Source organism: Neofelis nebulosa, chromosome X (assembly GCF_028018385.1).
Source record: "Neofelis nebulosa isolate mNeoNeb1 chromosome X, mNeoNeb1.pri, whole genome shotgun sequence".
Classification (NCBI taxonomy): domain Eukaryota; kingdom Metazoa; phylum Chordata; class Mammalia; order Carnivora; family Felidae; genus Neofelis; species Neofelis nebulosa.
The window spans coordinates 12720213-12792301 of NC_080800.1; the positions used below are offsets into that span (position 1 = coordinate 12720213).

At 42.3% G+C, this 72089-nt stretch overlaps 2 protein-coding genes across 3 annotated transcripts in view; both read left to right on the forward strand.

Moving 5' to 3' along the window:
- Positions 1-22047: 22047 nt before the first annotated feature.
- Positions 22048-60457, forward strand: GRPR (gastrin releasing peptide receptor). Of its 2 annotated transcripts, XM_058712587.1 has the most exons (4): positions 22048-24415; positions 51427-51778; positions 53383-53762; positions 56109-60457. In XM_058712587.1, the coding sequence occupies exons 1-4, from the start codon at positions 24003-24005 to the stop codon at positions 56110-56112; spliced, it is 1149 nt and encodes a 382-aa protein (XP_058568570.1). In that variant the 5' UTR covers positions 22048-24002; the 3' UTR covers positions 56113-60457. The 2 variants fall into 2 exon arrangements, with proteins under 2 accessions (XP_058568570.1, XP_058568569.1); XM_058712586.1 differs by having other exon boundaries at positions 22049-24415; positions 53383-60457.
- Positions 60458-68595: 8138 nt separating this feature from the next.
- The window catches only part of MAGEB17 (MAGE family member B17), a 3785-nt gene continuing 291 nt past the window's right edge, over positions 68596-72089 (forward strand). Inside the window, exons 1-2 of the mRNA XM_058712800.1 lie at positions 68596-68994; positions 71053-72089. The exon at positions 71053-72089 is cut by the window's right edge and continues 291 nt beyond it. Coding sequence (XP_058568783.1) covers positions 71109-72089 — 981 coding nt within the window. The 5' untranslated portion in view covers positions 68596-68994; positions 71053-71108. The remainder of the gene's footprint in view (positions 68995-71052) is intronic.

Genomic DNA, 72089 nt, shown 5'->3' on the forward strand with positions numbered 1-72089 from the left:
CACTTGTCTGTCCAGGAGACATACTTGTTTTCAGTCAATAAAGAAACAAGGAGCTCTTTCTGAAACTTTTACTTTGAAGGCCAGAAATTAAATGTATACTGTTTACCTGAGGCTCAATCTATGCACATTTCATGTGGCTCCTTAGCTATGGTTGAAAGACTTTCTATTGCCCAATGAGTTTCATTAATACAGAACTGACATGTCTAACCACAGGAGCAGCACTTCCTGAAATCAATGCACTTTACTAGTACAAGAAAAGACAAAAATATTCAGCTATATAGAAGTGAAAAGGAGTTTATTTTGAAAAAAAGTTAAAGCTACAAGAGATCTGAGGTTATGTAGTAAGCTTATTCAGTTTACAGATGAAGAAATGGATGCTCCAGAAAGATCATCAGATGTATCAGTCAGCTATGGCTGCATAACAAACACCTGTAGTATCTTAGCAGCTTACAATAAGCATGTATTTAGCTAATGCATTTCTGGGCATTTGCTGATTTGGGGTTTGGTTGATCTAGGTTTTTTGTGGCTAGAGGAGTTCTGTTTTCACATTTTATGTCCTTGGGTTTGCTCCAAATGACTCTTATCTTCCTTGAACCAGTGGCTAACTGGAGGAGGTTTTCCTTTAGTAATGGCGGAGGCACAAGAAAGCAAGTAGAGGCACAGAAGGCCTTTTAAGTCGTGGACTTGGAACTGAAAGACTATTATTTCCACCCACAAGTTATTGGCCAAAGTAAGTTCCATGGCCAAGCCCAAAGTCAAGGAGCAAAGAAATATTCTCTGCCCACGATGAGGCACTGCTGAGGGTATGGATTTAAGAAGGGATGAAGAGATAGGGTTAACCATTTAATCATGCATACAAAATTTGCCTATGATCAAAGAGCTACTAGAATTCAGGTCTCCTGACCCACCCACCCCCACCAATCCAGGGCTTTTCCCATTAACCAGGCAGGCGCTCAGTGGAGCATACAATAGATATATTTAAAATATGCTCTGGAGGGGCGCCTGGGTGGCGCAGTCGGTTGAGCGGCCGACTTCAGCCAGGTCACGATCTCACGTCTGTGAGTTCGAGCCCCGCGTCGGGCTCTGTGCTGACGGCTCGGAGCCTGGAGCCTGTTTCCGATTCTGTGTCTCCCTCTCTCTCTGCCCCTCCCCCGTTCATGCTCTGTGTCTCTCTGTCCCAAAAAAAAAATAAATAAATAAATAAAAATATGCTCTGGAGATATAAACTATGAAGATGACACAACACTGCCCACCTGGTTACATTTATTTTATATAGATTTTTCTATTTTCTGTTCACATAATTAAAAGCCATTCATACATTTCCACAATTATTATCTGGAAAGGCATATGACATTGATGCATGTGAAACATGGTACCGTTTTCATTCAGTATCAACCCAAGTTTCTCCAGCCTAGGGTACTAAAGTGGTCATGATAGAAAGAAAAGTTCAGACTTCACTGGTTTTGCAAAGTCCTTTCCGGTGACTCATGAGAAGCCTTCTTGTCTTCCCCTTGAACACCTCAAGAACATCTGCTACTTGGTGCTATTCATCATTACAGCCAGCCTCTCTGGGACACCCAGGTGCCCCAGAACTGTGAACCCTCAAGTTGCCAAAGAGACATTGTGTTCCCTGCAGCCTTCTTCCACAGTCCTCAGCAGAGCTATAGTACAATGCATCCTGGACCTACGTATTCAGAATTTCTCATGAAAATGGGTTCCTAAGTGGTTCCTATTATCCTATTTCTCCAGAGAGTTCAAACATAAGTATACAGGCCCTGGCCAGAGACCTATATTCAAAAGACCATCTTTGACTCTTCCCTAGGTGATAGAGCAACTTCTTCCTTCAGCCAAGTGTGTTTATGCAAATCAGTTTATAGATATATAAATTCACCAGACATATCTGAGCCACAGTTAAGGCCTAAAATAAGATTGTTTTCATATATTTTCTTTGAAGAATGAGCTCTCAGATTAGCATAAAAAATATTGTTGCCCAAAATGGAATTCAGCAAAGGTGTGAGTCAGTCATTTCCATTAGGAAAAGGAAATTAATGATAAATAGCTGATTTTAGTGACTTGCTTTGTAGTTCTCTTCCCCCTTAGAGATTATTACTTGACATTTTTAAATGGTTTCTAAAATGCAATTTATAGAAAACTTCTTAGTTTCACAGGGCATAGCTAAGTTGAATTGGAACATGGCAAACCCATTTAATTTTGCTGAAAATGCATTTAGAAACTGAGTCTTTCTGCTAAATGCTTGTGCATAGTCCCAAAGGTCATTTTTTCTCTGTTGAGATAAACTCTCAATGTGGCCCTAACGATGTAGATGAAATGGGGATTTAAATCTCAGTTTTCCATTTCAGTTGAGATCTGTACCTTGTTTCCCTTTGGCTAGAAAGACAAAATGGAAAGCCCATATTAGCAAATGCTTTCCTCCTTAGGTACAGCTTTGCCATGAGGGATCTGGCTTAGCCCTTTTCAAACATTTAAAACACTTCTGAGACTCATCTGTCTCAATGCTGTACTTTTATGCTGAACTCTCTTGAAAATTACTATCTTCTGTATATATTCACCAACCAAAGAGATAAAAGCAAAAAAAATTTTTCTTTTCTAAATATAAAATCATACTCTATTAAGTATGGTTTTACAAACTGTGCATGCCTCCCAGGTATTGTGATTCACCCATGTGGAAAAGCACTGCCCTTCCTCAGTCATTTTTTAAGCCCTGTCCCAGACTACCACTGAAGCAGTCACTGTCTGTGCCTCACCCATGTCTAGTTGGGTCTAAGCATTTTAGTGGATGGATCTGATTTCTAGCTGACAAGATCTCATCTCTTTTCCTGAGAACTGTCTCTGGCCACTGCAGCCCTCTCTAACAAATTCACAAGGCAGGCCAAGAAATTATCACCCCTCCAGCTCCCCTAGCAGTCTTCAAGCAATGTCACATGGGAATTGGTGTGTAAATAACACAGCTCCCTTGCCCCTCCAGTAGGATAATTCTGAGCCATGTGTTCTACACTGGCTCCCAGACTTCCCAGTGTGATTGAGCTCGTCATCCACGGTGGAAAGTTGCTTGGTAGTGTACCCTTTATTCATTCCTTCCCTTCCCTGACACACTTCTCCACTCACCTGCCAGAACTTGCTTAATTATCTCACAAATAAATTATGTGCACTAAAATTCACGTCTCAGGGCCTGCTCCTGGGGAAATTAAACCAATCAGGTAAGATCAAGAAACACATTACATCCTGATAACAGCATCGAGTAGGATAGTCTGGACACTGGGAGTACAAAGATATATAGGATATGGTCCCTACTCTTATGTTGTTTAGAGTCAAGTTGGGGAAAGATTTGATATGTATTAATAGAGATGTTATATAGGGTCTAGGGACAGTTTCATTAGTTTTCAGCTCTGTGACCTCAGTTTTGCCATCTGAAAAATGGGGCATTGTGAGGATTAAATGAAACAGTATATATAAAATGCCTAGGATGGTACCTGTCAAATGGTAATGATTAAATATTGAATTCCTAAGTCATGCACTGAGGTACCCTGGCACACTGCAGTAAATTCACGAGAGTACAGCAGGATATTTTGTCTATTTGTTTCCAAGTTTATTGAGGATTCATTGACAAATGTAATTGTATATATTTAAAGTGCACAATGTGATGATTTGATATACATATACATTGTAGCATGATTACCAAGATCGAGAGAACTAACAGATTCATCACCTCACATAGTTAACTCTTTCACGTATGCTTGTGTGTGAGTGGTGAGAATGCCTTATATCTCTTTTCCACAACTTTCAAGTATACAATACCATTTATTAACTGTGGCCACCATGCTGTACATTAGATCCTCCGAACTTACTCATTTTATAACTGGAAGTTTGTACCCTTTGACCAACATCTCTCCATTTGCCCCTTTCCTCGGCCCCTGACAACCACCACTCTATTATGTTTCTATGAAATTAGCCTCTTTTTTTTTTTTTTTTGGTTCTACATATAAGTGATACAGTATTTGTCTTTCACTGTCTGCCTTATTTCACTTAGCATAATCCCTCCCAGTTTCATCCATGTTGTCACAAATAGCAGGCTTTCCTTCTGTTTGATGGCTGAATAATACTTTCGAGTGTGTGTGTGTGTGTGTGTAGTATGTGTATACATTATATATAACCACATTTTGTTTATCCATTTATCTGCAAAAGGACTTTTAGATTGTTTCCAGAGCTTGACTGTTGTGAATGATGCTGCAGTGAACATGTGACTGTAGATATCTCTTTGAGATACTGATTTCTTTTCCATTGGATATATACCCAAGAGTGAGATTAGTAGGATATTTTAAATTTTTGAGGGAAACTCAGGGCTGTGCAACATCTTTTGGACACTATGCAAACTAGTACCTTGAGTTACTTCACAGTTTCAACATTAGATCTGGTGACATCACTGTTGAAAACATGATGTCTTTGCAAACCTGGGTGTTCAACAGTTGTTGTGGTAAAAACCAAATAAATACCAAGTGAAAATCAATGTAGAGGGTGGTGATAGCCAATCCAATTTCAAAGTCTGAGAAATTGTACAGTGCCCAGCAGGTGCACATATCCCATTTGGAAGTAATTGTGGTTACTTAAGACTGAAATTTTCAAAAAATTATTTATATGCATTATTTTTTTCCAAACGGCTGCGAAATTGTTAGGATACAAGTATTTAATAAGTTATTTGGACTTAACTACTTAACAAATGGAATTGTTAGGTGTTTCTTTTGGCCTAGAAATCCCATGAAAAAATTACAGAGACACAGAGTACTGTGAACTGAAAATATTTTGGAACGTCCAGTGTATTATATTTTAGCTATTTAAATACCTAATTGAAAACTGAAGTGAATTAAAAATATTTGGCACATGTAACTCTAACTGTATCAGTCTACTACTTAAAAATCTCAGTGTCTTTGCATGCTTACCAAGAAAACACCAAATTTCTCAGACCATTATTGTAGACCTCCCATGTTCCCCACCCCCCGATGTACCTTTTAGGTTTAATCTTCCATCAGTATCATCTGGCTAAACCAAAATATTCATCATTCCTGGAGTTATGACTTGCCCTCTCTACTACCTTCTTTGCCCAAAACGCGCTCTCTTTTCTGCTTATGGTATTCTGCCAATTATTCAAGAATCTTCAAACCCAAAATAAATTCTGTCTCTTCCACTGAAGAAATTCATCTTTCTCTTCTGTCAGATATAATTTCTCATGCTTAGAACATCTATAGTCATATTATACAGCTCTTGGGAACATTTATCTCATATTCCCTCTTATTTTCTTTTCTCCCTATTAAATGGAAAGTTCCCATATGGTAAGGACTATTTATTCCATGTGTTTCTATGCACTGTAATATTACTACCTCTCAAGGTATCATTGGAATGTATTGGTGAATGGAAGGATGGATGCATGGGTAGATAAATGGCTGGATAATAAACTGATGGATGGATAAAAATAACGATGCGTAGATGGAGGATGGTGACTAGTAGATGGGTAGATGAACAGGTAGACAGATGAATGATTGGATATGTGAATACATGTTACAGCAGTTTGAAAATCCACTTTTCCTAGTATTTTAGTCCCTCATAGCCATAAATTACTGAGGGATTATAGTCAATTAACAATCCTTTTACCATTCCATGCCTTATTAGAACTCTAACATCTCTTCTCATCATATCATGAATTAGAATAAATCTCTCCTACTCACCAATAAGATTTACTTCTCCCAGTTGGATTTACACATCTCCCAGTCAGTTCCTTTATCAAATCATTTGATTTGTCTGTCCAAAAAATAAGTATATAGATTATACATATAATTTTTATTATATATAATGTATTTTGTATTATAGCCACATAAAGGCAGGGTGATTATAGAGAAAAATCAAGTCTCCCCCTAAAATGTGGGAATTAGCTAATTTCATACAAATATGGTTCAAGAGACTATAATGGCGTGGACGATAAATATCAAACACAAAATTTGACAATGATCTTGGGAAAGGGAACCACTGCTTATTGAGCCTCACTATGTGTCATTTCATTCTCACAACTATCTTGTGAATTAGAGGTTATTATTCCTATTTTCTAAATGATAAAATAGAAATATAGAGAAGTTGTGAATCTAGCGCAATGTCACACATTTTACATATGGGGGAAACAGTTTTGAGAGTTGCACAGTTATTACCAATTTAACATGGCTTAGACCCACCCATGCTTTTGACCCCTCGCCATGTCGGGGTGCATACATGGATACCCAACAGTGAGAACTAGGAAGAAAGCTTTAAACAGAGAAAAATTGGTATAGATTTGTCCTCTATTCCCCAGTCTGTACACCCTAATAACATCGACAGCTTGAACCCAGGAGCCGTAACAATTATAGTTTTCCACTTTGCATTTCAGAGAATCAAGGAGTAGAAAGGGGAGCAAACTGAGGAGAGAGGAAAATGAAGAGAATGGAAGACAAGAGGGTCCTGGGAAATCTGCAGAATTAATGTTACCAATGGCAGAAGCAAAGAATCATTCCCTGTCACCTTTCCCCCACCAGGCCTGTTGAGTATATTGATCAGACTTTATTCCATGGCCTCAGCTCAAAAGTTAAAGTGGATCTTGAAGGCACTTAACAGCTGGAGGTTCTCGGCTAACCGTACTCCTTGTAGCTAAACAACACATCTGAGAAGTTCATTTCCATGGATACCATGGTTCTTCTGATGAAATGTCTCCTAGGAAAATGTCATGGTTGGGAAATGGAAGAGGAGAAATAGGTAAGCTCATAGGAGACCTGATTTCTGACTGAACCCCAGTCAACATTAGTTTACTGTGACCATCTCTTAACCTCTCTGGGTCTCAGTTTTCTCAGCTAAAAAAGGGCGGGATTCTATTTTAAATCTAAGAAACATTTGATTCCAGGTAGCACGAATTCTCATCTGGAAATCCCATGGAACTAACATGGTATTAAGAGCCTGGACTCTAAGGCAGATTGCCTGTGTTTGAAATCTGGTCGTAGCACTAATCTTGGGTGAATTATGAAAATCCCTCTGGGCTTTGGTTTCCTCCTCTTTAAAATGGGACTAATAATAGTGCATACCTACCTAATAGGAGTGAAAATCAAGAGAAGGAAGCATTTAGAACAGTGCCTGGCACATAGTGACTACTCAGCAAATGCTAGTTATAACTCCCATCCCCTAGCTGCACATGTACCCACATACAAAATCCTCGTAAAAGGACCCGAAGCTTAGGGACACCTGGGTGGTTCAGTTGGTTGAGTGTCTGACTTCGGCTCAGGTCATGGTCTCATGGTTGATGGGTTCGAGCCCTGCATCGGGCTCTGTGCTGACAGCTCAGAGCCTGGAGCCTGCTTTGGATTCTGTGTGTGTCTCTCTCTGCCCCTCCCCAGCTTGCACTCTGTCTCTCTCCATCTCAAAAATAAAATAAACATTAAAAAAAAAAAAAGGACCCAAAGCTTAGAGTGAGAATTTAAGGAGCAAATGGTTCCAGGTTAGGCCCAGCAGCAGCTGCATCCAAGGAAGAACTTTAGCCCTGCTTTTTGTATATCCTTGTTTCTGAGAAAGGATAGAAAGCATTTTTCTCCCAGAGTACAGTTGGTGTTGCTTCTGGATTGCCTAGTAACAAAAGCTTCTCCTCATTTGTTCTCTGATCTGATTCTTTTCACCTCAGTGATTTTTTTAATTGAAGGTTTTTAAAAATTGTTAATTGAGTTCTGCTTCTCTAACCATCTGAAGTCACTGAATCTCAAAGAAAATGCTTCAGAAGCCCGTAAACGTCATCATCTGCTACAACCTGCTCAGAGTTATTAAATTTCTATTCTTTTATTTTTTGGATGCATGGCAAGCAGGCTTTCTTTGCTGTGGCCATAATGAGGTATCACCAGTAAGTCAGCCTCACAACCTGGCAGGGGTGGGGGGAGGGGCGCGGGGAATCTGGCCAATCTTTTATCAAAGGTGAGTCCCCATATTTTTAGGCCTTTGATTAACGAAAGAGAATGTGCTTCGGAAATTGAGTCCCATGATCCAGACCCCAAAGAGCAAGTCTATTGTCCATCATAATCATCAAACGTGGAGTTTACAAGTGAATGAATAGTAGTGCATGTTTGGATGACTGGAGTGAGGTCTTTCTAATCCCAATAGAACAGTGGAGCTGTTCCTTTTGAAAGGTGGCATCCCCCCTGTTGGCAAAGGGATGCAGAAGTGGAATTAGGACAGGAAGGAGGATGTGTGAGGAGGAAATAGAAAACAACACATCAAGCCTTGCTCTGAGCCTACAAGTAGCCTCTTTGCCATGATCAGAAATGGGGAATGTTTGTTGTTGTTAAGAGTCAAATAGAAGGCACCTGACTGGCTCAGTCAGTAGAGCTTGTGACTCTGGATCTCAGGGTTATTAGTTCGAGCCACACATTGAGTATAGAGCTTACTTAAAAATACAACCTTTAAAAAGAGAAAGAGAGTCACCAGGAAGCATGACAGTGCTTTCAGCAAAATGGTGCATAATTTGCTTTCTGTTTCCATGAAGATGTTTCATCTTGCTTATTGAAAGAGGAAGCACAGTTGAGGTCCTGATATTAAAGAAGTGTGACTGTAGACATGAGACAGGAACTGAGCATCCTGTTTGTTTCCCTAGAGGCAAAAAATTAAAAACCCCAAAACAGAAAAACAAAATACAGGATGCCATTGCTGAGGAAGAAATAGAAACCATAGCTGCTGGACACCGTGTTTTTTCCCCTTCATGTTTCAGCTCCCTAATTATTTACCCCTGGTTTCTACTGAGTGGTGTTTCAGCACACTTTTCCCCCTTCCTATCTGTCCTTTCACCTCCCAGGAGAACTCTGAGGTCTCTTTGGTTCTATCCTTTGTCCCCCCAAATGCATGCAGTCTTGTGAAGTACCCAGTTACCAGAACACACTTCCTAGCCATGTAAGTTCAGGCAAACTGTTCCCCCTCCTTGTTTCCTCATCTGTAAAAAGGATGTAAACAGCCCTATATCATAAGGTGGTTGTAAGCACTTCTTGGGGGCACACACACATAAGGCATCTTAATGACTATTAGCTCTTTCTATTAGATATCCCCTGTCCTCACTCCCTCCCATAAATCTGGAATCATTCATTAAGCAGCAATTTAGAGGAAAAGGAAGGGAAAACTGGAACAGAACAGAACAGAAAATTGAGTGCTGGTAGTAGTTTTCAAGCAGGGGGGACATGGGAGTGTTTAGCTGTCACTGAAGTATGAGAAAGCCCTCTCTAGAATTTTTGCCTAACGGTGTAGAACAATCATTTGAGCCTATATATGTCATATAAGAAAAGAGGGATATAGGCAAAGCCATTTCTATGTTCTCTGAGCCCATGATAGAGAGCCCTGTTTAACACACCTCGTCTTAGAATTTGGATGAAACATTGATCTCACTCTTTTGGCTTCTGTAGGACACAAGCAGAATTTAAAATACACTAATACAGCTTCAGGGAGGAATGGTAAAGGATGAGACAGAGAGGATAGTAAACAAAGCAAATCGGTCCATCTCCCCACCACATCTAAGAGACATTCTCCTAGGCTGATAATCCACTGAAATCAATTCCACCCCAAATCATGCGCGCCCCTTGGCACTTCAATCTCGGGCCTCCAGATTGATGCAGAACAGAAAAAAGGCATATGTGAATGGCCAGAATCATGCTGCCAGCCTCCCAGGAAGCTCCAGTTTGTGCCACACAACCGAGGCCTTAAAGATACGTGCAGAGTTACTTGCTTGGCATCACGAATCCTGTTAATACTAGATTCAATTGTACACATTGTACAAGCTTTTAATAGTGGAAGATTTAAGACATACAAAATAGACACATGCAAAAGATGAACAGCCACATACCCTTTCTCTGTCTTCTGCAATTATCAGCTCAGGACCGATTCTGTTCCATTTTTACCCCTACCCACTTCTCCACATTCCATAGGATTTTGAAGCAAATCCTGGCTATCATATCGTTTCATCAACTTATTTCAGTAATTTTCTCTGAAACAGAATTTGGCAAACTCTGGCCCATGGATCCGCCTCCTGTTTTATCAATAAGGTTTATTGGAATGCCGCCATGCCCACTGATTTGCCTATTGTCCACTGCCTGCTTTCCCAGAGACCCGATGGGCCATGAAGCCTAAAATATTTACTATTTGGCTCTTTAAGAAAAAGTTTGATGACCCCCCCCCCACCCTCCCACTCTAAAACATAAAGACTTTCAGGAGCACCAGGGTGTCTCAGTCGGTTGAGCGGCCGACTTCAGCTCAGGTCATGATCTCGCAGTCCGTGAGTTCAAGACCCGCGTCAGGCTCTGTGCTGACAGCTCAGAGCCTGGAGCCTGTTTTGGATTCTGTGTCTCCCTCTCTCTGACCCTCCCCCGTTCATGCTCTCTCTCTGTCTCAAAAATAAATAAACGTTAAAAAAAATTTTTTTAAACATAAAGACTTCCAAAAACATAGCTAGGATACTGTTATCACACCTCAAATAGTAATAGTAATTTACAACACAGTGACTTAAAATTATTTAGAACTTTATACCTTTTGAGATGCCTTCATATTTGCTATCTCATTTGAATCTGCAACAACTCTGTAAGATAAAGATGGCAAACTTTAATGTCATTTAACCTTTTATATATGAAGAAAAATGTAAGCATAGAGAATTTTAAAGTGATCTCATCGAGGGGCACCTGGGTGGCTCAGTCAATTAAGCATCTAACTCGGTTTCGGCTCAGGTCATGATCTTACGGCTTCGTGGGTTCAAGCCCCACATCGGGCTCTGAGCTGGCAGCATGGAGCCTGCTTGGGATTCTCCCTCTCTCCCTCTCTCTGCCTCCCCCCCAATCACGCTGTCTCTGTCTCTCTCTCAAAATAAATAAATAAGCTTTAAAAAAGTGATTTCATCAAAGGCAGGCAGCTAATAAGCAGTTTGAAGAGGATTCTGCCTCTGATACATTGGAGTAGACACAAGGGGTAGTGTGATTTGTGCAATACGTGAATGATAAATCCCCTGTGTATTTCTCAGTTGTTCTATTTGAGCAAGCATATACTTGAAGAACCTGCTGTGGAATATATATTTCAGACGTGACTTGGAGTTAATTTAAGGTGAACCTCCTTCCAGCAGTAGAAATAACAGAGTTTTTATGCCGAGTGTGAGTTCCCATGGAACCACTCTGAGTTTGAAGTGCTCCAGTGGCGTCTGGAGAAAAACCTACAGGTAATACTGTTTCCTAGCATCTTCCTTAGAGAAGTACATGGTGTATTATTTTACAGGCCAAAGAAAAAGGGCGAAATGTGAGGTGTGGAAATCCACTTTCGTTACACGAGCACCCAGCGTCTGGGGGTGCTTCTCAGCTTCTTCTGTCCCATAAAACTAGCTGGAAACAAAATAAAAGCCAGACTTTCTCATGAGAAACCTGATGCTGTATTTATTGATTTGCCCGTGAGATAATACTCCACCTTTGGGAAGAAAATCCAAGAGAGCGTATAATAGTGGAAAATAGTCACAGAAAAGTCCAATTATACTTCAAATTATTTTCCATTTTCACATGACCTGAAACTCTCTATATAATCAAAGGTCATCACTCAAGCACTGTCCAGATTATTTAAAATGAAAGCTGGTTTATGTTTATAAACTCACTTTATTTAAGAAATCAAAAATGTTGTCCTAGTTAGGCAATTAGGTCCTTAAGAGTAGGGACCATTACACTGCCTAGAACTGGGTCTGGCACCTAATGTAAGTGCTGTTGAATGACTACACAATGTCAACATCATTACATTATGAGCACTTCTGCTCATACTTCTGGTCGTTAAAAGGAACTTATTCCCCCGAATAATAACTTTACGATGGAGACTCCTGGTAGATACCACCTTAACCAAGCAATCAAGGTTAACATCACCACTGATAAATCATGTGGATATCATATAGCCTGTGGTAGGCCAAATAATGGCCCCCAGTGATATCCAGGTCTTGATCCCTGGATCCTGTGACGATGTTCTATGGCAAACCTTATGTGACAAAAGGGACTTTGCAGTTGCAATTGAGATGGGGAAATTATCCTGGATTACCTGGGTGAGGCCAGTGTAATCATAAAAGTCCTTATAAGAGGAAGGCAGAGAGAAGTTTGACTATGGAAGAAGACAAGGCAATGTGATGACAGAAGCAGAGATTGGAGTGCTGTAGCCGACTGCCAAGGAATGCTGGGAGCCTCCAGAAGCTGGAAAAAGCAAGGAACAATTCTCCCTGGAGCTTCCCAAAGGAACCAGACCTGTCGACTTTGATTTTAGCCCTGTAAGACTCATTTCAGACTCCTGGCCTTCAGAATCATAAGAGAATAAATTTCTGTCATTTTAAGCCACTAAATTCATGATAATTTATTACAGCAGCAACTAAGACATACTCTTAGATATTATGCGATGAGAAGAGCACCTCACCTCCATAAGTTTCTCTCCCCTGCCTTCTAATGAAAAGACATCAGACAAACCAGAATGGAGGGATGCTCTATAAAATGCCTGACTAGTACCCTTCAAAAGTGTCAAGGTCATGAAAAACAGGAAAGTCTGAGAAACTGTCACAGATAAGAGGAAACTAAGGGATCATAATGACTGAATGGAGTGTGGTATCTTGGACTGGAGCCTGAAACAGAGAATGACAGTAATGAAAGACTGGTGATATCTGAATAAAGTCTGTAGTTCAAATAGTAGAATTGTATCCATGCTAATTGTCTTCATTTTATAGATGCTGACAATAGAGGAAGCTAGGGGAAGGGTATATGAGAACTGTTTTTTTTAAATATTTTTTTAAGTTTATTTATTTATTATTGAGAGAGAGAGAACATGAGCTGGGGAGAGGCAGAGAGAGGGAGACAGAATTCGAATCAGTCTCCAAGTTCTGAGCTGTCAGCACAGAGCCTGATGCAGGGCTCAAACCCACAGACCCACAGACCACGAGACCATGACCTGAGCCAAAGTCAGACACTCAGCTGACCGAGCCACCCAGGTGTCCCATGAGAACTCTTTGTACTATTGCTGCAAATGTCTGTAAACCTAAAGTTATTTCAAAATAAAATGTTTAAAAAGGAATCCATCCCAGTAACATTTATCATGTCAGATCTGCTATTGGAGGGATAGTACAGGGATGTGTTTTAAGGAGTCTAGGGTTATGCTGATTGGATTCTCCTGGAAGAAAGGAAGAAATAACAGGAAAGAGAGATGACTGAGGGTAGTGCAAAGCTGCCACTCTCCATTGCATTAGGTGCCACTGGGTGGTACTAATACCTCAGGTTTTCCTGGAGCACAGGCAAGGGGAAAGTGCCCCTGTATTTTACGGAGGGAGAGTTAATGACACAGAACAGTTCAGTGGCATATAATGTTCATTGAATTAACTTGACTTGCCCAAGCTCACTGAGCAAATAGGAAATGGAATATAAGCTGTCTGATTTCCAGGTATATGGTGGCTAGATAAGAAAGTACAGTTCATTTACAACATTTAAAAAATACATATATTTTATCCAGATAAGAAGCTTTGGTGTTACCAAATAACAAACGGATTTTAGTCTCCATAACTTTTTTAGATTTGACCATAATTTCTTTTTCCCTCATACCCTGTCTGACTACTCAAGGTTCAATTCAGGTTTATAGCACTTGCCTTTTCTGGTATTTCTTTTCTGTTTTATTTTGTCTTTTTGGTGGTTTTCTTTTCTCACCTTCTCTATCCATTCTGCTTACCAGGTGTTTCCTATTGCTACATAACAAATTACCATAAAACAGTGGATTAAAATGAAAAAATTTATTAATTCACTGTCTGCATAGGTCAGGAATTTGGGTGTGGCTTGACTGGGCAGTTCTGGCTCAGTGTCTCATGAGGTTGCAATCAAGATGTCGGCCAGGGCTGCAGTCATCTGAAGGCTCGACTGAGGCTGGAGGATCCACTTCCAAGAGAGTACACTCACCTAGCCCTAGACAGGAGGCCTCAGTTCCTCACCATATGCACCTATCCATAGGGCCACTTGACACATCCTCACGACATGGTGGCTTCCTTCAGAGCAAGTGATTAAAAGAGAGTGAACAGAGGAAGCTGCAACATCCTTTGTCATCTAATTTTGGAAGTTACACACTATGACTGCTGTTTCCTTCTGTTTCCTAGAAGCTAGTCACTAAGTACAGCTCACACTCAAGGGGAGGGAAATTGATCTTCACCTCTTGAGGGAAAGAGTACCAAGAACCAAGGATATATTTTCAAACCACCACACCAGGTATTGCCTTGGCTCTGAGTTGGAGTTTGATATTCTCTGCTAGGCTTTCTCTGGGTAACTGTGTTTCCTTCTGCAGCTTTGTGTGGCTCAAAATGAAATTTGACTCCTTTCAGTAGACTCCCCCCATCTCCTAGGTTTCCAAGCCCCATGAAAAGTCACAGAATGCTAAGAAAAGAGAAGGGAACTTGAAATGATCCCAACCTTTCAGGATCTGGATATAGTCATCTGTCTCTCTGGTCCTTGCTGCAGCACTAAAATGTGACATCTCTGATTCTTCTCAAGCAAGGGTTGCTGCAGCCTTCATCAGCTTCTCAGTGGTGCTGCCACTGCGTAACATTGAAGTTGTGTTCAGTACCCACTGACTTTCACCATGTGACCTTGTCCTTGAAGCCTAAGTTCACTTGATTCTTGGCAAGTCTTTTTCTATACACTTGTACTATTTGGCATTCAGCGTGTTAGTTCTCAGGAAATCCTCTTAATTATTTAACTCTTTGACTTCAACCTTCAGCTCTCATTTCTGTTGATGTCCTTACTTTCCCTTGTTCAAATAGTGAATTCAGTATACCTAAAACCAGATTCAGCATTTCTTTCCACAGTGGCTTCTCCCTGACCCTTGCTCTTTATTCCCAGAGTCACAAGACTAAAAAGAAAAATTCACCATCTTGGGCTTCTCCATTGCCTATATTCCCTGTATTTGTGATGAGATTCTTGCCCCTGTATTGTGGCAAAAAGAGCTTATCTGCCATGAAGTCTGGGACAGTTCCTAGCCATCCTCAGTGATATCAGAAAGCCTCAATTCAGTGGTTCTTCATTCAGCTTCAGATTGGTCTAATTGCTGGTTCCATTCTGAACTTGAGATTCCAGTTTCCTATCTGTTACCACCTCCTGCCCTGATTTCTTAACCTTTTCTGCCAGATCTCCCTAACACCTTCTCAGACTATTATAATGTGCACGTGAATCCCTGGAGTTCTTGTTAAAATTTAGATTATGATTCATGAGGTCTGGAGTGGTGCCTGAGATTCTGTATTTCTTTTTTTTTTTTTTTAATATTTATTTTTGAGAGAGACAGAGAGAGAGAGCACAAGCAGGAGAACGGCAGAGAAAGAGGGAAACACAGAATCCAAAGCAGGCTTCAGGCTCTGGGCTGTCAGCAGAGAGCCTGATGTGGGGCTCAAACTCACCAGCCATGAGATCATGACCTGAGCTGAAGTCGGACACTTAACCGACTGAGCCACCCAGGTGCCCCTGAGATTCTGTATTTCTAACAAACTCTTGGGTGATACTCATGCTGCTGGCTCAAGGACCACACTTGGTAGCAAGGGCTCATGGCAAAAATCTCCTGAATGTGCTTCCTCACTCACCTTCTCCCTCCACAAAGTGGAAAACACAAGTGTTGTCATGTTGCCAACCTTTCTGGATCTCACACTACCAGCATCATTGGTCCCCAGCATAGGAGAGTGTTCAGATCCCCTGGAGACCTCATACTGACTCTTAATTTTTCCCCCTGGAGATTCTTACTCAGTAGGTCTAGGGTAGGGGCTCAGAATCTCTATTTTTTGAGAAGTGCCCCAGGTAGTCCTGATGAGGACCAGTGTCTTATAGGCTAAAGTCCAATCTGCAGCCTTAAATACAAAGTCTTCCCCAACAGATCCAGCTCCTTTCTCATTTATTACTCCCCTCCAAACCTTTGTTCCAGGCAGGCTGTCTCTTAAAAAGACTCAAAGCATTCCCTTCTCTTTACTCTGACTCCACCTACAAATTCTACCCACTCTATAATTACTTTATCTTGTCTGTATATGTTCATTGTCCTCCACCAAGAATACCAGCTACTGGAAGACAAAGTGCCATGCACATAGCTGGTAGGAAGACTTTGTCTCCACTCTCTTTAGCCCTGTCAAGTCCATCCATCCTCCCGAATTCTACCAAGTCACTACTCCTACTCCCACTTGACATAGTCAAGTCCCATGGGAAACCCACTTTTCTGGAAGAATGGAAAATATGACTCTCTTGACTTAAATGGAAGTGACACCCTGCCCTGACACATACAAAGGATGCTGAGTCACACTCCAATTCTATCTGGAAACAAGTGTCTGAGGACAGGAACTTTGTATTATATTTGTTCTGTGTCCTTTTCCTAAGTCAAAAGCATCTCATGTTTGCCATTAAATGAAATGCTAAGTAAATGTCTGAGTATGTTTGGTAATCTGCCAGAAGGTGACACATAATGGTAGGGATGGAAAGAGTCATTATGATAATTAGTTGAAATGACATAAAAATTCTCTAATTAGCTTTTTAAAAATCCTTGCTCCCAGAGAATATTATGTGTTGAACCTCAATATATCTTTACTCCTATAATATCATTAGAACAGCCTGTAGTGCCATGGAACACATAAGACTACCATCAGCCATGCGAAATTGTATCTATCAACATCAGCTTAACTTATATGGGAAGAAACACTAACAGCTCAGTTGGAATTAAGAAGTGAGGCTAACTCAGCACCCAGGGGTGTCTAAAGAAAGAAAGAGAAACAACACCCAGGAGTACTCCTTGTGAACCAAAAATATGTTCTCTGTACCAAACTTATCAAGAATATACAATTTATCATGTTGCCACCCAAACTTGCCTCTAGCTCATTCCCCAGCCCCTCTCTTCTGATCCAGGAGACATTTCTGGACCTAAAGCTGTCTCCTGCTCATTGCCGTGCTCCTTCTTTTATACCTTTATTCTAGGCACATTGTAATTTCTTTGTTCAAAAGACCCTGCCACACACTCACTCCACCTTTAAGATCAGATGTCACCTCCGGAGGAAAGGTAGTTGCTTCATTCTAGGGAGGGAATGGGGTCTAAATGGATGCGACTTTTTTTTTTTTTAAGAAGCCAGAGTTTATTTCTATTTAAACAATACTCAAGCAATTTTCAGAAGGTAAAAGGCCCCAAAGATAAGGTTTAGTATAATATTATAGTCAGGCACTGACTGTTGCTGCCTGTTTAGAAATCTTCAGGACAACTCTGAGCACTAAGGTCTGACTAATTCTCCCAGTCAAAAAATGGTGAATTCCTCTGAATTTTGGCATAGTTCATACAAGGCTATCCCTCCAGTAATGATGACCAAAACCAATGCCAAAAGTAATCATTGGCATTGAGAGAAAGAAAGGTAAAGGATGAGAAAAGAAACCCACCATAGCAATTTCAAGAAGAAAAGTTATTTTTTATAGTATAATTTATTGTCAAATTGGCTTCCATAAAACACCCAGTGCTCATCCCAACACGTGCCCTCCTCAATGCCCATCCCCCATTTCCTCATCTTCCCCATCCCCCATCAACCCTCAGTTTGTTCTCAGGACCCAAAAGTCTCTTATGGTTTGCCTCCCTCCCTCTCTGTAACTTATTTTCCCCCTTCCCCTCCCCCATGGTCTTCTGTTAAGTTTCTCAAGATCCACATATGAGTGAAAACATATGGTATCTTTCTCTGCCTGACTTATTTCATTTAGCATAATAGCCTCTAGTTCTATCCACATTGCTGCAAATGGCCAGGTTTCATTCTCTCTGATTGCCAAGTAGTATTCCATTGTATATATAAACCACATTTTCTTTATCCATTTATCAGTTGATGGACATTTAGACTCTTCCCATAATTTGGCTATTGTTGAAAGTGCTGATCTAAACATTGGGGTACAAGTGCCCCTATGCATTAGCACTCCTGTATCCCTTGGGTAAATTCCTAGCAGTGCTATTGCTGGGTCATAGGGTAGTTCTATTTTCATTTTTTGAGGAACCTCCATACTATTTTCCAAGGTGGCTGCAGCAGTTTGCATTCCCACCAACAATGCAAAAGAGTTCCCCTTTCTCTGCATCTTTGCCAACATCTGTTGTTGTCTGAGTTGTTAATTTTAGCCATTCTGACAGGTGTGAGGCGGTATCTCATTGTGATTTTGGTTTGTATTTCCCTGATGATGAGTGACATTGAGCATCTTTTCATGTGTCAGTTGGCCATCTGGATGTCTTCTTTGGAAAAGTGTCTATTCATGTCTTCTGCCTATTTCTTCACTGGATTATTTGTTTTTCGGGTGTGGAGTTTGGTGAGATCTTTATAGATTTTGGATACTAGCCCTTTGTCCGATGTGTCATTTGCAAATATCTTTTCCCATTCCATCGGTTGCCTTTTAATTTTGTTGATTGTTTCCTTTGCAGTGCAGAAGCTTTTTATCTTGATGAGATCCCAATAGTTCATTTTTGCTTTTAATTCCCTTGCCTTTGGAGATGTGTTGAGTAAGAAATTGCTGCGGCTGAGGTCAGAGAGGTTTTTTCCTGCTTTGTCCTCTAGGGTTTTGATGGTTTCCTGTCTCACATTCAAGTCCTTTATCCATTTTGAGTTTGTTTTTGTAAATGGTGTAAGAAAGTGGTCTAGTTTCAATCTTCTGCATGTTGCTGTCCAGTTCTCCCAGCACCATTTGTTAAAGAGACTGTCTTTCTTCCATTGGATATTCTTTCATGCTTTGCCAAAGATTAGTTGACCATACTTTTGTGGGTTTAATTCTGGGGTTTCTATTCTATTCCATTGGTCTATGTGTCTGTTTTTGTGCCAATACCATGCTGTCTTGATGATGACAGCTTTGTAGTAGAGGCTAAAGTCTGGGATTGTGATGCCTCCTGCTTTGGTCTTCTTCTTCAAAATTACTTTGGCTATTCAGGGCCTTTTGTGGTTCCATACAAATTTTAGGGTTGCTTATTCTAGCTTCAAGAAGAATGCTGGTGCAATTCTGATTGGGATTGCATTGAATGTGTAGATTGCTTTGGGTAATATTGACATTTTAACAATATTTATTCTTCCAATCCATGAGCATGGAATGTTTTTCCATTTCTTTGTGTCTTCTTCAATTTCCTTCATAAGCTTTCTATAGTTTTTCAGCATACAGATCTTTGACATCTTTGGTTAGGTTTATTCCTAGGTATTTTATGATTCTTGGTGCAATTGTGAATAGGATCAGTTTATTTCTCTTTCTGTCGCTTCATTATTGGTGTATAAAAATACAACCGATTTGTGTACATTGATTTTGTACTGCAACTTTGTTGAATTCATGTATCAGTTCTAGCAGACTTTTGGTGGAGTCTGTCGGGTCTTCCATGTAGAGTATAATGTTGTCTGTGAAAAGTGAAAGTTTGACTTCATCTTTACCAATTTTGATGCCTTTTATTTCATTTTGCTGTCTTATTGCTGATGCTGGGACTTCCAACACTATGTTGAACAACAGCGGTGAGAGTGAACATCTCTGTCGTGTTCCTGATCTCAGGGAGAAAGCTCTCAGTTTTTCCCCATTGAGGATGATATTAGCTGTGGGCTTTTCATAAATGGCTTTTATGATGTTTAAGTATGTTCCTTCTATCCCGACTTTCTCCAGGGTTTTTATTAAGAAAGGATGCTGAATTTTGCGAAATGCTTTTTTCTGCATCGATTGACAGGATCATATGGTTCTTATCTTTTCTTTTATTAATGTGATGTATCACATTGATTGATTTGTGAATGTTGAACCTGCCCTGAAGCCCAGGAATGAATCCCACTTGATCGCGGTGAATAATTTTTATATGCTGTTGAATTCGATTTGCTAGTATCTTATTGAGGATTTTTGCATCCATATTCATCAGGGTTATTGGCCTATAGTTCTCTTTTTTTTTTGCTGGGTGTCTGTCTGGTTTGGAAATCAAAGTAATGCTGGCTTCATAGAATGAGTCCGAAAGTTTTCCTTCCATTTCTATTTTTTGGAACAGCTTGAGAAGGATAGATATTAACTCTGCTTTAAATGTCTGGTAGAATTCCCCAGGGAAGCCATCTGGTCCTGGACTCTTATTTGTTGGGAGATTTTTGATAACTGATTCAATTTCTTCACTAGTTATGGGTCTGCTCAAATTTTCTATTTCTTCCCATTTGAGTTTTGGTAGCGTGTGGGTGGTTAGGAATTTGTCCATTTCTTCCAGGTTTTCCAGTTTGTTGGCATACAATTTTTCATAGTATTCCCTGATAATTGCTTGTATTTCTGAGAGATTGGTTGTAATAAATCCATTTTCATTCATTTTTTTATCTATTTGGGTCCTCTCTCTTTTCTTTTTAAGAAGCCTGGCTAGAGGTTTATCAATTTTGTTTATTTTTTCAAAAATCCAACTCTTGGTTTCATTGATCTGTTCTACTGGGTTTTTTTATTCTATATTTTTTATTTCTGCTCTGATCTTTATTATTTCTCTTCTTGTGCTGGGTTTGGGGTGTCTTTGCTGTTCTGCTTCTAGTTCCTTTAGGTATGCTGTTAGATTTTGTACTTGGGATGTTTCTTGTTTCTTAATATAGGCCTGGATTACAATATATTTTCCTCTCAGGACTGCCTTTGCTGCATCCCAAAGGGTTTGGGTTATTGTATTTTCATTTTCATTTGTTTCCATATATTTTTAAATTTCTTCTCTAATTGCCTGGTTGACCCATTCATTTTTTAGTAGGATGTTCTTTAACCTCCATGCTTTTGGAGGTTTTCCAGACTTTTTCCTGTGGTTGATTTCAAGCTTCATAGCATTGTGATCTGAAAGTGTGCGTGGTATGATCTCAGTTCTTTTATATTTATCAAGGGCTGTTCTGTGACCCAGTATGTGATCTGTCTTGGAGAATGTTCCATGTGCACTCAAGAAGAAAGTATATTCTGCTGCTTTGGGATGCAGAGTTCTAAACATATCTGTCAAATCCATCTGGTCCAATGTATCGTTCAGGGCCCTTGTTTCTTTATTTATTCTCTGTCTAGATGATCTGTCCATTGTTGTAAGTGGAGTATTAAAGTCCCCTGCAGTTACCACATTCTTGTCAATAAGATTGCTTATGTTTGTGATTAATTGTTTTATATATTTGGGTGCTCCTGAATTCAGTGCATAGACGTTTATAATTGTTAGCTCTTCCTGATGGATAGACCCTGTAATTGTTATATAATGCTCTTCATCATCTCTTGTTACAGCCTTTAATTTAAAGTCTAGTTTGTCTAATATAAGTATGGCCACTCCAGCTTTCTTTTGACTTCCAGTAGCATGATAGATAGTTCTCCATCCCCTCACTTTCAATCTGAAGGTGTCCTCAGGTCTAAAATGAGTCTCTTGTTGACAGAAAATAGACAGGTATTGTTTTTTTATCCATTCTGATACCCTATGTCTTTTGATTGGTGCATTCAGTCCATTTACATCCAGTGTTATTATTGAAAGATATGGGTTTAGAGTCATTGTGATGTCTGTAGGTTTCATGCTTGTAGTGGTGTCTCTGGTACTTGGTGGTCCTTGCAACATTTCACTCACAGAGTCCCCCTTAGGATCTCTTGTAGGGCTGGTTTAGTGGTGATGAATTCCAAGAAGAAAAATGATTAATCAGGATAAAACAAACAGAAGCATTTGCAGAATATATATGAAAACCCTTCTTGCATTATTCTTTGAAACCAGGTGCTCTATGAGCTAGAGTACCTGGGATCGTGAAGGATCTTGTAATAACATGTATCTTCATATTCTTTTTCTCAGGCTCTTGCACAATGCCTGAAAACCGGCAGATGTGTGATCACTGTCTTTCAAGTAAATGGAAGGGTTGCTGATTCACCTGTATGAATAGGACCTTTTGCCAGTTGATCCAAGGTCGATCACTCTTCTGACTTTATTGGGCTTTTCCAAAGGAAAACCACAACAATCATCTCTCTCAATCACCACAGTAATAACAGTTATAGTACTAGCAGCTGGTATTAATTGAGCACTTACTGTGTGCCAAATACTATGGAATCTTAACATGGATAATTTCAGTTAACTTCACAAATTATCCCCACTTTACAGATTAGGAACTTGAAGTTTAAGACACCCAGTAACTTGCCTACATAACTTGTTAAAGCATTACCTGAGGGAGCCAAGATGGAAGCACAGAAACCATATACTACATAAGGTATACTGCTAGCAACTTAAATCAACACCACTAGGCTCATGGTCATTGACTCATTACTGGTGACACTGATGTCCACTGAGTAGCTCTTCCTACTCCAGGCACGCAGCAGCAGATTCCGACTGCTGGCTGAGAGGAACGCCAGCCCTTTGGATTGTGGAGGAACATGGCAGGCATCTCAATGTTGTCACCTGCCCCTGGAAGTCACCATGACAACGTGCTTGGAGTCTTTCTTGGTGCACTCCGGCCTGGTGTTAAGTGCAAGCTTCTTTACTCCTTATGGATCCCCAAAAACCAAACCTTCAATGACAGTGCCTGTTGGTAACTGGCTTCCTGTAATGTACCTGGAGAGCAGGCTCCACCTAAGTCTTAAAGATAAACCCTTGTGATGGATTTGTAAGTTGTTGGCTAAAGGTCTAAACTCAAATCTAGTTGTACCTCCTCAGTAAAGCCTTTTCTGGCCCCCCCACCAAGTCTAAGTTATTTCTTTCCAGTCCCCAATTCCTTGGTACTCTATCTGTAAGTCCTTTTCTGTTAATTTCCTACTCAGGACTGAAGAGGAAAGTTGCTATTAAACATGGCAAGCATTCAAATAAAAAAACTTCAAATAACTGCATCAAAATGCCAGTTCATGTAATTTTTAGATCCAATGAGAAAAATCCCGTTTTCCTGGAAAAGGCTACTGATATTTAAGAATGCAGCTGGCTCCTGATCTTATTTCCCCCTGGTAAAGGGAACAATAACGGCTTGCGAAAGCTATGGGAAAGGGCGCGTGTGTGTTCTGCTTCTGCTTTTCCCAGATGTCAGTTACTAAAGGTTTAAGGCACAAATCCTATGCCGACTGTTCCTCAGTGGCAGTCCCCATTCAAAGAGGCATTGGGAAGGCTGCTGGGACAGCTCACACGGGGACATCCTGTGCATCTGTGCGCATTTAATTCAGATACCGACCTCATTTTATAGCAACCCTAACATGTCATTCTAATGTATTGGTAAAGATGAGAAAATGGGATGTGAGTTTTATCTAGATTCACGGGCATGGATAGTATCAGCAAGATTTGCGGGGCCCTGCAGAGGGCTAGCAATGCTTATTAAATAACTGCCGTAGGTGCTGTATCATAAATGAGAAGCCAAGGGTGTCCGTTAAAGTCTGCAGGTGGATTCTCATCTGGGGAGCGCAGGCTACTGGGCAGTGATTGAAGTGTCCAGCAGGGGGCTGGCATTCTCTGTCTGTACTTAGCCCTGGTTCCTCTTCAGAGCCTCAGCTCAGCAGAGCTGCTGTTTGCTGGTTAAGTCAGTGACGTGCACAGCATCCTGCCTATAGGATTTGAGGCTTTCTCTGTGCAGTTTTTTTTCTACCCACTTTAAACCTTCAGGTTCTAAATATCAGGAAAGATAGGAAATGCCGTATGAAAATAGCCGGCCAAAAGTTCTTTGTAAACTGCAGCCAGGGAGACTCAGACTAGAATGGAGGTAGAAAGGGTTGGTACAGAGTGGGTTTAATTCTGAGCCCTTTCTGGCCGAATTTTTGTTGTTGTTCTGTCGTTAACTTACTGAATAGAGACATGTAGTACATTGGTCAAGTGAAGACCACGGCAGCACCAGCGTCAAAATAGTGCCAGACAGTTCTGAATGCTATAGTGTATATGTACTCTATTTTTATTAAAGAAGATAAAGAGCCCAGCATAGATTTTTATCCTCATCTTCACCCAACTGCAAAATCAAAGTTAAGCAACAGCATCTAAGAGCACTTTTCAGGTGGGAAAGAATCTAGAGGATGGCTCTAAGTGATTGTTTGCTTTTGAACTTGGAAGTGGACCACTTCTTGCACTGCAACATCTCCAGTCACAGTGCAGATGTCCCCATGAACGACGACTGGTTCCACCCGGGGATCCTGTATGTCATCCCTGCAATCTATGGGGTCATCATTCTGATAGGCCTCATCGGCAACATCACGCTGATCAAGATCTTCTGTACTGTGAAGGCCATGCGAAATGTGCCGAACCTGTTCATCTCCAGTCTGGCGTTGGGAGATCTGCTCCTCTTGGTAACATGTGCTCCCGTGGATGCCAGCAGGTACCTGGCCGACAGATGGCTGTTTGGCAGGATTGGCTGCAAGCTGATCCCCTTTATACAGCTCACCTCGGTGGGGGTGTCTGTCTTCACCCTCACGGCTCTCTCGGCGGACAGGTAAGTTCCGGAGGAAAGTCACATTCTCTCTGAGGGTGATAGATGCCTTGGTAAATGAGCCACCACCCTGGGGCAGACAGAGCTGCTTGCACAAAGGGAAGTTCTACTCACACTCCGATTCCCTCCCAGGAATGTTTTTCTTCTGGAGATTACTTCTTGAGTTTGACATACTGGTTTAAGAAAGAAAAGTGAGTGAGTGGTGGGACAGAAGGGGACAAATGAGAAAAAAAATATTCTGAGCATAAGATTGACGTTCATTTTCAGGAGACAAATCGATTTAGTGTTGCTTTTTCCTAATTTCTCCCTCCTTGCAAAATTAATTGAGTGGTGAGAAGAAAAAAAAAAAGTCACACCTAATAGAGTTTACACCCGAGGCAAATGTTTCTTAGAAGCAATTCAACGTCATCAGAGAACAGAAAAGTCTCACTGAATTTCTTCCTCAAAATAGGCTTTCAGAAATAAACAAGAGGAGAAAATAAGCAGCATTTCCTTGAAATTTATTTTCCTCAGACTATTTAACTTTTCTCACAGCTGATTTTGTATTTGGCTCTCTTTGTAACCAGAGAGCTGGTTTTTCTAAGTATCTCTTTAGTGAAATAAGCATGATGTGGATTTTTTTTCTCCTTGAGAAAGCTCCATTCAAGTCTGATTTTGAATTTTAATATCTTTAGTGATGTACTTCCATATACGGTGCCTTTGGGTTTTTTTTTTTTTTCAGTGGGGGGAGGGAGTCCAGTGTTTTATTCTGGGAAATACTCATATCTGTGAACTGCATTTCTTGTGTGCACATGTTGCTTTCAAATTCACATGTATTCATTCTTAAAGATTCATCATCAGTCTTTGAACATTTACCGAGCATCTATTCTGTAAACAACTCTTGCTTGAATGAACCAGTCAGGAAATATCTGCAGGTTGTTCACACGTGTGGCTGCATATATCTTACATACCTCTGAGATCTAGAAATCGGACCCAGTGATGGATAGACTCCAGAAACATCATGGAGCATATGGTCAAATGAAGAAAAACCGGAACATTGAGCCAGAGCTTATACATTTTTATTTTAAAATCCACGGGATGATATGGTGTTAAAGATACACATGGATTTGAGAGTGTACCAGGAAAGACAGAGAAGCAGCTCTTGAAAGTTTATACTCTGAAGAGAATGTCCTGCATTTTAATACATACGATAGTGGATTCTCATTTTGTAGAGGAACAAACAGTCCCCAGGTGATCTGGCTTTGTCAAGTAATGGACAAATAAAGATAGTGTTATCAGTATTTGTAGACGTGTGTTTAGACTTAGCTGCCTGAAGTACACTGTTCATTTTCAAAGGTGGAAAAATAACAGCCCAGAGACAAGGTTTGCACATCGGACTGGCCAGACAGGGTTTCTCCGTTCCCGCAGCTCACATCCAGCTTGCTCTAACCTGAGCGTTTGCCCACCAGGTGCTAATGGCCACAGGCAGTTTCACACGTTGATCCAGGGGCAGGCAAACTCCCCAGCCGGCAGAAGGTCTGTCTGTGGCTCATGACCAATGGCCCAGGGCACCTCGGGATGAGGGCCATTTTCTTGACGGGAAGAGGAGATTTTGCATTCTGGGTTGGTGGGTGCGGAGGTGTTGGGGGGGTGGGCAGGGAGAAAAGTGAGGGCGTGGAATGTACAAATGCAGCTGCAGGGAGCTTTCGAAGCAGACCATCGGCAGAAAGACTCTTTCAAAAGCCGGTTTGCACCCTTTGGCAGCTCTAGTGTGCTCTCAGCAACTTTATAGTTACTGTGTGTCCAAGTTCGGAAATTTCCAATTTCCAAGTTCAGAAATTACTATAAGCTTCCGTGTAACTAACTTTTTGTGCTTTGGTAAAGGCTTGAGAAAGCTGATGGCTCACCTGAATCACAGGTACTGCATCTAACCAATTTCAACAAGAATAAGTATTGAGCTAGTTAAATAATATAAAACTATACTTGTCTATCTCGTTTTAAAAAGCTATTGGAGTCTTATAATAACGTCATGAGGTTGGCAGGGCAAACACACACACACAATCTCTATTTTTTCTCAACAAGGTATGATCTATATACAGTAAAGTGAACAAGTGTATAGATCAGTGTATTTGCACTGTCTTCATAGCAACGTAACCACCACCTGGCTGGAGATATAGAATATCTGGCACCCCAGGAGTTTCTTTTCTGTCCCTTTCCAGTTAATACCCACCCCCAGAGAGAGGCAATCACTATTCTGAGTTCAGTTAACATAGATTATTTTTGCCAGTTCGTTAATCTCATATAAATAGAATCATACTTCTTATGCTTCTCATGTCTGTGAGAGTCATCTGTGTTGGTGCACATAGCAATGGTTTGTTCTTTTTAATTCTTGTGTGGTATTCCACCATATGAATATATCTCGGTTTGTGTATCCATTCTAATACTGATGGACATTGGGTTGTTTCCAGTTGGGGGCTGCTAATAGCCTACTCTGGATATTCTTATTCATGCCTTTTGGGGTACATGTGTGTTTCTTTCTCTTGGGTCTCAGCCTGGGAATGGAGTCACTGGATCACTGGTGGCATATATTTAGTAAATATCATCAAAGAGTTTTCTAAAGTGCTAGTCTGTATTTGACAGGTTGGTAAAAGGATGAACCAGAGGACCCTCCACACTGGGTGATCATCACCAATCATTGGGGAGCTCAAAAAACATACAGCTTCTTGGCTGCTACTCTAAATCTACTGAATCAGGGTTTCTGAGGTGTGAGTGGGCATAGTGATAATCATCCATTCCCACCCCCTGTAGGCTCACCAGCAGTGCCAGCACTCGTTCCAATCTCCCTTCTACAGTCCTCCCTTCCCCCAGGCAAACTGGAATCTTTGTTAATATGAAAGGAATAACAGTTTTCTGGAAAAGTTGATACTGCTGCCACTGTGTCAAAGGGAGACTTCAAGGCAGTCCCAGAAACCAGAATTCTGGGTTTCACACAGCTGACCATTTGCAGATTTGCATTCAGGCCCCTTTACTTTTGGTCCCTGCCCTACCTCTCCTTTCATGGTTTTTTCCCCTTACACATGCACCTGGTGGTTAAACTGACGAGTTCCTGGCTCTGCTTCCTTGCTTATGCTTTTGTGCACATTCTCCAGAATGCTTTCTCCTTTCCTACATAGAAGATTCTACTCCCCGTGTGATGTATGGGCTGGGAGTGGGTGTCAACAGTCCTGCCTTTTAGGCTTTTTGCTGCCATTACTGCCCATTGCAGGGAGTCGGACCAAGTCACTAACACTCTGACCTTAGTTGAATCATCTGTAAAGTAATAGAGTTGAGCTAGATTATTTCTAAGGTCTCTCCAAAGTTTTTCAATTCTGTCATCTTGCCTATCATTTGGAATTTGGCAAGCTTCCCCCTTAAAGCCCTAAGTGGGACCATTCTAGCCCGAAGTTCCTGACCCTACTCTAAACACAAAGTTCATTATCTGAGACATGAACTATCTTGTGACTTCTTTCATCTTCCTCTTTTGAAGTATTTCACTCATTTGTCTTTTTTTAGCCTCTTATATATTCATTGCTTTAACTTTTCAAGTAGATTATTAAGGATGCTGAGGGCAGAGATTTCTTACACATCCTTATATCTTCCACAGTACCTCACATGGTTCTTTGCACCAAATGTATGATCAGTAACTATTGGTTAATTAAAATTATGGTTAATTAATGCACACTTTTCTTCTCATTCTTATTATTCTTGTCTTTTGGAATTCATCTGAAAGCATACTCCTTAAAATGTTTAAAAACACGGTCACCGGCTTCTTACCTCTTCCTCTCTACTAAGCTGTCATTGTTTGAGTAAATGAGAGAAAAACCTTTCTTTCTGATTCTATAAATAGATTTGGGGGATGAAGAGATGGGTGGATGGATGGACAGATGAACAGACAGGTGAATGGCTGAGTGGATGGGCAGATGGATGGACAGTGGTTGGATGGATGGATGTATTTTTCTGCATACTGCTCTTCCCTATCAGATGCCCATTTCTGTACTAGGCACTTCAGTATTATGTACATGGAATTTAAGACCTGAATTGGACCCTCAACAGGAGAAGGATGAGGAGAGTTCGTGTTTTCTTTTCCAGTAAATGTAAAGTTTAAAGCTATATTTAATGTTGACAGCATATAATGCCCACGTTATATTGTGCCTGCTTCAGTATTATTTTTCAGTGCTATTTCTGCTGGAATGGAGCTGGCAGAATGAATCCTAAGGGTAGATGTATATAGGAGTTCCAGTGTAATTGTGATCCTTCTTTGATTCCATGGAAAAGACCATTCATAAGTTTTCCCCTCCCTTGTGATTTGGAATGTGGGAAGAAACAGGAAAGTGTTGCATTTATGCAAACGTCTTGAAGTACAGATTCTTCGCATTCATTGCAAGGAATTTATGAGATAATGTAGTTTTCAACCTTTCCTGATATCTCAAGTCACATGGTCGAACATGTTAGCCACTAATCACAGTGGTTATTTAAATTTAAATCTAATTTTTTTTTTTTTTTTTTGGGACAGAGAGAGACAGAGCATGAACGGGGGAGGGGCAGAGAGAGAGGGAGACACAGAATCGGAAACAGGCTCCAGGCTCCGAGCCATCAGCCCAGAGCCTGACGCGGGGCTCGAACTCACGGACCGCGAGATCGTGACCTGGCTGAAGTCGGACGCTTAACCGACTGCGCCACCCAGGCACCCCAATTTAAATCTAATTTAAATAAAACTAAAAATTCAGCTCCCTAGTCACACCAGCCACATGTGAAAGGCCCAGTAGCCACATGTGACTCTACTGGACAGTGCAGATACAGAACATTTCCATCACTGCAGAAAGTTCTCTTGGAAAGAAGAGAGTTTGCTCTATGTCTTGGGGTCCAAATCTCCTTTCCAAGATCCATGCTAGCTGATCTCTCTCATTGAGAGTATCAGGGATTCCTCAGATGGTCAATTATCAAATGCCTCCTAGCTAGCTTACTAGCTCCTCTAGTAAGAGGACACTAGCCACAGCTTGGGTGATGTTTGAGCAGCAACAAGTAGAAGTCATCTTGAAGTTCAAACCCTTGTTTGACAGAGACCGAAAGATGGAATTTGGCCTTGTCACAATAGGTTCAGAGTACAGTCAGACTATAATCCTGGCTTTCCTCGTTCTAAGTCCCAGTTCCTTCGGGGAAAATGGAACCTTTTCTTCAGAAACCATCAAAACACAGAGTCTGATTCCATTTCCCTTCCCTGGACAGGGGGAGCTACTGATCTCAAACCCTACTATTCTGAGGGAAGATAACCTGAGTGACTCCACGGTGGTGCCCTTCTAAGGGGATCCAAATGCTCCACTAATGTTCTAGAGGCCCAGCCTCACGGATTCCAGGGAGATTGGCCTTTTTTTGCACAGGAGAAGAAAATTTAATTTCTTGCAAAGCATCTTTTCCAGAAAGTCCCTCTGTTGGAGGGGTTTACATGAGCCAGCAGTCCATAACTTCTCCACAGTATGACTTTTCTGAAGCATACACTGCCTCTCTGGAAAGGAGACTCAACTTGTGTGTTCCCACAGTGACAGATCTGTGGCGGCTCCTGGCAGACTCTGGAGTGCCCAGAGGGCAGATGCAAGGTTCTTTCAACTGGAGTGCTGCGGATAGAAGGGCAAAAAAGAATTTTGACCTTGTCTCTTACATGTTATCTTTTAAAGTGTTAGACTTTTATGTGATTAATTAAGTATTATTTCTGGCAACTTAATATGAATGGAGGCAAAAAAAAAAAAAAAAAAAAGCACAAACTTGATCATGAAACATACTGCATAGCCTGAAAGGGCTTCCTGGTGAGGTTTTTTGAACTGTACTTGTCAATAACATCCTTTGAAAATAGACTAAATTAGCATTTTTGCACTTGTAAATCCTCCTGGTATGTAGGGTTTGCATAAATTCTCTCTTAATTAAAACACATGTTTTGCAGAATAAAAGAAAAAAATTTCTCCATTCCTCTCTTTCTACCTCCCCATAATGGAACAAGGGATTTTGTTTACTACAGTCAGCTTTGAAATTCTGCTGATTAGTATCTGATATTTGCTGCTACTTGAAAAGATCTGATTTGCCTAGGAACCTCTAAGAGGCTGCTGGTTCATTTTACACATTAAACATCAGTATCTATAGGAGGTCTTCATTGGTCACTCAGTCTAAAGGAATGACCAATGCTATTCCATCATCCAGTTTCTTTTTTGGGGTTGACTGAGGTGTAACTCACAAACAGTAAACTTTTAGGTGTACATTTCTCTGAATTTTGACAAACTTACACACCACCAGCACTACAGTCTAGATGTAGAACATTTCCATCACACCCAGATACTCTCCTGTATCTGTGTGGTCTACCCCCTTCCTTCCTCCACCCTCAGCTCCTGGAAATGACTCATCTTTTCCAAAATATCATATAAATGATATTATACAGTGTATAGTTGTTTAAGTCTGGCTTCTTGCAACTCATGTTGTTGCATGTATCAGTAGCTCATTCCTTTTTTTTTTTTAAGTTTATTTATTTATTTTGAGAGAGAGAGCAGGAGAGAAAGAGAGAGAGAGAGAGAGAGAGAGAATCCCAAGTAGGCTCTGTGATGTCAGTGTAGAGGCTGACATGGGGCTTGAACCCATGAACTGTGAGATCATGACCTAAGCTGAAACCAAGAGACAATCAACAGACTGGGCCACCCAAGCACCCCCACTCCTTTTTATTGCTGAGGTAGTATTAAACTGCATGGATATACCACAGTTTATTTATCCCTTCTTCAGTCAATGGGCATTAGGATTGTTTTCAGTTTTGGGTGATTATGAATTGAGGTATGTCTTCATTTCTCTTAGGTAAATATCATCCAGTATTATTTTCTTGAGAATTATTTTGTTCATTTATTTGCTTACTTGTTTATTGTCTATCTTCTACCACTAGAAATATAACCCCCCACACAAAATGGGAGGCTATCTCATTCACTGGCATATTCTCTGATACTAAAACAGTCCCTAACCTGTAGTAGATGTTTGATAAGTGTTTGTTGAATACCTGAGTGGATGGAAAATGAAGGAAGGAATAAAGAAATGAATGAATTCTGGTAGGTCTTACTCAGAGAACCAGAAATGCTGGATTATGGTTTGTGAATCATGTTCATTCCCTTTGATGGTTAACAAATGGCTGCAGTAGAATGGTTATTCTAACTCTAGATGACAAGACCTTATCCAGGTTTTATGGGAACTGTTTGGAGGACGGTTTTTAAGAAAAAACAAGTAAAATTATGAACAAAAAGTTAAGTAGAGCAGTGAATGTTTGAAAATATTTAGAAACATGTTAGATTTGGAAATCACAGTGTTACAAATTTAAATAAGTTGATAAACTCAACAAACATCACCAAATCCAGAAAACATAATATCTCTTAATTAACTGCCTGATACATGTCCATCACACTTCTTTTCTCAGATATTTTGACTTCATCCTCATTTGTCTCCTTTTTTTTTTTAATTTTTTTTTTTAACGTTTATTTTATTTTTGAGACAGAGAGAGACAGAGCATGAACGGGGGAGGGGCAGAGAGAGAGGGAGACACAGAATCTGAAACAGGCTCCAGGCTCTGAGCTGTCAGCACAGAGCCTGACACGGGGCTCGAGCTCACGGACCGTGAGATCATGACCTGAGCTGAAGTCAGACGCTTAACTGACCAAGCCACCCAGGTGCCCCCTCATTTGTCTCCTTTTAAAATGACAATGGTTTGGTGATATTCTTTCCTTTTTTTTTTTTAAGTCTATTTATCTATTTTGAGAGAGAGAGAGCATGCATGCATGAGCAGGGGAATGGCAGAGAGAGAGGGAGAGAATCCCAAGCAGGCCCCATGTTGTCAGCACAGAGCTCCAGCTGGGGCTCAATCCCACGAACCGTGAGATCATCACCTGAGCTGAAACCAACGAGTTGGACACTTAACTGACTGATCCACCCAGGCGCCCCAGTGATAATCTTTTCTATAGAGAAATTAGAAAAACAAGTCAGACTTGCCACATGGTTGATTAAAATTGACTTTTTTAAAAAAATTTTTTGTAATGTTTTTATTTTATTTTTGAGAGAGAGAGCACTAGCTGTGTAAGGGCAGAGAGAGAGGGAGACACAGAATCCGAAGCAGGCTCCAGGCTCTGAGCTGTCAGCACAGAGCCCGACGTGGGGCTCAAGCTCACAAACTGCGAGATCATGACCTGAGCCGAAGTTGGACACCCAACCGACTGAGCCACCCAGGCGCCCTGTAAAATTGACTTACTATTAATGACAGGTTAGAAAAGTTTCTGGGTGCCTCGGTGGCTCAGTCGGTTGAGCATCTGACTCTTGATTTTGGCTCAGGTCATGATCTCATGGTTTGTGGGTTTAAGCCCCACAGTGGGCTCTGCGCTGACCCTGCGGAGCCTGCTCGGGATTCTTGCTCTCCTTCTCTCTCTGCCCCTCACCCCTTTTCTCAAAATAAATAAGCAAACATTAAAAAAAGATAAAAGTTTATTTCAGCTCCATAACTCATTACTGGTTATGTCATGTATGTTTAGATTATTATAAAATGTTTAAAACTATTTGAGAAAGCCAGTATCAAATTTCTTTCCTATATGGGCCATACAATTTCACAGTATTTAAAGTTTTCTGCCTTGAGTAATCTTACATACTCATTTAATTGATGATCCCCATTAACCTATTTGCCATGGATGCCTTTGTATTATGTTTTAAATTTTCTTCATCCATGTTGGTATTTTGTGGGTATGCATAACATGCGTGACTTTAAACAAATGTCTTTGCTCTTTGTAATTTGGCTACAGGTTTCTGTTCTATGAACACAGACACTCTGATAAATTTGACTTTGCTGATGTATCAGGATTTAAATCTACCATGTTATTTGTTTTTTATTGGTCTCACCTGTTTCATTATCCTTTTTCCCTTCTTGCCTTCTTTTAAATTAATGAAATATTTTAATTATTCTACCCCTCCCCATAAGTTGAATTATATAAACTCTTCTTAGCATTCTTTTAGGAGCTACCCTACAGTTTACAACATGTATCCTTGACTTATTCGAATTTGCTATAAATTAGTACTTTCCCACTTCCTGGAGAATTCAAGGATCGCAACCCAGGGACACTTTATTTTAATTCCCTCCTGCCTTTTTTTTTGGGGGGGGGACTATTTCTATTTTATATTTTAATTCTCTTTGTATTTTAAAACCCACAACTCATTATGTTTACTGTTTTACATACTTTTTGTTAGTTTTTTTACATTTACTCACATATTTATCTTTAAATTTAAATTTATTCCTATATTTACCTTTTCTGTTGCTATTTCTTCCTGCATCTCTGTGACTTCATCTGAGATCATTTTACTTCGGTCCAAAGAATGCCTTTCAATGTTTCACTCAGTGTTAAGTCTAATGGGGATACATTTTCTATTTTTGTGTGTGAAAATGCCTTTATTTGATGTAATCTGGGGAGGATATTTTCACTGGGCATAGAATTCTAAGCCGGCAGTTCTCTTTCACACTTTGAAGTTGCCATTTATTGTATTCTGATTTCTACTGTGATGACAGATATCAGTTTTGTTGTGCTTTTCAAAATTATTGATTTTTCTTTGACTGATTTTAAGATTTTTTCCCGTATCTTTGGTTTTCAGCAACATTGCTGTGATGCACTTAAGTGGTTTTCTTTGTATTTTTCCTGCTTGAGATTCATAGCTTTACTTAAATCTGTGGCTTGAAGTTTTAGCCAGTTTTGTAAAGTTCTCAACCATTACAACTTCAAATATTGCTTCTGTCTCATTCTCTTTTTCCTCTCCTTTTTTATGCTGTCTTCATATAAATAGGATACTGTAGGTTAACTTCAAGCTTTTCAAGTTTTCTTCCTCCTTTGGTTGTTTTTGCTTTTATTGAGGCAGAAAATTTCATACCAGGGTCAGGCCTCAGTTACTGGGAACTATTTTAGTCACATTTTCGTCTCACCGTCTCACCATGTCCCATAAATTTCCTTCTCCTTTTTCCTTATTTGCCAGCCTTTTTTCTCACTGTACTTCAGTCTGGCCATTTTCAGCTCACAAATCCTCTCTTCAGCTGTGTCTAGTCTGCTTCTGAAGCTTCCACTTAATTATTAACTTCAGTTTGGGTATATTGCAATTCTAGGATTTCCATTTTAATTTCTTGAATTAGTCCCAGTATATTTTGAAATCCCTCTCTGGTAACTCTATAAGCCTGTTTCTATTATTGATTTTCTTCTCCTGTGTTTTGGCCATCTTGTTTTGCCTCCTGGTATATGAGGCAATTTTGTTTGACTACCTGATTTTGTATATAATGAATTGTAAATAATTTGAGGCTCTGGATGTTATTATCATCCAGAAAAGATTAGCTCCTGCTTCTTGCAGGCAGTTAGGTGGCAGTATACCTGACCCAACTGGGGACCATGCAGATTGGAGGCTGAGCTTTGGTCTTTGTGAGAATTGGTTCATCCCTCTTCCTGGGGTCTACCCCTTTGGGAATCTGAACTGAAAGCCTGGGGTGTTTACCTGGCCTCCTCTCCTTGGTGGCCCTTGTACTCCATTTATTGACCTCCTTCCTTCTAAAACTGCTGGAAGCTCCACTCAGCTTTATGTCTCTGCTGCTGATTGAAACTTAACAAATGCTTTAAGGGGAAAATGATGCTGAACAATAGCTTCATTCCTTTACCCTCCTCTCCAGGATTTTGGCCCCTTGAATCCTTACTGCTTTGGTATTTCTCTGATGTTTTCAAAGAGATTTTCTAACTTTTATGTTAGGAGAGTTGCTCAGCAACAAGCTAGTCTGCTGTTATCAGAGGTGGAAAATCCCATACCACCTCTCTTAAAGACCTGGTCTGCTGCCCTCAAAACTCTCCATATCCCAGTTCCTCTAAAGAAGAGTACAGAACTTCCTAGCCAGACCTGTAGGATCAGCATTCATAGCCTCAAATTAACTCAGCAATTTAGATTCAGAGAAGTGAGCTCTGGCTAACTTCAAAGTGAGTAAGTGAGGAGTCTCAGCTGAGGCCTGCAGCAGTGGGCCCTGCCAAATATTGTAGGGACATCAAAGCCTCTGGGATCTTTCAACCAAGCCAGGACTCTTAGCCCCAATATGCGGGAGCTAGAGCCAACATTTAGTTATGCAGTGATTGAGAACAGCTAAAATTTCGTGGGAAGGCAAGAGCCAAAATGTTCCTAGGTACATTTCTTTAAACTTCACTTCTTTATTACTTTTTCTTTTTCTTTCTTTTCTTCTTTTCTTCTTCTTCTTTTTTTTTTTTTTTTTGGTATTGTACACAGACCAATTGGCCAGTGGTAATAGGAAAGAAGTAGGGAGAAAATGCGAAGTGCAGCACATAAAGACATTTATTTCCAGTGTGAGAAGAACTTATTGTGACAATAATAATATGTCCATGTGACTCACTTATTTCTTTATGTTGTGTACATATAAATAGAATAACTACAGGTTAACTTCAAGCTTTTCACGATTTCTTTTTTTCCCATTGGTGCTGTTGTTTGTTTGTTTTGTGTTGTTTTGTTTGATTATCAGGCAGTTTCATACCAGGGTCAGGCCTCTGTTATGAGAAATACGTTAAACACACAAAAAACAATACAAAATTGATGTAAAAACAAAATTATAGTTGTTTCTCCATTAGAGCATATGGGAAACACTTATTTCTTTCTAAAGAAATAGCAGTCAAAACAGATTTTTAAGAATTTCATTATTTTCTTTTCCCTTTCCACGTTAAATGATTGGCAACACCACAGAAGAACAGAAAAATCAGAATTTGGCATCTTTTCTTTCCTAGCTTGTCAGCAGAGGTGAAATTAAAGGTTAAAATGATGGTTTGAGGAAAACATGTCATATGGGATGAAGAGAAGTGTAGTAAATATTTAGTTTTAAGCATCCTTTACTGGTGCTTTAAAAAGACCTGAGACTCTGAAGTGCTATAGTCAAGTATAACTAACTTGGGGATCCAGAGACCCAGGTTCTAGTCTTGGTTCTCAGCTAACCAACCATGGGACCTTTGTGGGCACTAGTTTCCTCTTCCATATGTGAAGGAAATGGGACATGATGACTCCTAAGTTTTCTATTCCATAATTATACAGAAAACAGCTTCGTCCTTAAACATGTACTGATATGTCTGACCATGATAAAAGCACTTCATAGACTGGCCCAGCATCGTCTATTCTGAGAGTGCCTCACAAAGGGGAATGTAATATGTAAATATCATTCTATTGTTCTTTGAGGGCTTTACCTGGGTATAGCCTGCTTCCCCAACCAGAATTTTAAATCCTTAATGGTCACGGACTTTTATATCCATAGTGTCAGGCAGAGCCTGAGATACTAAATTCGTACTTACCTTGCTGATAAGGTCACTAAGCATCCTAAACAATGAGTGTTTGATACTGGAAAACCAACAGCAAAGGTCAGTGGCCTATTGTCTTCATTATCACAAATTAATAAGCCTAACAGGCAGAGTGCCATGCGAAATGGAAGACAGGCTCTCTCCTCCATTTAAAGAAGGAACCAACAATTTTGGTATGAACAGGCAAGAGAACAACAGAATGCTAGCCATGTTCACACATTCAGTGCACATAGGCCAGGTGCCGGTAAACATTTTTTGTCAAGGGCCAGATAATATTTTCAGCTTTGTGGGCCATAAGGTCTCTGTTGGAACCACTCAACCGGCCATTATAGCATGAAAGCAGCCATAGGTATTATGTAAGTAAATGGGTATAGCTGTGTTCCAGTAAAAACCTATTTATTGACACTGAAATTTGAATTTCATGTACTTTTCACATGTCACAAAATGTGATTCTTCTTTCTTTTTCAAGTTTATTTATTTTGAGAGAGAGAGAGAGACAGAGAGAGAGCAGGTGGTGGAGGGGCAGAGACAATCTCAAGCAGGCTCCGCACAGGTAGCACAGATGTGGGGCTCAAAATCACCAACTGTGAGATCCTGACCTGAGCCGAAACCAAGAGTGGGATGCTCAACCAACTGAGCTACTGAAGCACTCCTGATTTTTCTTTTGATTTTTACCCCAACCATTTAAAATATAAAAACTAGGGCGCCTGGGTGGCTCAGTCAGTTAAGTGTCCAAATCTTGGTTTCGGCTCGGGTCAGGATCTCACAGTTCGTGAGATCAAGCCCTGCATTGGGCTCTGCACTGACAGGGCAGAGCCCGCTTGGGGTTCTCTCTCTCTCTCTCTCTCTCTCTCTCTCTCCCTCTCTCCCCCTCTCTCTGCTCCTCCCCTGCTCACGTGCTCTCTTGCTCTATCAAAATAAATAAATAAACTTTATAAATAAAATGTAAAAAGTGTGCTTAGCTCATGGACCATATGAAAACAAGCAAGCAGAGGGACAGATGTGGCCAGTAGATCCTTAGTTTGCTGTCCCTGACGTAGAAGTGTGTGGGTGTTTGCTGAGGCAGTCACTCAGCAGTGGGTGTTTACTATTTTTTTTTACTTGAGTAGAGGTGGCACACAATGTTACCTTAGTTTCAGGTGTACAGCTTACTGATTTGACAAGTCTATACATTATGCTGTGTTCACCACAAGTACAGCTACCTTCTGTCCCATTATGTCACTATTACAATATCAAAGTAGGACCTAGGGGAATCCATGACCCCTGTCCAGTCAGCCAGGACAGATTTCCAAGGGGATTTAATCAAGACAATATAATAAGAATCAGACAGCTGTGTGGTGCTTTAAAGTATGAAGCATTGTCATATCATGCACATTTGCTTTCAGATCAAAAATTGAGAGTCAAACCAACCACATATCTTTAAGATATCTGTCTTTTCCAGTGTGCCCTGGGTCCTCTGTGATACTAACAGTTGTGTAAATGAAGAAAATGAGAGTTTAAAATCAAGGCTGAGCTGGATTCCAGCTCACATGGATAGTGGGCATGGGGGCAGAGGCTTCCTGCTGCTCACGGGGGAGTAAAGATGTGACCAGGCTCTGCTCTTCTCCCTACCTCCTCCGAATGTTTCACCCTCGCGCCTGGTGCTGCCTCCTCTAAGGTCTTTTCATGTAAGCAAGTGACTTCATGGTAAGCAAGTCCCTTTAAAAGTATTCAAAAGGGGAATTGTGCTCAGGGAGAATCATCTCCTCAGTACCTCCAGCAACTCTTCTGGGCTTGAAATGGTTAGAGAAATAGGAAGTGTTTGGGCCATAAGAGATCTCTTGGGAAAAGGCTGTTAGCACTTTTCTACTAAAATGTTTAACTGAAAAAAGTCATTCAAATCAACTGTCTAGACCACCTTCCTTGATGATATCTTTGCTGACTCAAAGCAAACTTTTTCAGTTGATTCTTAAGATGCCCCCAAAGTTGCATGGTGACAAACTTACAAATTTTTCTTCCCTCCTTCTGTCCCTCCCCCTCCTTTTGCCTTCCTTCCTTCTGCTTGTTGTGGAAAAATATACATAACATAAAATTTACTACTTTGATCATTTTGAGTGTACAGTTCTGTGACATTAAGTACATTCACATGGTAGTGTGACCTTCACCACCATCCATCCCCAGAATTTGTTTCATCTTCCCAATATGGAACTCCCTACCTATTAAACAGCAACTGTCCTCCCTCCCTCCCTCCCTTCCTTCCTTCTTTCTTTCATTGTATTTTTTTCTCTTTCTTTTATTGTTAATTTTTGAAGGTCACATTTAGTGGAGCACTATTCATAGTGAAGACAAATTCAAAAGCATTGAATTTGAAAAGATGTCTGAGGGGCACCTGAGTGGCTCAGTCAGTAAGCTTCTGACTTCAGCTCAGGTCATGATCTCACGGTTTGTGAGTTCGAGCCCTGCATTGGACTCTGCACTGACAGCTCAGAGCCTGGAGTCTAATTTGGATTCTGTGTCTCCCTCTCTCTCTGCCCTTCCCCCACTCACACTCTGTCTCTCTCTCAAAATAAAAACATTAAAAAAAAAAATTTGGAAAGATGTCTGAGTTTGAGCCCTGGCTCTTCTAATTGTCAACTGTGTGACTTTGGGCAAATCACTCTATAGGTCTCAGTTTTCTGATCTGTAAAATGGGGATAAGGGTATTTACTTTTAAGATATCATATAGGACTATTGTAACTTTTGAAATGGTGAAATGAAATAATGTGTTGACTTCTTTTTGAAATGTTAGAATTCCTAGTCAAAAGAGTGAATGTAATTAGCATGACTGTTATTTAAAGTTCATAAGGTTGCTGAGAGGATGTTGTTGAAATCTCAACCAGTTGATAATCAGTGGACAGTCCTTTCTTTTCATGAAATGCAGTAGCCTTTCATTTAGATAGTGCTTCTGGTTTTCAAAGTGCTTTTGAAACACCTCATTTAGCCCCTCCTTATAGCGAGCAAGGTTGATATCATTAGTTCCATTTCACAGATGAAGTAAACAGAGATCTGAAAATCTCATAGTTTAAGATCTGGACTCAGGACCTCTGTTCAAACCCTGGCTCTGTCACTTGGTAGCTATGTCGCCTCGGGTGACTTACTTCACTTTTTGTGCCTCAGTTTCTCCACCTGTAAGTAGAGGATGACAGCAGTAGTACCTACTTCCTTACACTGATATAAGAGATTCAGAAAGTTAATCCGCGATAAGTGTTCAGAGCTATACCCCGAGCATAGTGCTGTACAAGTTTTTCTTAAATAAAAATAAATAACATAAAAGTAAAGAAAAGGAAACTGAGACAGCACGCTATGCAAAAATAGCTAATTATCGAAGTGGATGTAGAATGCAGGGCTCCCAGTCTCCATCCCGTCCCTCTGTCTCTCTGTGGTGGGCTCCTTCACCACACGGGTATAACTCTCTAACACTGCCAGGATCAACCTTCTGGGCCAGGGGACCCAATAAGCTACAAAGCTGAGTCAACATTTCACCATGTACAAAGCCTCTCACAAAAGGTTATTTAAATATTGTGCTGTTAAATTTTTATAATTAGACACAATGACTCATGTGCCATGATGGTATTTTTGAGCTTTAATAATTCTTATTTTAAAAAAAAAAAGGGGTGCCTGGGTGGCTCGGGTGGTTGAGTGTCTGACTCTTCATTTCGGCTCAGATCATGATCTCATAGTTCCTGAATTTGAGCCCCACATCAGGCTCTGTGCTAACAGCACAGAGCCTGCTTGGGATCTTCTCTTCCTCTCTCTGTTCCTTCCCCACTTGTGCTCTCTCTCTCTCTTTCTCAAAATAAATAAACTTAATACAAAATTTTTTTCATTAAAAATTTTTAAAAAAATTTTTTAAATTCTATTTTTATCTCCAATAATTTGAAGTATATTTAAAAACTAATAATGTCCCTGATATTTCATTTTTTTGTATATGTGTTTGAGAAACTGACAGGACCGGGAGAAAAATTTACATATCGGTCACTATTGGTGGCGTACCCATATCCCTCGCACTCCCTGGAGGTCACTTACACCGCTGGGTTGGCTGTTCTCTCTGAGTGAGAGTGATATCTGGCCATGGGAAGGTTTGGGGCAGGGGGAGCACTCCAGAGTTAACACTAGAAGACCATCCTCAACCAGAGAGGGATGGGAATCAATGGGAAACACCTCAGCTTCCTCACGCCTTGGTGGCACAGTTCTGGAATGTGCTCACCAGTCTCTCAAGGGGTCCCCAGCAGGCCTGTGCTCCAGTTGCCCGGAGTGGTACTCATTGGCTTCCATTCCCTCCCTGTCCCACTTCCCTATTCCCTCCCTGTGCTTCCTGGGATCCCTTCCCAAACAAACTACTTGCGCCTAAATCCCCGTCTCGGGGTCTGTTTGGGGGTGAATGACAATTTAGGAAGACAATTTATTACCCCGAGTCTACTTTACCTTCTACCCTAGAGCATGGGTGATTTTTCTCTGGCTTTGTGATTTTTCCCCACTCTCTGCTCTCTTTTGTGTTACTCAGTAGAGTAAATGCAGGTTATGTCTAACTGCAGCTTGCAAGTGAGATTTATAAACATTCTTCAAACTTTTTGGCTCATAAATTGCTGAAAAAGTCTAACAAGTTATAAATATATGTTCTTCCATCCATAACATTTTTGAGGAATGGCCTCCGAACAACTTGTGCCAGGATGTTTGCACACCTACTGAAATCTAACTGGGTTACTGCTCCTTGGTCAGTTTAAACATATCCACTGGCAACTGTAAGATTTCATCCTGCTTCCACCCCTTCTGACGGATTCCCTTACAGGATTAGCCCTGAGCTTCGGAATTGGTCATCCTGCTGAAACCCGCTTTGGGCCCAAGGGTCAATAGTTGCCCAACTGCTTCTGCCAGAGAAGTCCAATAATTGTCTGCTTCTCTCTTTCATTTTATACTTCAGCTTCTCCATCCGCCATATGCCAACAGTACCTGCCCTTCCGAACCTTTCCCACCACAGCGCCTCTTCCCCAGATTGTAGAGCTTCCCTGATGCCGTTTTCAGCTTGGTTCCAAAGTCTCCTTCGGATGGCCTCTTTAGGCCCTGAGGTCTCTGAATTTATGAGAGAGCTCGGACCTCACTCTAGGCGCAGGCCACAGGGAATGTCAGGGTGTGTATACAGCAGTGAAAGAGTCCCGAGATTCAGTGTAACAGACTCAAGAAAGAAAGGACTTTTGTGCCTGCCTGGAAACCTGGTGCTTTCACCATGGACGGAGTAGGTAGGGAACAGACATTCTAATCATTTCTTTGCTTTTCTCCCTTAATTTCAATGCCAGCAAAAAGGAGAAGAATTTGTTACCCAAAAATGTGCCTCTTTGGCATGAGGATTATTTTAGGCAGATTATTTAAGAAACAGCAGGCACAGGACAAGCTCTGAAAACCCTAATCAAAGTTATCCTTTTGGTAAGAGACATTTCCATTTATAAGGGAAATCTCCATCTGTAAGGGTGTCTCTGTCTTTGTACCAGGGAGAGGATGACTCTAAATCTCTAGGAGCTCCTATCTCCTATGAAGAAGGCCAAGATTTAGATCTGCATGACAATCTTACTCTTGTTTACTATACTTTTCCTGGTTAACCTCCCATACCTGTCCCCCCATCTTCTTTTGCCTTTAACTGGAAATGGTATTTAAGATGGAGGCTTGGGTCATTTGGGGGAGTTACTCCATTTTCCTGGGCCTCTCCCATGGGTATAGGAAGTATATAGGATATTAAACTTCTATTTGTTTTTCTCCTATTAAATTGTCTTTTGTTATGGGGGAGTGGGTGGGTCTTGGCCAAGAACCTAGAACAGCAGAGAGAAAATCGTTTTTCCTCCTCTACACCAGAAAGCCCAGGCTGCCTGGTCAACCACAGGATCATCATGATAGGAAGAAGCCTCCGTGGGCTCAAATCTTGTCTCCAATGCTTGGCACTAATGGCCTTAGAAAAGTTACTTTGCCTCAGTTTCTTCATCTGTAAAAGAACAATAATATTAGTACCTACTATAGAGAATTGTTATGAAGATAAAACAGTGATAATTTAAACAAAGCTCATAACATAGTTACCTGATCCACAGTAAGTCTCCCACAAGTTTTAGCTACTGTTTTTGTTAACAGAATCAATCTAATTGAAACCCAGGTACACAATACTCTTCCTCTTCAATCTGTTGCAAGAAAGAACTTCCCACATGGTAGTTGCAAAGTAAGCCTTTGAAGAAGTAAATAGAAGTGTGGCTGCCTGCAGCCCTTGCCCCTCCAGTGGCTCCTCCATCTGCTGGAGGAATAAACAAAACTTGTTTATTGGAATAAACAAAAGAGATCCTTCTTTCTACAATCGGAGGTCGGACTTTCCATGCGGGGAAAGTGATCGCATTGACGTCAAGCCAAACTACAGAGGGAATGACTGCTATGCACGCCCCTCCCCAAAGCAGGGTTTGGTCTCAGGGAAACCATATGTGCCTACAGGGAAAGAACACAATAGAGGGGGAATTGCAGTTCACAAACTTCAGGACTTTACTCAGAGATGGACCTGAGTGGATCCACGATCTGTGTCTTGATCTTTCTCTGAAGAAAATGAGAAAAAGAAAAAGTATGACTACACTTTGTAATATGGATCATGACCCTCTGCCTTCACCTGAGTTTAAAGCTTGCTTCCTCCCAGGGCAAGGAGAGAAGTCTCATCTGCTGACTCTTAGAAAACTCCCTGAAACATTTGCTAAATTTTCTGGAAAGTATCTTATTGGATAACAGACCACAAAGTGGGGTTCATGCCCTCTAGGAGAGGTGCAACCTGATCTAACAGGTAATGAGGAAAGCGTCAAAACTTATATTTATATTGATTTTTTATTTAAAAGAAAATATGAACTAAATATTGGTAATATGTAGTGTCCAAACTGAGGCTCACTCTCTCCCCGAGTCCACCTCAGAGGATCCCTTATCACGTGCAGCTCGGGTGGCAGGAGAACAGGTCCCACCATATAGAAGGCTCAACAATGGCACCCTATTCTTCCCTGCACTTTCAGGTTTCGGAGAGGTTTGGCAGATTGCTGTGTATTTTGTTTTGTTTTTTGTTTTGTTTTGTTTTTTTGTATGATCTAGTTTTAATTAAACTAACCTCCCCAAATGGACAAGTGACCTAAAAATATTCCTACAGAACAAAACAGAGCAAAACAAAACCCCACAGATTATAGATGATACTAAAATTGCAAGCCCAAGAGAACAATATGAATATAACAAAAAAGACAATTCCCTCATTCCTAGTATAGGCACTAATCAGACATGACACATTCAGTCACATTATAATTATAATAAAGTTTTTCTGATGACAAAAGGGTTTATAGTCAATAAAATATATAACACGTTGTTTTAAAATTGTTATTTTACTCTTTTATCTTTTTTAAAATTCTGTATTTTAGCATGTTTTCTCCCTTGTTTATGAACTTCTGTATAATACCCACCCACATTCAACAATTAGCATTCCCTAGACATTGTTCTTGCTCTCCAGTGTGAGACATACACATATTTGTTTGTTTTGTTTTATTTTGTTGAATTCTGGAAAGTAAGGTACAAATATCCTGACCTTTCACTCCTATTTCGGTGTGTTTCCTAAGAACACGGACACTCTTCTGCACAACCCCAATTCCATTATCACACCTACTGAAATTAACAATAATTCATTAATAGAATCTAATATGTAATCCTATTTCCCACATTTTCCAAAAAAATGTAATTTATTGCCTTTTTAAAAAAAATCCAGGATCAAATTACGGTATATACATTGCATTGGGTTGTTATATTTTGTTTTTCTGGTGTCGTTGAGATATAATTGACACATAATATTGTATAAGTTTAAGAGGCATAACATAATAATTTGCTGTATGTATATACTGTGAAAAGGATTACTTATTATACCTCTTTAATCTCCTTTGAGGTATAACAATAACTCCCCTATATTCTTCTAAAAAATGATGTGGACTGTTTTGATGACTCTAAGCCAGTTATCTTGTAGAATGTGCCAGAATTGGATTTGTCTGATTGTTTCTTCATATATAGATTCAGATTAAAAATTTGGAGCAAGACAACTGCATTGGCAATGTTGTGTTTATCCCATTGCATTATATCAGGAGGCACATGATCTCAGATGGTCCCATTATTGGTGATGCTAAATTAAATCAGGGCCAAATTATGAATTTCATGGGCCCTTGGTATTTTTACCTTTATAGGACCCTTTCTCCACAAAAAAAAAAATATTAAGAATTCTATTTTATAATTATTTCAGCATAAAGATAAATATAATCCAAGATGCATTGTATTCATTTTTTTCATCTGGTTTTTAAAAGAAATTAAAACACTTTTCTAAACTCCTACAAGTATCATGGGCCCTAGACCTTGTGCCTACTTGGACTATCAGAGAAGCTCACTCTGGATTTGACTACTTGGTTAAAGGGGTGACTTTTGGAGCTCCCCAACATAAAGGTACATTTTCCTCTTTGCGGGTAGATAGTAGTCTATAGGGAGACTCTTTGAGACTATGTGAACATCCTATTCCCCTAAAACCTCTTCCTCAGCAGTTTAATCACTTTTGCCAGAATCATTGAAGGTTGTGGTTATGATCTTCTTTTAAGGGATGAGAATATTGAAGTGCAAAGAGCCCATGATTTGTCCAAGACCGTAAATCCAGTTGGTAGAATCACCATTAGGAAGCGCTGCTCCCAAGTCCACATTAGAGCCCAGAGAAGACTGGAGTATATTAAGAAGGAGTGAAAAGAGCATTGGAGTTATTTGGCCTGGAGAGAAGAACAGGAAAGAATAACTGTAATCTGTTACACACTTAAAGATAATGGCTGGATGAGCACCAAGGATCAGCAAGTTCTCCATTTGCACAAATGCTCAAAGAGAGAGAAGATTCCATGACTCTGGATTCTAGTCATTTTACAAGTCAGCTAATAATTGCCTCACATTTCTTCAGAAAAGTCCCTGGTGTTATTCTCAGGAGAAAATAGAACCAATGTTTAATACTCTTGTCAAATCTGATTAGGTATTAGGATTCTAATTTAAATGCTGACGATGTGCCAATTACCTAGAGACCGTTTAATTACTTTAGTTTTCTCTTCACCTCAGTCCGCCACAGGTAGTGTGCATCAGGAGAGTTGAAAATAGTGTTGTTCAACAACTCCTCCAGACCTCAATAGGTAATTACAAATGAAGGCTGAAATGCTGGGTCCCTAAAAATAAACAAAGTGCCCGTATTTGAATAAAAGACATACTTTTCTGTGGGCAAAGGTTTCCAACCTGGATGTGGGAGCTGGCTACTTCTACTTGCCAAAAATCTCTTTGAGACATTAATCTCATTCCACAGAATGTTTCTGACCTTTCCAATGTTTGCATAGGAAAAATGGTGCACAGATGTTTTCAGGAGTGGGAAGCAATTGTCTTGAGGCCCATGGTATCAGGAGTGAATCTGTCAGTCTGTGGAAGAATGAATTTTACTAAGTATGTAAAGGTGAATCTACTCTCATTTTTGAGAAGTTGGAAATAAGAGACACACCTGCAAGACACATATTATTATCAATTAATTAGCAAGTATGCACTGAGCCTCTGCTTTGAAGTAAGTGGCATGCAGAACAAGGGACCTGGAACATTTTTAGTGACACAGAAGGAAGAGAAGAGAAAAAGATGTTCTAACCTCAGGACATTTATTAGAAAGTCAGGTAGAAAAGACATACCCACGGAAAGCTAGCAAACAATTCAAGATGGTGCATAGCAAGCATTATGTGAAAGGAATCAATAATCCTGTCATGAAATTAGACAGGTTAGGAGAAAGAACAGGAATCATGGAAGCCTAGATTGGGCAGCAAAATCTTTATCAAGATGATACTTATCAACTGGAATTTGAAAGGACAGGATTCAGATGTATGGAGACTCCGGGATTGGGCAGAAAGAAAGGAGGAAGGCAGGAAAGCAGTGGAGACTTTAGGAACAGACCATGGACTAGTCTATCTCTTGGGTACAATTAAAGTTGACAGCTCATTCTCTCAGAGGGCAGCAAGTAGGGGGTGATGTATGCGAAACGATACTGGAAATAAATCTGATGATAACTTTTTTTTTTTTAATTTTTGTTTATGTTTATTCATCTTTGAAAGACAGAGACAGAGCACAAGCAGGGGTGGGATGGAGAGAGAGGGCGACAAAGATTCTGAAACAGGCTCCAGGCTCTGAGCTGTCAGCACAGAGCCCGACGTGGGGCTCGAACTCACAAACCGCGAGATCATGACCTGAGCCTAAGTCGGACGCTCAACCGCCTGAGCCACCCAGGCGCCCCTGATGATAACTTTAAATGTCCGTCATGTCTAACTGTTCTAGATAAGGCTCTTTTGTTGACAAAGAACAGAAGCCACTCAGACTAACTCAGGTGAAAAGGGAATGGAAGAATTTTAAGATTGTAACAGGAGACCTCTCGTACATTCCAAAGCAGTTCATGTGCCAGAAACCAAGGACCCTCTGTTTGACTTAGGGCCGCATCATCTCAGCTTCTGCTTTCATGTCTGGCTCTTTCTTTCTCTTTCTCTCAGTCTACCTATGCTGCTCGTTCATCTTGCACCCATTAAAATATGCCCAATCCCTTCCCTGGCATCAAAATCTTTTATTTCCAGCATCTGTTATTGACTACATGACTACATCCTCTCATTTTTTTCAGTTTAAATGCTCAAGAGAAAGAGAGGCTCTTTAGTAGCTGGACAGGCAGTTCACTGGCTCCTTTAGATTAAGTAGCCACCCCAGTCCAACCAGCCATCACTCCTAAACAAGAACCCCCCCCCCCACCAGTGGTGTTTCCTGTCTAAACCAGAAGAAGAAGTAGACTGATATGTTCCATGTTCTAGAAAACCATTAGACTTCCAGGGAACATTTGGTGTGTTCCAGACGCATTAGGGAAATTTCTGCTGTTTCTCTGCTTCTAAGAAGGATTTACCCAAAGCTTTCTTCTAAAAGAGCTGTGACACCCTGAAAGGAGTTGGTCCTCAATTGAATGCTGATTCCACCACCTCTAACAGTGAACTTCGGTTTGTCCCCTGTAGAATGAGGATAATAGCACCTATCTGTTGTCTGGAATATAAGTGAGATAATGTAGATGGTATTCTCTGCTTGGCACATAGCAAGAGCTTAGTAAATGGGATTTCTTTAATTACTGTGATAATTTATGAATATTCTAAAACCGAAAATTGTTTGCGGTGCATTTTTACTTATTTAAAAAAAATTGTTTTTAGGTTTATTTATTTATTTTGAGAGAGACAGAGACAGTGTGAATCAGAGAGGGGCAGAGAGAGAGGGAGACCGAGAATCCCAAGCAGGCTCCAGGCTCCGTGCTGCCCGCACAGAGCCCTACGCAGGGCTTGAGCTCACAAAACCATGAGATCATGACCTGAGCTGAAACCAACTAAGCCACCCAGGCGCCCTTTACTTATTTTTCCCCCTGATAATGATTTATTTTTTCTGCCTGGATACAAGAACTCTTTTTATAACCTTAAGTTTATAAATTTGCCACAGTATATCTCAGTGTGGAGCTTTCTTTTTTTTTTTTTTAATATAATTTATTGTCAAATTGGCTAACATACAGCATATACAGTGTGCTCCTGGTTTTGGGGGTAGATTCCTGTGATTCATCGCTTACATACAACACCCAGTGCTCATTGCAACAAGTGCCCTCCTCAATGCCCATCACCCATTTTCCCCTCTCCCCCACCCCCCATCAGCCCTCAGTTTAGTCTATGTATTTAAGAGTCTCTTATGGTTTGCCTCCCTCCCTCTCTGTAACTATTTTTCCCCTTCCCTTCCCCCATGGTCTTCTGTTAAGTCCCTTTACTTGTTTTTTAATTGTACAAGCGAAATATGAACGTATCTGAATATTTAAAAGCAATTCCTCGACATTATAGTATTTCACTGCAAATATACTCATGGTAAATATTTTAAGGCATGTTTTTAATAAATACAGTCTTTTTAAAACCACAGAACTGCAATGCCATTATTGCACCCAGTATATTAAAAATAACTCCTTAATATCACCAGTACTAAATCTGAATGATTTTCTGATTTGATTTTCCTCAATAGTCTCAAAAATATCTTTTTATGGTTGTTTGGTTTGAATCAAAATCTAAAAGGAGTCTACACTTTGCACTGAATTGATATGTATGACACATCTCAGTAGGTCTATAACCATTTTCCCTCCTTTTTTAAAAACTTTTTTCTCCCTCCTTTTTTATGCCATATATTTGTTGAAAAAAAAAATGGAGTCATTCCTACAGAATTTTCCAATTCAGGATTGGACTGTATCTTCATGGCATCATTTAGCAGATTCTTTTATCTTCGTATTTCCTGAAAACTGGTACATAGATCTAGAAGCTTATTTAGATTTAGATTCAAACTATTTTTCTGGCAAAACTATAAAAGTAATGCTTTTATACTATCTTTTATGTTTAAAAGTTATGAATTTGAAATAGCAGCTCAACAGTTCCCATGGCATTTTGTACTTAGGAGTACAAGATTCTCAAGAGGGAAGGAGGTAAGCCATTCACTCTGTTTTCTGCCTCATGCAGGAGTGAATCAGCTTCACTTCACTTCACTTGGAGTAACTTAGATTACTACTTTATCTCTAATTGATTTATTAGAGATATCTTTGGCTAGAGATGTTCATGTACCTTTAAAGATATAAATTCCTTACCTACATTCTAGGAATAAAAATGCTTGAGATGAACAGTAACTAGAGAAAGTGCCAGAAGAAAATTGAACTTCCTTTGAAGTTTTTATGTTAGTGTGTTGTTTACAATGAACTAATTTATGGATGGAAAAGCAAACCCAGGTACACTAAAGTGGGGCTATAGTATTGTTCTAGAATGCTGGGGATGTCCATTAAGTAAGAGCCCTCTCTTTTCTACCTGAGCTGGGAAGAGAGAGCTAGATAAAGAAATAGAGAATGATAAAAATAATTGCTTCTATGCCGGATAAAGCTGTTTGGAGATTGTGACTTAGGTCCACAGCAATAATGAACTTGCAAACACCTGATCTCCTATATTACATGTGCCATTTCCCTAGTCAGGGGCAATTAGACAACCATGGGCCTCTCTGAGCCCAGAGTACATGCTAGGTTCTTTTTCTCAAACTCACCTCTTAATAACTCACTCCCCTTTCCCTGGAGGGAGGCAGAAAGTGAATGAGGAATCAGGGTGCAGCAAAGAGTGGTAACCCAACGGGAGCTTAATCAACATGGAAGCAAGTGGAAATAAGTGTTCCCCCATCACCGAAGTCTATCATATAATAGAGTATCAGTGGTAGAACCAGTTTTAACACAGCATTTTCAGCAATAAACACCCTCACATTTAGTTGGTCCCAATTCACATCAACTTCCACACTATAGCAGCTCATGTGCTAGGTGTGTTGTATGGGGAGTTGTGGCAGATATTGGGTTGCTCTGCTCAGACCTCCCTTGAACAAAAGATTCACTACTCAGCTGCAGGTACAGTAGTTATCTGATAGCCTGTGGCTGTCAGTCCCTTCAGGGTCCACTTCAGCTTTCAAGCTATGGTCATGCTCTTCGTGGACAGTTCCCACCCAGTGACTATACCAGAGAGTAACTGAGGTCACACTCCTTTTGGGTGGCCCCAGCCCATGACTAGGCAAGGTGGTGATACAAGGGCCTGGCAATTTCTACCCAAGACAGGACTTCACTGGACAATCTTTGGTACCATTAGGCTGGCATAGGGTGACCAGCTGTCACGGTTTGCTGGGACTGAGAGATTTCCTAGGATGTAGGATGTTCAATGCTAAAGCTGGGAAATTTCCAGACAAATTAGGATGGTTGGTCACTTTCACTGGTGTAGACCTTGTCAGGTCTGCATTGGGGCTGACAGCTACCCTCCATCTAATCTTGCTTCCTTCCCTTTTGCCTTTCACAGGTAAGACTCCCCACTAAACCTCTTATCCTTCTGGTTTCCTCTCAATGTCTGCTTCCCAAAGCATTCAGCCCAAGTCCGGGGCACATATAGCACAGAAACCAGGAGGAACCTAAATACTGCAAGAGGGCAGGGGAAAGATTAATTTGACACTTACAGGGATGCTTCTGGTATAACATTTTCAGTGGGCTATTTGTTCTGCACCCTTTGAAAAAGAGAAGAGGCATGTATAAATACTCAATGACTTCAGGTTCCCTGAACTGCACTCGAATACTCAAAATGAAGGCTTTGCCAAAAAAGGACTCAAACTCCTTGTCCCTGTGTCCTTCTTTAAACATGCCTGCTATTAATTTCTGTGAGTTAAGAAGAAAAATGAAAGGAGTTTCAGCTTTTCTGAGAAATGTTCTTAAAATCAAGAGAGATTGTGGGTGAAGAAACAAGAACGCATCCTTCAGAGCCAGGACTAGGATAAGGAAAGCAATGTGCTCAGGGTATAACATTTAGGGAGGCACTCACTGTCATGGTAGTATGAGTTCAGAGTCAGCACTTGCATGAACCTGAGCGTGAGCGCTTCCTTAAATATTGCACCCAGTTGCCTGGCTTGCCCCATCCTTGGGGCATCCATAATAATATTAGCCAACTTACACAGAACATTCCATCTTTCCTGCCCCAGGTACAAAGCCATCGTCCGGCCGATGGATATCCAGGCCTCTCATGCTCTGATGAAGATCTGCCTCAAAGCTGCATTGATCTGGGTTATCTCCATGCTTCTGGCAATCCCGGAGGCTGTGTTTTCTGATCTACATCCCTTTCATGAGGAAAGCACCAACCAGACCTTCATTAGCTGTGCTCCGTACCCACATTCTAATGAGCTGCACCCCAAAATTCACTCCATGGCTTCCTTCCTGGTCTTCTACATCATCCCACTGTCGATTATCTCTGTCTACTACTACTTCATTGCTAAAAATCTGATCCAGAGCGCTTACAATCTGCCTGTGGAAGGGAATATACATGTCAAGAAGCAGGTGGGTGCTGAGGATTGATTTGTTTCCTCCTTAGGGATCTGATCCCTTTTGGACTCCACTGACAAGCACACCTGATTCTGCAATTAGAGGAGGTGGGTGATCTGTGGCCAGATGGTAAATGGAAACTCCTAGCCACAGAAGCCCAGGTTTTCAGGTGTTTTTTATAATCTTGTTCTCTTATTAAAGACCTAAGCTAGGGAGGTATTGAGAATCTGGAAGATTTGAAGTATGGGTTTCCTTTTGAGGAATATCTGAAGAAGTGTTGTTGGTAACAAAATAAAGTGTTGAGGCCCATAGAGATGTGACTTCTTTAAATTCCAATCACGTTGTTTGGATAGGAAGAGTGTCACCACATGGGGACAAAGCAGAGGGAGCGGGGGAAAAGGAGCTGGTTGAAGAAAAAGAAGTCGTTGGACTAAGATAGGCTCACATTGATTTGGGTTCTTATCCAGACTTCATGACTTAACTCACTTACTTTCTCTGAGCCTCAGTTCCCTTACCCATGATACAGGGTGATAACCCACATATTGTAAGGCTGGAAGATTAAAAGACAGAGCATATATATGACCTAGAGTGCCCAGAATGCAGAATGCCCTCCACATGTGTTAGATTCCCTTCCCTGTCCCCCATAATCCTACAGAATTTCAGATTTGAGGTATGAATAGTAGAAACCAGGGACTCTGGCTTTATCCTCTTTGTCAGTTCTTGCTTTCTAGTCCAAATGTAGATCTTGTGGCATTTATGATGCAAAAGCAGAAAGACTCCCCATCCATTTAAATGTACCACTGACTCGGTGGCTTCACCCTTTAAAGTGTTGTTGTTGTTGTTGTTGTTGTTTGCCTCAATTATGAGGAGAGAGTGGCAGTTCTCAGTGAAACTGTCTCCATATTTGAAAGGCCTCTCAATAGTGAACATCCATTGTGCCTCTAGTTCTTTAACGAGAACGACGTTTCCCCTTGCAGTGGTACCAGAGGGTGTTGGGAGCAAACGATCCTCAGCCCACTTTGTCTAAGAACCTCCCTATATTAGTATAGCCCAGAAATAAGTTGAAACTAAAAATAATAATAATAGGAAGTTATTTTGATTTGGCCAATGAGGAAGAACAAAGCTGGCTGCTCTTTTGAGCATCAGGGGGAATAAGAAATTATTAACTGTGTAGCCCAGAAAGACATGAAGTCATATGGCCGATAAACGGCACCAGAGCTCTCTGGAGGAAAAAGAGGTCACTTACTAGAATTTCATTGAGCAATCCATTCAAGCATGTAATCAACTTTGTTTAAAGATCTGTTCTCAGTGGCACGTTCTAACTATATTCTACCTCATGGATTTCTGCTTCCTGGCTTTTTCATGTCTGTGTTTCTGACTCCCCCCTCCCCACACACACCCTTTTTCCATCTGTTTCTGTTGCTTTTCTCCCATTTTATTGGATTCTCTCTTGTCCCCTTTCTCCCACTGAACCCTTTTTCTGTGGCTTTGTGAGCTCATCTATTCCCACAATTCTTTTTCCCTGTTTTTTTCTTTTCTCTGTCTGAATCTTTGTCGCTCTGCATCCATCCAACACTGTCCCTTGGTCCCTCTGGCTCTGTGCGTGACTCTCTCCTTAGATCGAATCCCGGAAGCGCCTCGCCAAGACAGTGCTGGTGTTTGTGGGCCTCTTTGCCTTCTGCTGGCTCCCCAACCACATCATCTACCTGTACCGCTCCTACCACTACTCAGAGGTGGACACCTCCATGCTCCACTTCATCACCAGCATCTGTGCCCGCCTCCTGGCCTTCACCAACTCCTGTGTGAACCCTTTTGCCCTCTACCTGCTGAGCAAGAGTTTCAGGAAACAATTCAACACCCAGCTCCTCTGTTGCCGCCCTGGCCTGTTGACCCGCTCTCACAGCACCGGCAGAAGTACCACCTGCATGACCTCCTTCAAGAGTACCAACCCCTCTGTGGCCACCTTCAGCCTCATCAACGGAAACATCTGTCATGAAGGGTATGTTTAGGCTGATCCTTGACCCTGTCCTCCTAGGGGCCCCTAGTTATGCTTTATGGCTAGGAAAGAACCCTCACACCTGTTGTTGTCTCTGTACCCTCCAAAGACCCTTTGGAAGGCTCATGACTGGTATAGGCAGGTTGCAGAGAGGCCCAAATGGATTGCTCTTACGTTTGAAAGGCCCGTCTAGATTTGTATTTTCCATTTCAACTTGTGAATGATTCTTCTGATGTAGAGCAAACTTTCCGTATTTTAGAAAAGGGAACAAATAAGAAAGTATTATTTTAAGCATCAAGCCCTGATATACAGTTATGGCCAATTAAGTCACAGAAACTACATGAACAAATAGATTTATACAGCAGAAAAATTACACATTAAATGTCCACTTTGTGAAAGACTTCACCTTGTCATTTCTTTAAGCAGAAACTAGTGCTTTAAAAATATGATTTGAGTGATTTTTCAGGAACGTTTATGATCACAAACCAAGGAACTGTTTTTTTTACACTTGTAACCTGAAAGTCAACCCTATGAAAAATTCCCATGTATGATGGACCATCCCCAAATTGATAACACTGGAAGCCAGTTTAGGACGAATCCCTGAGTGTTGATTATTTTTAAAAGATGTTACTGGGGACACAGGAGAAACACTCGACACATCATTTTAAGGCAAAACCACAGCCAGACACATAGACACGTATACAAAGATCCACGTGAGGCTGTGAATTGGTATCTCGTGCTCTGAATTCTAACTCAATGGAGATTCTTTTTGCTGTTACCCCATTTCAATCATCCATGGTACACTCCTACCATAGAAGAGAAATCCTTTTGGGGGAAAACTGATCTTGCTCGCAATTCATCATTTATAAGTGCATAACATATAGTATTTATTTTTGGTATACAGGTTTTCAGCCAAACATATTTACTTAGATTTGGCTCTTTGCTCCAGTGAAGCAGTTAGTTCATATGAAAGAAAAAAAAAAAAAAAGATCACACCTGAGTGGAAAGAGAAACATGTTTACATTTAACATATGCTTACCTAAAGTCTGTGAGAGGAAATGAATAAAATTTCAGTAATATATATTTGTTTGAATATGCATAAATAATTTGCAGGGGGCTTAGCGTTAAGAATGGATTATAAAACAGCCACAGGTTCATTAACTTTCTATGTAAGAGGAGTATTTATGAAACAGCCCGCGTGCAGAAAAGAACTGGACTGAAATATTTTTATTTTCCTGAGTAAAGAGACTTGACTATCCTACTTTAGAAGCCCTGAATCAAGTTTTTCTTGACTCTATGATAGGCCAATTCTGCTGGACTGCAAACATGTTAACTCACTTTCAGATAAATCCAAATTCTGCAAATGTGCCGTAATATGTATCCCTTACATCTGAAGACGATTTTCATTCCGGTTTTCTCTGTCCAAGCGAGAAAGAACCGTTGGCTCTCTTTCCCACACGGCATGTACTGAAAGATTTTCATCTCTTGTTACAAGGAAGTGCTCACCGTCTGCAGAGCTTGAGAAGTTAGGACCCAGACAGTTGTGAACATCTGTGTTTACAGTTGTATTAGCTGGAGTGAGACCTCTTCACTTCCTTCCGTGAGCCACATGCCCTTCTGTACTGTTCCCACCTGCTCTCCTGGGAGCCCATAATGACACTGGACAGTTTGAAGAGCAAGTGTAGCAGAAAGAACGAAGATTTTTAGTCGGTCATCCCAGCTTAGTCTCTAGCTATGTAAGCTTGGCTATCAACCTTTCTCTAGACTCATTTTCTCATCTCTAGAATGAGAGGACAGTGCTAAGATCCCTCTCTTGCTGAAATCCTCTGAGTCCTGTCATTGCTTCCAGTTTGGTTTCTAAAGCATTTGTACAGCCAGCCTGCTCACAGGTGCCCCACTTCTGTTACCTTTGTAACAACTCGTCTGGGGAAGTCCTTCAACCAACATCCTACACTCATGTTCATGTTAGTGGAATGGAAGGAGACAGACTAGTCTATTGCTTTCAGGGGCTCCCTGGAATAATTCGTATGAATGGTGTCCCATTAGCTTGTTATGCTGTGGGATTAAAGCTGAAAAACACATAAGAAAACATATTGCTCAATCTCCTCATTATACGAAGGGTACTTTCCCTACTCACCTCTGACCTCCATGCACCTGTTATCTCCAACTACTGCTCCACAACTTTACCCTTGGGTTTCTTCAAAACTCTTAAGTATAAGTGACTTCGTACCTCGTTAGGGGCTACATTGTGTAGCATTCTGGGTACTTGTGTGAACTGTTCAAGCATCTCTGAACTACCTGCCTTCAAAGACATTTTGGGAGTAGGACTCATCTTAATGTCTCCTTCAGGTAACATCATGGCATGGATTTCAGGAGACTGAAATCTAGGTCCAGCTGTGTGTCCTGAGGCAAATCTTGTCACCTCTTTGAGACTTCTAAACAGAAGGGCTGTAGAAGGCGTGTGCCAGCCAACGGCCCAGGACTGGTAAAACTGGGAATCAATGGATGGACGGACGCGAACCTGCTTATTGGGACGGACTTACCCGGGCCCTTCTCCAGGGAAGCCAACTTCTTCTTCCACCTCAAGACCCTAAAATTCCGGTGAGAGAGACCCAAGCCCCCATGTGGTATCACCTCTCTGCTAGGGCAGAGTGTGGCAGGGGCTGGAGCTAAGACATTTCACGCCTGGCTTCCAAAGATAATCACGTTTAGCGCTTATGTCTTTGGTGAGGGGGGAAAAAATCAATTTTTTCTGTGGAAAACCATCTGTGTTTATTCAATTGACAGACACTACCTTTCAATCTATCTTAAATTGAGCCTCCCTGAGGCAGGCAGCTCAACAGTGATAGATTAAGCAATAAACAAGGCAGCCTGCCCACCATCGGCCGCCGCTGGCAGGGAGGGCGCAGCTGCTGTTAGGAGCGATATTCCACAGCAAGATGATCCTCCCTGCTTGGCGCAGGCGAGGCCCCTCCCTGTCGGTGATGATTCCCCATAAGTGTGGATGGCTAAACCCCTTCTTCTGGCTGCCCTCACCACCCGGCCCCCCCACTGACCCTGGCCTTCTGCCTCATTAACAAGCCCTCTTGTTTCCCTCTTTGCCACACAAACAATTTGGTTTCATCTTGAAGAATGGAGAAGTGGGGAAGGATGGTAAATAAACAGTTTAGAGGCTGCTTCAGATGAACCCGAGCTCAGCTTGTTATGAAAAGCCTCACTGAACAGAAATAAATGAACTTGTCCAAAGGACACGTGCACATTGAAGTTGTAAAGTCTTTGTTTATGCCAAAAGTAGCAGTTGGTTGTTGGTTTCAGAGTCAATGCATGTACCAAATGTCTTCTGGTAAGAGAGATGAGCTTTGCTTGGGAACTATGAGTTGAATGACATCCTCAACCTGTGGACTAAAAGGTGGCTAAGTCACCTTCCTGAAAGCTAGATAGGAATGATCGCCCTGGAAACCTGACCACGTGAGAAGTGAGTGAATAGTACACACTTCTGTGGAGGTGAGATGCGAGAGAGGCCGACTTTCTGGACATTTCCGCCCTTCACATCCAGGCCCCGAAGCAGCTGTTAGAGAGTGCCATCGCTAACCCTGGCTTGCTGGGAGGAATGGGGCACATTTTGCACATTTGTCTAATGTTTGGCTGCGTTTTCATAAAATAGATGAACAGCTGAAAACAAGACATTATTCTATTCACTCTCCTGGGTCCAGGCTTTGTGTGAGCTATTCAAAGAAACCAAGCCCTAGTTTATCCTGTATGTGATGGTCATTCCTCTCAGCACCCACCTTGACAAACCTCTGGCAGCCCTCCACCCCAACACAAACACAACAACTTTAATATCCAGCAACCTCTTACCATAATTTTGGCCTTCAAAGACACCCTTCCTTTAGGTAGGGGCCAAGCGTGAACTCCAGCTCAATATATCCAGAGCAATCAACAAATCACAGACTGAAAACAGACTTTTCTTTTGTGAGACCACGTTAGAAATGCACTCAGTGGAATTTATCTAACTTTTTAAAAAGTTTAACAGCCCCTGGGTTCAAATATTATGTGTCCATGATTAATTTAAAAAAATAATTTGCATTTACCTAATGTTGGTGGTCTATAAAGCATTTTTATACTCACTGCCTCGTCTAATCTCAGCCGTCCCTGCTGGCCAAAGAGCTGCTTAGCCTCCTTTACTATGGAAATTAGTAAATGACATTTATTGGTGACCATGTGCGATTAAATTAAAAGACCCATGGAACTATGAAGCTGAAGCATGAAACTACAGCTATTGGACCATACTTGACCTACAAAAAGGTGATTTCATATGGTTCAGTGAACTCTGATTTCATTTATACTCCTGGACGTTCCCAGTTTACGGGATAGTCTGTGCCTGCAAAGTGAGTCTGTTTAACTTGGCCCAAGGCAGGGAATGATGCCATTGTTGGTTGCACCAGGGAGGCATATTAGCCAGAACAGCATTCCATGTCACACGGAAGTGGAAGCCTAAGAAGGGACGGGATCATGGGGAGCAAAACCACAAGTCATAGATCACACATTTGTGTGAAACCTTAGTGGAGTTCTATGACTCTAGAAGTGCTGGAAGGGGGCACCTGGGTCGCTCAGTCAGTTAAGCGTCCGACTTTTGATTTCAGCTCAGGTCACGATCTCATGGTTTGTGAGTTTGAACCCCGTGTCGGGCCCCGCGCTGACGGTGTGGCACCTACTTGGGGTTCTGTCTCTCCCAATCTCTCTGCCCTTCCCCCTCAAAATAAATAAACTTAAAAAAATGTTATTAGAAGTGCTGGAAAGGAAGGTGCTCGATTTCACCAAGCAGCAATGGTGTGCCAAATGCAGTGCTGCGCACATTTCTATTCTTCCTCACAAGCACCTTGACAAGTATTCGGATGATGAAGCTGAAGCTCAGGGAGATCACTTCACCATCCCAAGGTCACACGCCGCAGTTGAATGGCAGAGTATTAATGTGGACCTGGATCCCTCTTAAGACAATCCTCCGGCAGCCCTCCACCCCCAACACAAACACAACAACTTTAATATCCAGCAATCTCTTACCATAACTTTGGCCTTCAAAGACACCCTTTCTTTAGGTAGGGGCCAAGCATGAATTCCAGCTCGATGTATCCCATTCCACTGCTCAGCATTGCTTCCCAAATCCAGCCCCATGTGGGAAATTAAGTTCACAGTGACTGATAGATAATCCCATTCCCTACTCTAGCTTTTGTCCAAAGGCCTGAACCACTGATGAAGTCGAGGACTGTACACCAAGGGCATGGAAGATGTTTCTAAGCACCTAAGTTAAGGACTCACTGCAGGCAGAGGCTGAAATGTAGCACAGAGTAGGTGGACAAGGAAGTCCCTTAGTTCACTTGCCCCCAGAGACAAAATTCGGTGGCAAATGGAAGCCCCGGGAAGAATTTCCCACCTAGTTCTGTGACCGACTAGAGACAACCCTTGGCGAAGGGCCATATACAGAGGATCCAAGTGAGAACAGTCAATCCAGGCACCTTTCTTTGAAGTGGGATTAGTTGGAGAACAGGTATCAGGAAGGGGTGGAACCCCTCCCCCATCACCCCACCTTCCCCCCTCCCCCAAAAAAACCAGTAAGACATGATAGCAGATGATTTCCCTGAGCCTGGAGACCCAGGCTACGTGAATAGCCTTTAACAGAAAAATGTCTCCCGGACTAAAATCTGAGTTCAGGTATGGGTTTCTGTTACAAACCCAGAAACCACTGCCCATTCAGAGCTCACATTCTGGAAGATAAGATTATTTCTCTTTTGTTCCCTAAATTTAAAATTCATTCCCAGAGCCATAGAATGACATGGAAGGACTCACATAATTTTATGGTCTTTCAAAAGGATCATTTTAATGGGACAGTAAAACTTCACACATTCAACACCTCATTAATTCCCAGACGAGTTTGAAAATTTTGGTATAACTCGAGATTTCAGTGTGCAAGGTACACATATAATTTGGGACTGTTTTGAATCCAAATTTTTCATCAATTTGCTTCAGTTTTAGCTAGTGCTATTGACATATTGATATTGATAATGAATAACATTAGGAAAGTGAAATTGATTTAAAAACAATTTTTTCCCCTCTGTAATCTGGCCTTGACTGATTCAAACATAACCTTTCTTGCATCCAAGTTGGCAGAGTTTGGGGTAATAAAATTTGTTGAAAGGGTTGATTCGGTGAGTTGTAAAAATACATGGCACAAACTTCTTTATGTCATTTTCTGTTTTGTTTTAAATATTAGACTTATATTTTGTAAATTATAATTGTACTTGTTACTATTAACTGTAAATATTTATTGCATCAAAAATGTGCTCTGTGTTAAAGAAGTGAGAACAAATTCCAGGTGTGGTACTTAGTATAAATAATGTCATGGCTTGGCTTTGCCTAGACTCGTTAGACTAATGAATTATTTATAAGAAATTCACAATATTAATATGAATGATTCAGGTCCTTTTAAATGTGCAAACTGTGTGACCATGTAAAATTCTGTGAAGTGTGCTCATTGATTGTATTCTTATTTTTCAAGAAATGTTTCCAATGCTTCTATTACATTGTACATGGTCTGCGTGACATTAACTCAAAGCCAGTATAGTAAGCTGAATATTTAAGTCATAGAATGTAAGAAATGTGTTTTATTTCTTAATACAATAAAGCATAATTTATGAAATGGACACATGCATGTAGTCACTGTTCAGTAAAAAGAAAGCTGTTGCATGGATGTAGTCTATGGCCATATGCCCCACAGTTCTTCGATTCTGGAACCATCTATGTCAGAATCACCCAGGCTGCTTGTTGCAAAATGCAGGTTCTCCAATTTCCAATTGACTCAGAACATCTGGGGATTTGGCCTAAAAATCTGCATTTTAAAACAAGCTCCCCACGTGATTCCTCAGAACACAGGGGTTTCGTTTCATTAAACTTTTAAAAGATGTATTTAACTTTTGAATAAGGAAGCTTTTCCCATGAGTCAAAATCGAAAGCATAAGAAAGGCATTCAGGGGCGCCTGGGCGGCTCAGTCAGTTAAGCTACCCATTCTCGATTCTTGATTTCGGCTCAGGTCATGATCCCACAGTTCGTGGGATCAAGCCCGGCGTCCATCTCTGTGCTGACAGCGTGGAGCCTGCTTAGGATTCTCTCCCTCTCTCTCTGGACCGGCCCTGATCATGTGCATGTGCTCGCTCTCGCTCTCTCTCTTAAAATAAATAAACTTTAAAAAAAAAAAAAAAGGCATTCAGACGAAAGTCACTATACTACCTCAGAGTTCTCAGCATCCATCACCACTCCCTCCAGTGAGTGACCATCGCTGTTAGATTCTTACATGTACATGCTTCTGGACATTTCTTATGCACTGGCAAATAAATACGAATGTGTGTTTTCCTGCAGTCCACCAGCATTTTAGAGATATGGTAGCATATTATATGCATTGTTTTGCCCCATGCTTGCTTCACTATACACTATATCTTGGAAGATCTGTCCATATCATTATAAAAAATTCTTCTTCACTCTTTCTTATACCTGCATAGTGCTTTGTTTATTCAGTCCCCCACTGATGAACATTTAGGTGGTTTCCAGTGTTTTGCTATTATGAATCATGTTGCAATGAATAACATATATAATCTCATACATGAGCAAGTGTTGCTGTTGGAAAACATCTTAAATGTGGAATTGCAGACCATATACTTTTATAATTTGACAGCTATTGCCAGTTGTTCTCTTTAGGGCTTAAATACCAAAGTTTGAGAGTTTCTGCTTTCTGGGGTAACCCTAGCCATCAGAGACCAGGAAAGCACCGAAGAAATAACACATTTGGTCACAAACAGGAGCCGTCTAAGCTCCCCGCACTCCAGGTGAGAAGAGGCAACCAAGCATGCCTTTCAGATACAGTGAACAAATTCTTTGAGAGGCACACAGACAGCCATGCCAAGGAGGCCCCAGAGTGTGGAGTTGTATATGAGCACTACCATGGGGTTACCTTGGGAGAAGGTTCTCTGGTCTCAGTATATCTCACCACGTCCCCTGCCATGCACCCCAGCCCTGTGATGTATGGCATGTAGAGCCCAGCATTAGACTGCAAATGCTCTCTCAAAGTGTCAATGCTTTAAATAGCTAAAAGTGGTGATTCCTAATTGTGCATCTCTAGTTCTCCTGGATTAGATGGGAAGATGAGCAGACTAAAATCTCTGAGACACCCAGGGTATAAAAATCCAATTGACATGTAAGGTTGGTCTGTGTTAATTGCTGAGAGCTCTACCCAAAGCCCGGGTGAATTTACCTATCAGAAACTCTAAACCTTGGGGTGCCTGGGTGGCTCAGTCAGTTGATCGTCTGACTTTGGCTCAGGTCATGATCTCACAGTTTGTGGGTTCAAGCCCGCATCAGGCTCTATGCTGACTGCTTGCTCAGAGCCTGGAGCCTGCTTCAGATTCTGTCTCCTTCTCTCTCTACCCCTCCCCCACTCACACTTTGTCTCACTCTGTTTCTCAAAAATAAATAAAATGTAAAAAAAAATGTAAAAAAAAAAAAAAAGAAACTCTAAACTCTTTGCAAGCATGCTGCCTACCACATCAGAAAAAGAAGTTTCATTGATACGTAGATTGTAATATTGAGAATTTAATAATCTCCTTTGAGTCTTGGATTATTGAAGTTGAAAGATACCCCAGAGAATGCCCAGACACAACCCCACATCTCACAAATGAGGAAGTTAAAGGAAAGTGTTGTGATTTGGGTTTCCACATGGTCGTGAGACATTAGAAAATGAAAACAATTGGCTTGGAGATGATGTGGATGAGGAGAGGTTCAGCAGACCCTTTTGCTAGAGGGCAGGTAAATCTGTGCAGGGACATCTTGTAACACATCAGGCAGAGAACCTTCCTGTTCACCGGGTGCAACACTGATAAACATTGGCTTCTGACACAAGAGATAATGGGTAACATCTACCAAGAAGATGACACAAAAGCAGGCATCTCTTGAATATGGACTGGACTGTGTTCAATATTATAAAAGTGAATTTTAAAGGCACACCTCCCCCTACTTCCCAGAACTGAGATCAGTGAAGTCAAGCATTTTGCTCCAGGTCACCTGTCAACTTTGACGCATACTCAGTGTGTTTCTCAGGGTCCCTTCCCACCTCCTATGAGGAGCCCAGCTCCTCAATGCCTCTCAGAGGGACCGGACTAGCTCTGACTCACCAAAGTGCTATTTGCTAGAACAGCCTATGTTCGTGGGTTCACTCATGGGGAGCTTTCCAGGATATTACTACTTAAAGTATGGTCTGTGGACCAGCAATGTTGACATCACCTGGTCAAAAGTGCAGGGTCTTGGGCCCTGCCTTAGACCTTCTGCATTAGAATCTTAACAGATCCCCAAGGGAATCCTATGATACTAAATTTACTGTGGACGCCATTTACTGTGAAGAAATCCATAGTGGGCCTGATACACATTTCCCCCAACCTTCTTGCTTGAGAGTCTTGGAATCTCTTTTCTCATGTGGCCTATGTTTACCACCTTGGTCACTGGGACCTAAATTCTGTCTATACAGAGTGGCCAGATACCCCAGTGTCCCGTCTCTGCTCTCCAGGGACTGGGAGTAGATGAGTTCATGACATCAGTCTTGCGGGCCTAGAATCATCGTAGAACTCACCACACAGTTGATTATTTTTCCTTTCTTGTGGCACACTCGTGAGCTCAACCAACAGTGGCTGTTATCTGTTGTACTTACATCATGCCTTGCCCAGAAAGACTAATTTTACCTGACAGTAATTAATGGGACACACCATGCTCCCCAAATTCCTATGAATTTGTCCAAAAAAACCTTTTGTTTTTTTTTTGTCCAAACTGTTGGACAAAACTTTCTTAAACTTCTGCCAAAAAAAAAAAAAAAAAAAAAAAATGCTGTCTGCTTGTCACTTAGTGATTTTTTTTTTTAAAAACCCGAAAACTATATGCCCATTAACCCACCTCAAAGAAGGTACTGGGTTTCTGATTAGATGTTCTAATTTTTTGTAAGTCAGAAGAGTGTACCTACCCTCTCAGAAGCAGAATCCAGACTTCAGGCAAAAACTTCTTTGCTCGATTTAAAGCCGGAAGGTGTGCTTTGCTTAGATTAATGAAAAAGGCTGGGGCACCCGGGAGGCTCAGTCGGTTAAGCGTCCGACTTTGGCTCAGGTCATGATCTCACGGTTTGTGGGTTCAAGCCCTGCACTGGGCTCTGTGCTGACAGTGGGGAACCTGCTTGGGATTCTCTCTCTCTTCGTTTCTCTCTCTCTCTTTCTCAAAATAAATAAGTAAACTTAAAACAAACAAAGGAAAACATCTCACAAGCCAAGGGTGAAAACCTCTTAGGTCCTACCTGAATTCTGTGAAGAGAGCAAAGGGGCATCAACTCCTCCCCTCGTCTCTAGCTCCCACGGGGTCTTGAAATTTCTGCTTTGTTACGCATTTTAAGAGAACATAGAAAAGAGGTCATTCCAAATTGTGCAGGTGCCTAATAATAAAAGCCAGACCCACTTAGATGCTAACTGGTTCTTTATCTTCAAAACCAAAATTGCTCTCTCTCAATATGCTTCACCTCTTTGTGTGTCCCCTTTGCCTTCGAAGGGTGGTCAAAATTCTCCCATTTGTCTAAACTCAAAACCTTACCATCACCTCTGGCTCCATCCTTTCAGCATCACCCACATCCAGCTGGACCTCAGCGTCTGCAAGTGTCCCTCTAAAATGTTTCAGGTACGGGCGCCCTGCTGGGCTCAGTCGGTTAAGCATCCGATTCTTGATTTCTGTGCAGGTCATGATCTCACGGGTCGTGGTGAAGTCAGGCTCAGGTCATGACCTCAGAGCCTTCTTGAGATTCTCTCTCTCGAAATAAATAAATAAATAAACTTTAAAATAAAGTAAAATGTTTCAGGTATGAGAATCCATCTCCCAAAGGCAATGTTCGCCCAGTGAAACACGACTTTCTCCCCCACAGGAAATCAGCGGCAGGTCTGAGGACCCAAGTGTCACCCTGCAGCCTCAGCTTCTCCTCCAGGGCCCCGTAATTCTCCATGATCCAGAAACTAAAGCGTTAAGCCTCCAGAGCAGAGGCCTCCTGGGCCAGATAGCGGACCCCATTCTGACGGTTGCCGCCCACGTCCTGCCCAAGTTGTTACCATTTCCGACGTCACCGCTGCATCTGCCGAGCCACGCGTCACTGCCCTAGATAAAGACATGCTCCTTGTGTTGCTAAACTCCTACAAATAGTCCCTAACAGGCTCTTATTTTTAGTTATTCCTCACATTTCCTTTAGATTATGCTTCCCTGTGTACCCGTCTGAGCGTGTTGCTCTCATGCCCACATTCTCTTTTTTTTTCCTATGACAAAACCCAATTTTCCCAGCCTGGATGTCAACTCCCTACTTCCTAAGCTTATGTCCCACTGACTGCCCCTTCCCCCTGCACCTAGACAGATTGTCCATTCACACCTTGCTCCTAAGTTTCCCTGACACCTTTTGGGCTCAGTGCTTCTTACCCTGAGCTGTCCTTAGAAACACCTGGGGAGCTTTAAAAACTCCTGATGGCCAGGCCCGGCCACAGAACAACTGAGTCAGAATCTCTGAGAGGGGAGAACCAGGCATCCCTATTCGAAGCTCTCCAAGTGACTGCAATGAGCCGACAAGGTTGAAGGCCACCTCACCTGAAATGTCCTCTTGTACGTCAGCTGGCCTGAACCCTACCCAACCCTCACAGTTCAGCTCCAGTGTCCTCTCTCCATGAAGCCGTCCTGCTCTCCTGTGCTCAAGCAGCACTTTCTGCACGGGTCCTAGCTTTTCTCATAAACTGCCTTGAAATATATTTACTTGTGTGAATACTAGACTCTCCCACTAGATCAGGGATTGACAAACACTTTCTGTAAAGGGCCAGGTAGTAAGTATTTTAGGCATTGTGGGACAGACAGTCTGTGTCAAGACTACCCAACTGTTGTTGTAGCATAAAAGCAGCCACAGATAACATGTAAGTGAATAAACGTGGCTGTGTTTTAACAAATCTGCATTTGCAGAACCTGACGGTGGGCTAGATTTGGCCTGAGAGCTGGAGTTGCTGATGTCCCAGCATGAGACTAATAGAGCACTTTAGGGGCAAAGATTTTTTTTTTTTTTAAGAGAGAGAGAGAGAGAGAGAGAGAGAGAGAGAATCTTAAGCAGGCTCCACACTCAGTGCAGAGCCCATCACAGGGCTCCATCCCACGACCCTGGGATCATGATCTGAGCTAAAATCAAAGGTTGGACACTCAACCGACTGAGCCACCAGGTGCCCCAGGGGCAAGGATCTTTCAGTCTCTCTCTCTCTCTTTCTCTATTTCTTTCCCTCTCTCTGTCCCCCTCTCTCTCCAGCCCTAGTGTCTATCCCAGTGCTTGAATCAGTGACAGAAACCCACAAAACTCCCTTTGTGAGGGTCAATGCAGTCAGCCTCTCACAACCAAGCATAGGGCGTGGGTAAAGCAAAGTGAAGCAGGAAGAGTCAGAATTTGTCAATCCTAACTTTTAGGCAAAGACATGAACATTTTACCTTACTTATCATTCCCAGCAGAACTGTCGAACAGTCTCCATTTGCGGCACAGAGTCACTCATGAACGGTGACCACGCATTCCTATGCAGGGACTAACTCTCCAGCTGCACAGATCCCCTTCTACCCTGCCGTAGGCTGGGGAGCACCTTGAGAAGGTGAATGAGGTGCAAGCATCGGAGCAGAGGCCAGTGTCTGTAAGAGGCAGCTCTCTAAATTTGCAAACCCACGCTGTACGATGTTGATTAGCATCACCAACCAATGTTGACATAATTCACCATTACTGCAAAATTATGCCCGCTCCAGACATTAGTGAAAGGTACCAGGGCTCCTTGGCCTGTAACCACAGAAAGGTGAGCCTTCAAGTGGCCCCTCATGTACGTCACGGTGGGCGGTCAAATTTGTTTCAAGGTGTCTTAGTCCATTCGGGCTACTGTAACAAAAATACTGTTGACTGGGTAGCTTACAAACAACAAAAATCTATTCCTCCAATAAATAAATAAATAAATAAGCAAATAAATAAATAATATAAATGTTAAAAAAAAAAAAATCTATTCCTCCCAGTTCTAAAAGCTCAGAAGTCCAAGATCCAGGTGCCAGCAGATTCGGTGTTTGTTGAAAGCGCACTTCCTGCTTCAGAGATGGTGCCTTCTTGCTGTGTCTCACACGGTGGAATAGGCAAGAGAGCTTTCCTGGGGTGCTTTTCCGAGAGGACTAATCCTACTCAGGAGGACTCCACCCTCATGACCTAATCACCTCCCCAAGGCCCCTCCTCCTTAATACCATCACCCTGGAGGGCTAAGATTACAGCATATGAATTGGGGGCGGGCGAGATGCAAACATTCAGTCCACGGCATAGGGGCTCATTTTCATTACGAAATATGTGGGTTAAAGGCACATAGAGACAAAACAACTTTCTCATGCACAGTCCCCAAGTCTGGCTCGTTAAAAAGAAAACCATCCCCATGGTCTCCCACTCATCCCAGCCTGTTATCTCCTAATTCACGGTCTTCTCCCTACTCCAAACTGTATCTCCAGCAGTAAGAAGAAAGGCTGTGTACAAACTCCCGGATTGGAATACACTGCCAGAGCAATAAGAATAATTAAAATAAATGAAGAGTATGAATAAAGAAAGCAAAGAGATAATATTTGGCAATCCCATGCTCATTTACAAATGCAGTGTCACATCACCTCCAAAGAACAGGGGCTCAGAATCCTGAGGCTCTGCCCCTTCCCTGTAGAAAGTTAACAGAACTGAAGTCACCTAAGAGACTAAGTCTGGTGACTACACACCGCCTGTCCTACGCCTCTCATCTCGAGTTACAGCTTCCTTGTCTCTATAACTATGGGGCAAAGAACCGTTTTCTGCAAAATTTATAGTCGGGAAACTGCTCGAGAGTTTGAAGGGATGTGGCATTTCCCAGGAAGCCTGTAATCAAGGAGACAGGAGCTGAAACGAGGATCCCTATGTGGGAGGACTGGGGAGATCAACATTCCAGAATATAGACAACCCCCAGAGACTGGCTTATGGCTGCTCAAAGACCTATAGGGTTGGAGGCAGGCCTGTGAGGTGAAGTATCCCAGTTACCCTTCAGGGCTGTCAGGAACATGAGAGCCTTGGTCTAAGAAGGGCGACCTCAGGTAGTAGAGGGAGGAATGTGAGCCTCTAACAGGCTTCAAGGGGAGGACCCAGCCAGAACAGTGGGGTCCCATCGAGTCCTGACCTGTCAGTCGTTGGAGGTGGGGAGCTGGCTCCCCTTGACTTCTAATTCTGTGGTCCCAGGAGAAAAGGGCGTCGATCTGAGGGGGGCAGTCCCAGGATTAGCCAGGGGTCAAAGTGATGACATTTAGGGAGGAATCAGGGAATTACCCACACTCTAACGGAGAAGACACCACAGACCCCCCTTTCCCACCCCACCCCACCCCCCGACTCCCACAACCTGGGAGGCCCAGACTGAGGCAGAGTTGTCAGGCTGAGGAGCCCCCTCATTCCTGCCTGCAGGGTCCTGGAAAGAGGAAGACCTTGATCTAGCGGGATTGGGTCCCAATCCTACAGAGCGAGGAGACCCGGGAACTAGCAGGAGCCAAGGTGAGGACCTAGGATAAGAGAGAATCCCGGCCAGCAGAGAGGGTCACACATTCCCAGCGCCCTGTTCTTAATCGTGGGAAGCCAACCGCTCAGCTCAGGAGCTCCTCACTTCTGTCCGGGGCTCTCATTCGGGAGGCCCTGGGAGAAAGGGAGCAGTGCCAATTACAGAGAAAGGGGTTCGGGTCCTAACTGGAGCTCAGGTGAGGACCCGGAATCCTAGCGAGGACCTCTCCCCAAAAGAGGAGGTGCCCAGAGCCCCCGCCCCTGCTGCCCGGCCTGGCAGCCCGTGGCAGGGGTAGTTCGACGTGGAGCACTCCAACTCCCCCCTCCTAGGGACTCAGGGAGCATCTGAGATTGGCGGACTCAAGTGGATAGAGGGAGGAGTCGCCGGCTCGGATTGAGATCTTTGGGTTGCCGTAGATCCTCCCCTGCTGACAGCCCTCAGAACCCCCTAACAGCGTTGGCCGTTTGTGGCTCACTCTGACTTCCGCCTTGGAAGTTTGGGAAGCGAGGGAGTTCGTTGGAGGGACAGGGCCTCGGATTAGTGGAGGGCGAAATTCCAGGCCTGCTCAGGTTTCAAGGTAAGGACTCTGAATGTGGACTGAGGCCACCACCACACCCAGCACCAAGGAAGCCCCACAGAGTGCTGCCCTAGCGTCGGCACCGGGAGTCCCGGCACACTTGGTTGTGGACGGCACCATGGAGCGGAGGGCCTAGGCCTAAGTGGGGAAGCCACGGTTTTGTCACAGGAAGAAGCCTGGGCCCTAACTGGAGTCCCGGTGAGACCTTGAGTGCTTATGAGGGGACCTTCCCCTGAAAGGGGGTGAGGGTCCGACCGGATCTAGGAGAAGCAGGCAGGGATGGCCAAATGCCGTGGGCCTGAGTTTCCTGTCTAGCGACCGAAGGAGGTGAGGACTTGGCCATGAGGCTGATGGACCCCGATCAGTAGAGGGAGGAGTCCCAGGTTTTGTTGCATGTCAGTGGGGTCCCAAACAGCCCTTCCCCCACTCTTAGCTCCCGAAGGCCCCATACAGCCTCAGATGTACTGAGGGTCCCCTGACTTCAGCCTTGTGGAACTTGGAAAGTGAGGACCTTGGCCCAAAGGGCGTGAATTTAAGTGGAGGATGGAGATCCTGAATATGGACTGACACAACTATCAGTTCTGGGAGGTTCCAGCAGAGCTGTGGGGCTAACCTGCTTGAAATGTTCCAGGGAGAGGAGGGTGTTGTCTAGGGGAGTGGCCCCAATTCTGCAGCAAGAGGAGACCAAAGCCCTAACGGGAGTCCAGAGTGAGAACCCTGAGTGCTAAGGAGACGACTTCAGCCCAAAAGAGGGGGCAGACCAAAACTCTACCCATGCTCTCGGTTCCAGGAGGCTCTAGGTAGGTGTCCCCCATGTGGTTTGTCCCGGCTTCCCCTCCAGCGACTCAGAGTGTAGCAGGATTCTCGCACAGAGTCGTGACACCGAGGCTTTTCTTTCCAGGAAGCAACTTTATTCGTGCAGGCACCGCTCAGTTGGGTTCGTCCCAAAGAAATGAGCCCCGAATGCCACATGGCATAGTTTTTTTTATATATTTTCTACTTCTTTGTCTCCCATATATGGGAACACACAAACATGCAGTGATTAAGTGGTCTCATGTTACAAGGTCGTGAGGGATGTTGTCACGTACCCGTATAGCCAAGTTGCCTTGAGGTTTTTGTTTTGTTTTGTTTTGTTTTTCTCTCCTTAGGGAGGGGACCCTACTACAAGAGAAGTGAGGACCTTGATCTGGGTCTGGTTGACTCAGTTCATTAGAATGAGGAGTCAGAAGTCCTAATCAGAACCCTGGGTGAGGACTGAGCTAATGACCCAGTGGAGAACTGTGGGATCCCATAGGGTCCCCTCCTTGTTCTCAGGCTTTGTAGGCCCCCAGCAGCCTCGGTAGGATGTGGCCCACCCTGGCTTCTAACGCTGGGGTCCCATTTAAGCAAAGACCTTGGTGTAAAAGGTGTGGACTCAGGCCCACTGAAGGTGGAGGCCCAGGACCGGTCAGGTGGCAAGGTGAGGATACTGAGTGAGGAAATGGGGACCAGTTAACTCCCAGTGGTGACGGTTGCACCAAGCCTAACCCCTAGGAGGCCCAGGGCAGAGCTGACAGATTCAGATGGCCCCTGACTTCAGCTTGCAGGATTTCAGTAAATGAGGGCCTTGGTTTAAGGACTGGCTGCCCCAGTCCAGCAGAGAGAGGAGTCCCAAGCCCTACAGGGAGTGAAGGTAAAAATCCCGTGTGAGCACTGGGGGAAAACCACTTCAGAACAGAGGAGGCTGCGTGAAGTCTTCCCTGTGGTGTCAGCCTGGAGGGCTGTGTGCAGCGCTGTCGGGGGCGGGATGACTCATTTCTTAGGTGGCAGGGAGCTGTATCAGACAGGAGCAGAGAAGCGAGGGTCTTGGATGCAGGCAGGACTAGCAGGCTGTGGCCTACGGCAGTTCTGACTTCCTCCAGCAGGTCCTCAGGGGACAGATTGAGAGAACAGAAGCCCTGAGGAGTCCTACAGCAGCGCCCTCAAGGACACCAATGGTGGTGGGGGGGGGGCATTCTTAAAGCCACAATGACATCTCCCTGCTGAAGGGACTCACACCCTTTTATCCTCGTCCTCCAGGTGCCCACAGCACGGGCCTTCCAGTGACACTCGGCCCGCCATTCCTAGGCACGGTCATGCCTCGAGGTCAGAAGAGTAAGCTCCGTGCCCGTGAGAAACGCCAAAAGGCCCAAAGTGAGAGCCAGGGTCTCGCGGGAGCTCAGGCCACTGCAGCAGTGGTAGAGTCTCCCTCCTCCCCCTTGCCTGTTTCTGAGGGTGCTCCCCCGCGCCCCCCTGCAGCAGGTTCTCCCCAGAAGTCTCCCAGGGCCCGGTCCGCCAGCGGCCCTGCTGCAGCCATTTCGGGCTCCAGTTCTGATGAAGGTGCCAAGAGCCAAGGGGAGGAAAGCCCAGGTTTGTCCCACGCCCCGCCTTCCTCTGAAAGCGCTCTCAGAGATCATCTGAGCAAAGAGGCAGGCCTGTTGGTGCAATTTCTGCTGCACAAGTATAAAGTGAGAGAACCCATTACAAAGGCAGAAATGCTGCAGATTATCAGCGAAGAGCACCAGGAGCAATTCCCCGAGATCCTCCGGAAGACCACTGAGCGCATGGAGCTGGTCTTTGGCCTTGACCTGAAGGAGGTTGACCCCAGCGGTCAGTCTTATGCCTTTGTTAGGAAAGGGGATCTTCCCGTCGAAGGGCGTCTGAGCGATGGCGTGGGCTTTCCCAAGAATGGGCTCCTGATGCCCCTCCTGAGTGTGATCTTCATGAATGACAACCGTGCCACCGAGGAGGAGATGTGGGAATTCCTGAATGTGTTGGGGGTCTATGCTGGGAGGAGGCACCCGCTCTTTGGGGAGCCCAGGAAGCTCATCACCAGAGATCTGGTGCAGGAAAAGTACCTAGAGTACCGCCAGGTGCCCGACAGTGATCCTCCTCGCTATGAGTTCCTGTGGGGTCCGAGGGCCCACGCTGAAACCAGCAAGATGAAGGTCCTAGAGTTTTTGGCCAAAGCCAGCGATACTGTCCCCAGTGCCTTCCAGGCCCATTATGAGGAGGCTCTGCGAGATGAGGAAGAGAGAGCCCAGGCCAGAGCTGCGGCCACAGCTGCCGCCGGGGCC

Coding starts and splice junctions, on each gene's coding strand:
- GRPR (XM_058712586.1), top strand. CDS start 24,003: ATGGCTCTAAGTGATTGTTTGCTTTTGAACTTGGAAGTGGACCACTTC. Junction 24,416..51,426: donor ACGGCTCTCTCGGCGGACAG/GTAAGTTCCGGA, acceptor TTCCTGCCCCAG/GTACAAAGCCATCGTCCGGC. Junction 51,779..53,382: donor ATATACATGTCAAGAAGCAG/GTGGGTGCTGAG, acceptor CTCTCTCCTTAG/ATCGAATCCCGGAAGCGCCT.